This window comes from Mesocricetus auratus, unplaced genomic scaffold (genome assembly GCF_017639785.1).
Source record: "Mesocricetus auratus isolate SY011 unplaced genomic scaffold, BCM_Maur_2.0 Super-Scaffold_100033, whole genome shotgun sequence".
NCBI classification, from domain to species: Eukaryota; Metazoa; Chordata; class Mammalia; order Rodentia; family Cricetidae; genus Mesocricetus; species Mesocricetus auratus.
In genome coordinates this window covers 6,488,686-6,560,774 of record NW_024429213.1, presented here as the reverse complement: position 1 = coordinate 6,560,774, position 72,089 = coordinate 6,488,686, and positions in this window count along the sequence as shown.

Genomic DNA, 72,089 nt, shown 5'->3' with positions numbered 1-72,089 from the left:
ATCAGTCATGTAGTGTATGGAAGACACTGTTTTCTTGGAGTCAGGCATCACCTCTTAAAATATTTCTGACCTCCCTTTTTCATAGATTCTTGAGATTTTTATGGGAGGGCTTTTATAAAGAAATCTCTTTTGGGGCTTACTTCTCCAAAGTCTCTCATTCCTGAATATTGTTCAGTTGCAGATTACTGGGTTAGTTCCGCTCTACTGCAAGATGCTTCACAGATGAGAGCTGAGTGATGCACTAATCTGTGGGTATAGTAGTTTGACATTAGCAGTCATTTTATTGCCATGTTTCTTTGGTTTTCTCCTAGGCCAATGGTCTATCTAGTTCCATGTTCTTGACACCTGAGCAGTGTCAGGCACAGGTTTCATCTCATCTTAAATCTAATCAGAAAGCTGCTGGTTACTTATATAACATTTGTGCCATATTTGTCCCAGTATATTTTGCAGTCAGGTCACACACTGTAGGCTTCAGGGGTTATAACTGAGAGATACTGATGGTTACCTTTCTATACTACATCTCAAATGGCCATTAATTTTAGCTATCCTTCCCCATATCCCTTCTTTTCTCTCCTTCTTCCCTCCCACACTCCATTTGATGCTCCCATTCTTGCCCTCATCCCTCCTGTCCATCTATAACTATGTATTCTATTCCCTCTTCCTAGGGGTAAACATATTCTTCCCTATTAGTCACTCTATGCCTTACCTCTGCGGTCTATGGATTATAGTTTACTTATCACTGACTTAACAACTAATATCCATATAAAAGTGAATACATATCATATTTGTCTATTTGGGTCTGAGTTGCCTCATTCAGTATGTTTTTCTAGCTTCATCAATTTACCTGAAATTTTCGTGATTTCATTTTAATGACTAAGCAATATTCCATTGTGTAAATAAGTATCTCTGTGGTATGACTAGTACAGCTACATTTTGATGTATATCATTCCATCTTTCTGATGAGTTGCCACGCTGATTTCCATAGGGGCCATACAAGTTTTAATTCTAACCAGCAATGATTGAATGTTTAAGGATGTTGAACATTTATTGGTGTTTAGCAGCTGTCTGTGCCTCATTTTTGAGGGCTCACTGTTTATTTTTGTACCCCAATTTTTGTGTTATTTGTTTAATATACCAATTTTATTTGTTACAGATAATGCAATTGTAGCAATGGTTGGACTCAATGGGTCAGCTTTGGCTGGACAGTCTCTCTAGCAGAATCCTAATAGATAATAGGCATCCTTCTTCCTCAAAGCATAATTGTGTTCTTTCTGGGTTCAGTTAAAGGTATGAATATTTGGGGCTAGGGTTACTTATATTTTAAACTGTGGATTTGGTCCTGTGGCAGTCGTTCTCATTGATACAATGAGAAGACTGTATTTAGTGTTGTTATGACAGATATGAAGACTATAACAGCAGGGAACAGAGATTTGTCTCAACTTTAAGCATAGCAAAGGTAGCAAGGAATTTATAGACATTTGGAAAATGAGAGAGATCTGTGGATTGCCCGGGTCATGAATTTGCTTATGATAGGCTGAAGACTTGGGTATCAAAAGCAGGGGTCAAGAACTTGATTCAAAATTGATGGTGAACAAATGTGAAGAGTCTTGACTCCATGTAGACTGATTAATGAGGAGTCTTGTTAAAATTGGATGAGATGGATCCAAAGACAAGAGATAAAAATGACCAAAGGAAAAAAAAAGCCCTCCATTAAAATTGTGAGGAAGCTTTTAATGACAAATTAGGATACTTGAATCTTATTTATTGACAGTTGGCCAAATCAGATATAGTTTTCATGAAGACAATTTGACATAATCAGATATAGTTTTCATGAAGAATATGACGCATGAGAGCAGAAAAGGGTTTGGATAGAAGAATTTAAGCCAAATCCATTTTAAAGACTTTTTAGACAGTGGCAGGAACAATAGAAAAATATGAGATCAATACATGAAGCGTAGAATTAGGAGAAAGATGTCCATATGAGAGATAAAAAGGAAAGTCTGAAATTGGAAAGAACTGAAATGAGCAAAAAGCATTGGTTGTTTATGGTTCTGCAAAGAAAGAGGTGTATTTCCAAGTTGTAGCCTCTTCTCCTAGCAGGGCGTTTTTCAACTTCCCAGAAGACATACTGACTTCAAAAAGCCTCCATTGCTTATTTGCTCCCATGTACAAAGAATGTACTCAATGTCCAACGAAAAAAGCAGGAGCTGGCATAATATATGAAGATTTCAGATAACTTTCCCCACTTTTTGACATTTAGGAGCTCTCAAAAGCATCATGAAAGAAATACAGCATTTATTTCTCATGTTTTTATGTTTGTTTGTTTCTTTAGGTTCCCAGGAATTAACTGTCTACAAGAATCCAGTTGATGGAAGCACCTCCATGCATATCTGAGATGCTTTGTCTCTATTTTAAGTTGACTTCAGATTTACCAGAGGCCAAGGGAATTATTCAATTCCCTTTGAAGTACTCCTTGGAATGGTGCTATCTTAAAAGGATCTGCTAAACTCTTCTTCCAGTAATCACTCAAACCACAAATGACTTCCATGTGTCCTGAGGCATTTGGCAGTTATTAGTGATAATGGTCTCCATCCAGTTTTGTTCTATTTTCTCCAAAGTGCAGGGCCTTCTGCTCTTTTTATAGATAACTCTAAAGATAAACAGGGATCATATTTATAGAGACATAATAGTTGACCAGAAATGTAAATCACGACCTTCTCTGATTCATTGACCTTCTCTGGAGTTAAGTGTTCAATGTTCTTAAAGAAAGTTCATCAATGACATGTCACTCACCAGTCCTCTAGAGAAAGGTAGCGCTGCTGGAAAGTAAAAGAGAGAAAACTGTCAACAGAAGGTACTATTGATTGCCTGGTTCCAGTCAAATGAATCTTCCAAGCTATCATAGTTCTGAAAATGGGAACAGGAAATGTTCTTGACAATTTGTGAAGAAAAAAAAAATCACGTAAGTCTTCAATTGACTCCTATGTTGCTTGTGCCCATGTCAATTGTCTTTGTCAATGTATCTGATTTATGATTTCACAATCTATTCCACATTTCTTTTTCTTATTTACTGCCCTTGAAGGAATTCGCCACTGACTCAAAGAACCTTTGTTTTTTTAATGGTAAGTGATATTCAGAGGGCACAGTTAGGCACACATTGCTACAATACTAGACAGTTCCTCTACTTTTGAGGGCAAAATCACACAAATAATATGGCTTTGAAATACATGAAATTCTTCTCTTTCTGCATGAAAAGTTGTAGACTATCAGCTTTTTTCATGTAGTTTAACCCAGTAGTTAAAAGAAAATACATAGTGAGATCATACAATTTAAATTTGATTTTATAGAGCTTTTATTAAACAATTTTATTTCTATTTGTACTTTGTCTCTTTTACTGAAAACTTTAATCTCTGTGTCATTATGACTGTTACTTTACATTATATTACTATGCATTTTACAATGTCAAAGTATTATTATTATTTTCCATATAATTACTGTAAATTATTTCATCAATAAATGATGTTAAAAATAGATGCCTTGAAATAGACTTAACATTTAGGTCTTATTTGGTTCAAACAAAAATGTTACATTTTTCCTACTGATCTGTGGGCATGGAGTGGGAGTTCTTTCCATCTTCTGATATCTTCTTCAAATTCTTTCTTCAATGTCTTAATGTTTTTATCATGCAAGTCTTTCACTAGCTTGCTTGGGGATCTGCTGAGATATTTTTATATGATTTGAAGCTATTGTAAAAGGTGTGCCCTGATTTCTTTCTCAGTCTATTTGGCATTTGCGTGTAGGAGGGCTATTGATTTTGGGGAGTTAATTTTGTATTCAGTTATTTTGCTAAAAATATGCGTTTATCAGTGATAAGAATTTTCTGGTGGAATTTTACGATCACTTTTGTATACTGTCATATCATCTTCGAATACTGGTACTTTGACTTCTTTCTTTCCAGTTTGTGTCCACTTTATCTACTTTAGTTGTCTTATTGCTCTAGATAAGATTTCAGGTACTGCATTGAATAGGTATGGACAGCATAGAAAATCTTGTCTTGTTCCTGATTTTAATGGAATTCCTTTGAGTTTTTCCCCATTCAAGTTGATGTTGACTACAGGCTTGCTGTAAACTGCCTTTTGATTGGGATTATTGTATTCCTGATCTCTCCAGGACGTTTTATCATGAATGGATGTTGTAATTTATCAAAGGCACTTTGTGTGACATGAGCTTGTGTTTTTTTCTTTCATTTTGTTTATTTGGTCGATCATGTTTATTGATATGCAGTTTTCATCAGGGAAATTTTTCTGTGATTTTGTTATAAGGCTTCTGTATCTTTGACCTTGGTTTTTTATCCTTCCTCTCTTCTTCTTGTTAGATTTGTTCTTTTCATAGTGTCCTGGAAATCATGAATATTTTGTGTCTGGTGTTTTGTAGGTTTAATGTGTTCATTGACAGCAGATCTGTTTCTTCTTTCATGATTTCAATGCCTGAGATTCTCTCTTCCATCTGTTGTTTTCTGTCAGGGAGGATTTCCTCTAAGGTTCCTGTTTGAGTACCTACCTACAATTTTCACTTCCAGATTCCCATCAGTTTGGTTTTTTTTAATTATTAATTTTTTAAGTTTAAATTTAGATTAGAAACATGGTCCCTATCACTTTCCCTCCCCTCCTCCCATGCCCTCCCCCCAACTCCCCCATTATCCCCTCATTTCCCCAGGGAGGGTGAGGCCCTCCATGGGGGTGTCCATAGACTGTCATTTCATCCAGGGCAGGGCCTAGACCCTCCCCCCAAGAGTTCAGGGTGAGAGTTCATCTCACATTGTTGGATGGGAGTCCAAAGTCCATGTGTATACTGGGGATGAATACTGATCTACTGCCCAAGGCTCAATAGATTACCTAGGCCTCCTCACTGACACCCCCCTTCAGGGGGTCTTGATCAGTCCCATGTTGGATTCCCAGGTTTGGGTTTTATTTATTGTTTCTATATCCAGTTTCAGGTTTTGAACTGTTCACTTCTTTCTACCATTTGTTTGCGTTTTCAAAGGTTTCCTTAGGGAATTTGTTACTTTCCTTTTTAAGGACCCCTATCATCTTGTAAAGGGCTCTATTAAGTTCCTTGTTTTGTACTTCAGCTATGCTGCATTCTTCAGGACCTACTGTAGTAGCATTGCTGGGCTCTAGTGGAATCACATTGCCTTTATTGGTATTGACCCAGTTTTTACACTGCTAGTTATCTGGAATTGGGATTGTTGGAATTCTACATGCTGAAATGTGGTTTTGTCTTTTTTGGCTGGGTGTTCTGTTCATTGGTTTATGTTGTCCATTCTGGTTCTTAGGACAGTGTGGTGGCTGTGTGTTGCCTGGTAGGGAGTTCTTCTGGGATTCTGCCAGGTGTGGCCACTGGATGTTATGAATTGAATATGTTTCTTGGCATTAGAAGCTGTCACCTAAGAGTTGAGATGGATAGGAACAGGATGTGTAGTGGGACTGAAGAAGTCCATAGGAGGGAAGAAGCTCTAATGATCATTCTTCCCACAAGCTTGGTCCCAGAGATACATCAACCCTAAATAGCACACAGAGACTCTATTAGTTACAATGCTGTTGGCCAATGTCCAGAGCTTCCCATTGGCTAGTTCTGTCTTAAGTATTAACACATAACTTTTAATATATATATTTCAATAAGGTCTAATCTTACCGAGGACACCAGCCTCATGCGTCCTTTCTTCCCAGGATCACATGTGACTCTCTACTCTTGATTACATTTCTCAGACTCCTCATAGACTCCTAATCCCACCAATCTTGCTTCCCTATTGGCCAACAGTGCTTTATTTATCAACCAATAAGTCAAATATATAAACAGCAGGACTTTCCCCATCAGTGCCCCACCTGGATCTGCTTAACCCACTGGGAATAGAGGCAGGGTGAGGAGAGGTCACAAGTAGTCTGCTACAGAGTCCAGGATGAGAATGTGGGATTAGATTTGTGTAGGGGTGTGAAGATCTGAAACTCACCTACAGCCTTCACTGGCCTACTTGCTTCTCAGGCATCCTTGACTGGTAGGTTCCTAGGGAATACATTTTGAAGTGAAGGAATGTTAGAGGGAAAGATCTGCATGGGAGCAGAGAGGAACCATTGTTGCAGTTTTGGGTTTTTTTTACACCATCTAGTCTCTAACTAAAGTTTTTCAGAAAGACAATATTACACAACACAGTATTCCTTATAAGTATAGATTGAAACAGTTATATATAGCATCTATAAATTTATCCAATTGAATATGACACATTTTTAATGCAACATAACAAAAAGGCAAGAAATACAGATTTCTGATCCCTCCATTTCCTGGAATACTTAAAAATATAAAGTCTGGGATGTACTTCAAAATAAACAAATAGGAGATGGGTAAATGGAACAAGCAGAAATGTAAATGAGATATAATTTGCTGTACATTCATAAACTTTGAATCTAGGCAACAGATATATGAAAAAGCTACCTTTTTGAGAATGTTAAAAATGTTCACAATAAAACTACTTTTAAAAAGTCTAGAACAGTAATCTTAGTGAGTGACATTGGAAATAGATGAAAAATATTTTAATGTAAGTATTTTATGAGCTAGGCACAGAAAAAGATTTGGAACAAAGTATATTTTGAATACAATGTTATCTGAAATGTGTATTTATATGTAAGTAGTAGTCTAGACTTTGAAGACTTAGTACATAATAGACATGCATGATAGATGAAACTGGGAGAGATCATGAATGTACAAAACCCCAACATGTTTTCTCTTAGAGCATATTTTATACACTTAATAGCTATGTGATAGAGTCTTATGCTATCCTCTGAGAATAGACTGTCATAAAAATTTATTTAATTCAATGTCTGAAGGCTAGAAATGTAACGCAGGGTAGCCTCATCTCGTGAGGGCTTTGTTCTACATCATGACCTGCTAAAAGCCAGAAGGGCAAATGGAAATGTGGGCAAGAGAGCCAAAATGAGGATCCATGCTTGCTTCTAACAAGCCGCTCACTAGGTAACCATTGCCATCTGCCCCTTACTGACCAAATTACCTCTTAAAGGTCTCACTACCTTTCAAGACAGTGGACAAAGTTCATGCATAATAATAAATATTTTGAAGAGAATTAATCATACCCTAGAATTCTGAATCTCATGTCATTTGTTTGTATTTGTTTGTAATCTCTTATACAACACTGTGCAATATGGACTTAAGTGAGAACCAGAGAATAAACAAAAGGAGGGGCATTTTGAAAAATGAAAATAGAAAAAGAATGAACGTTGTGGAAACATATTACAAATTCCTAAGCTATTGTTCTATTTGGGTTTCCAATTTAGTTTAAACTGTTCAGCCATAAAAAATAAAAAGTCAAACTTGATTAGCTCCGTACCTTAGGACTGAAGACAAAATAAGATCAAGGAAAAATAAATGTTACACAGAATCACTGCAGTTCTTAGCATTCAAATAAGTTTGGGAGGTCATCTGTCCATAGCTAAATTTTTCTGATTCAACAAAAGAGGAATAAATCAGCCTTTTTATTCGTTATAATTTTATGCATTAGAGAATGCAATACGTAAAGTAAATGGGTAGTAGCACGTGTGTTCAATGCTAACACTCAGGAGGCTGAGGCAGGAGGATTATAAAGTCACAACCAGCCTAACCTACACATTCATACCAAAAATCATGTTCTTCCATCAATGAAATCAAGACAGAGTTTATCCTTGAGGCAAATGTGAGTGACCGTGTCCCAGGAACAAGGATTCAGGCTACCTGGAATACCATGCATTATAATGGTAACAGTTTCTTGAAGTTTTCATAGTAGCACATTAAGATAAAGTCATAAATTCGCAAATCAAGTTGCCTTCCAAATTCATTGGTGGAGGTTTCAGGTTGTGTGGTTCATGGCAAAAGAAGGAGGTCTCTACTGAAGATATTCCAGGGTGGGGGTTGGTAAAAGCTAGTGATCTGTTGAGTACACACCAAGAATTTCTGCATGGTATTTATAAGAATATCAGCTCAGACAGAGAACTGCTCAAAGGAGCTAATAATATCTTTAGCATTTCCATTGCTGTGACAAAACTCCACAACCAAAATAAACTTGGAGATGAAAGGTTTTATTTACCTTACAGCTTCTATTCTGTCATTCAGGGCATTCAAGGCAGGAACCAAAAGGCAGGAACTTATGTAGAGGCCACAATGGAGTACTGATCTAGAACCACCTACTCAGACATAGTACTGCCTACAGTCAACTTAGTTTCAATCAAGTCACTAACCCACATTCTTGACCACATGGCAATCTGATGATGACATTATCTCAACCAATGTTCCCTCTTCTAAAATTACTCTAGCCCATGCCAAGTTGATATAAAACCTAGCTATCACAAAACTCAAGAAGATTTTGCTCTCGATCTGCAACATTTCAACTTGCTCCAATCAGCAAGACATTGTAATTAATCAGTCATGTAGAATCATTAACACAGTTGTTGATTTTTTTTCTGGGAAATTCAGTTCACAATAGTTAAGACTCTTTCTCAAGAAGAGAGAGAGAGAGAGAGAGAGAGAGAGAGAGAGAGAGAGAGAGAGAGAGAGAATGAGAGAGAAAGAGAGAGAGAGAATGAGAGAGAGAATCTGTTATTACTACATCTCCAGTCTGTTTTGTTGGAAGCAACAAATATCCTTGCCATCAATCAGACCGATCAAAGATAGTGTGATGAAAATGTAAGGAAATAAGGAAATTTTATAGAAGAAAAAGAGTTCATGGGAACTTATATGAGGAACTGAAAATCTGAGAAAATGACTCTGACATTGAGAAAATGAGATTTATTTTTTCATTCTTAAAAGAAAAACAGAATTAATGTAAACTCTGAGGAGGACTCTCTTGGGCCATTGGTGGGTCTGCAGTGCTCTCTCTCTCTCTCTCTCTCTGTCTATTTCTCTATCTGTCTCTCTCTGTATGTGTGTCTCTGAAAACAAGCCTTTTATGTGTCAAGATTCATATTTCATCAATGTATTGCTTTAACATGGTTTTGATTTCATTTTTTCAGCTTGTCTTCTTTAGCTAACTGGTATGCCATAAAGGGCATCAAATAGCTGAAAGAGGTGTGTGTGTGTGTGTGTGTGTTCCTGTGAGAGAGACATTGGCTTGTCTAGAATAAAAGGAAGCAGTGGGCTAGTCTTTCAAAGTAATGAGATGTGTATAGAATGTAGATATGCAACTGAAATAGGACAGAGAGTTTATGTGTAAACCAGGGAAATCAGAAACTAATTTAGAGGGCCTGGGTAAACTGGAGACTATGAGTCAAAGGAATAACAATGTTTCTCTTAATTCTGGCTTGCTGGCATAGCAAACACATTTGTTGATCAAGACATTTTTCAATAAAATGACAACAATAATAAATGGAAAACTCTTTCCTGTGCCTTTATTAAGTATCTACAGCAGTCAAGGGCAGGCAATTTAAGGGAGATTTTTCATGAATTCTTAACTGCAAAAAAGCAAAAACATAAGCACACCACATACAGATTTTGTATAAGATTAGCATGAAAAGACTAACCCAGCAGCCATAGTCACCTTTAGTGAATCCCTTCATAACATTGGAGAGGGAACAGTCATAGTAATCTTGATGAATACCTTCACAACATTGGACAGTCCATGAAAGACTTGTTTCAAATTAGCACTCATTCTAACAATTACATTTGATTTGAATTGAGTAATACTTTTCATAAGACCCTCTTCTATTTCCCAAGTAAATGCATGGAAATAGAATAGATTATATTGAGTGAGGTAACCCTGACTTAGAAAGAGAAACCCTGCTAGTTCTCACTCATCTGTGGTTTCTAGCATGAAATATTCAGTGCATTGGATCCCCTGAAATTATACAGATGATTGTGAGCCAATATGTTGATTCTGGAAATTGAACTCATGTCCGTTGAAAGGGTAACAAGAGTTCTTTACTTCTGAGCCACCTATCAGGCTCTGGACAAAATTATAATTTTTAAAATTACAAAAGATTGCATTTGTTCCAAAATAGAAGCCAATGTATGGCAACCATTAATCCATGATATGGCCAATATCCAATATTTAATCTTTGTAATGTTAAAAAGAATTTGATCATCATTTAAATAATGATCTGAGTTGTTGATACCTGTTTTCTTCTGTGTGTACCAAAGAATGTAAAATTAGTACTTCCATCACTAACAATTTTCTTAAGAAAAAGGGAAACATAAATATTAGAACTACACCTATAAACTTCCTGAAGCGATCTAATAAAAAGCACATAAACACCTACAGTGGTAAAGTCACAACAAAATGGCAAACTTGAAAAATCAGGTCTATAGTTCTTACTTCTATTTATCAAGAAATAGCAAAACAAATTTAAGCACCATGAGAAAAAGGATAAAACAAAGGTAATTCTTTTGAAAAAATGGTTTTTGGCTTATATTAATAATACAGAGGTTTGTCTTAAGGTTTCTATTGCTACAACAAAACACCATTATCAAAAGCAAGTTGGAGAGGAAAGAGTTTATTTGGCTTACACTTCCAGATCACAGTCCTTCATTGGAGAAACTCAGGGCAAGAACCTGGAGATAGGAGCTGATACAGAAACCATGAAGGGGTGGGTGCTGTTTACTGGCTTGCTCTTCATGGCTTGTTCAGCTTGCTTCCTCTTAGAACACAGAGCCACCAGCCCAGGGATGGCACCACCCAACAGGGTATTGGCCCTCCTGAACTGATCACTAACTGAGAAAATGCTTTACAGCTGGAATTCATGGAGATATTTTCTCAACTGAGGCTCCTTCCTTTCTGATGACTCTAGCTTGTATCAAGTTGAGATACAAAACCAGCCAATACAAGTTCCGTTATAGCATTTTTTATGCATTTGTTTAATGGCTTTAATCTAGCCACCCTCTCAAATACTCTTTCTCTGTGACTCCTTTCCCTTCCATATCCCCAATACTTACCCTTTTCAGAAAGCAGAACATCCTAACAATAATTGGCCCTTTAAAAAACAAATTAATGTCAGAAAAAGAGGGTGTAACAGCTGCTGTAGCTTAAAAGACTTCAGACTTCATGAATAATTGGAACATGTATTTCAAATTTCTACAAACCAGCTGTAGAAGACATACTCCAGGGACCACTGTAAAAATGTGAATACAGATCAGGTATTAGATGTCATTAGGAAACAATTAATTTTATAAAGTGTACAAATGATGTTTTGGTTATATAATGTGTCTTCTTAGAGTTGTAAAATGAAGCATTTGTCAATGAAATCTCATGGCCTATGATTTATTTTTCAGTACTTCACTTAGAAGACAAAAATTTTAAAATGTTTAACTTCAATTCGTTCTAAATATTCTCTAAATTTGAAAGTCTCCAAGTAGCAAATCGCTTTAAAGAAGGCAACATTTTCTGAGCTATAAGTTCTGATATGCAAATCAGCATCAAACAAAAATTTTGGAACAGATTAACACAGCAACTTTTAGTTTTATTTTCATTTTCCCTGTCAATAAACGTTTACTTTTTCAGATTGTTGAAGAAGCATGAAAGGAACATTACAGATAGCTCTGGAATTTGTATTCTTTCCTTTTTAAATAAATTTCCACTATTTTCTTACTCAAAAGACAAAATACACTGGCTTCCACTCTTATTAAATGTTTTATGTTCAGTTCTCCCAAATGGAAAGGGAAACATGGCAGGAATCCTTAAATGTTTTGCAAAAGTTAATGTGCTATGCACACCAGTGTCCACTTTTCTCTTTACTGAAATAGTTAAACATGTCATTGGTGGTTTTACAATCTGGAACTATGTAAACATTTTGGAGAGAATAGCCAGTTACATTTGTGGAATGTGAATTTATACTTAATGCAATAAGGCCTGTTTCTGTCTTATTTTCATTTCTGTGGTGGTAGTAACATACCTTGGCAAAAGAAAATGTAAGGGAGAAAGGGTGTAATTTGGTTTACAGTTCCAGAATCATAGTAATGTTGGGGAAGGTAAGGCTGCATGAGGCAAGTTAATTACATTTTATAATTTTAAAAGTAGTCTGAGAGAGAGAGAGTGAGAGAGAGAGAGAGAGAGAGAGAGAGAGAGAGAGAGGGAGGGAGGGAGGGAGGGAGGGAGGGAGGGAGGGAGGGAGGGAGGGAGGGAGGGAGAGAATAGGATGTGGGAGCAGGTGGGAGCAGGCTATAAAACCCCAAAGCATACTCCCAGTGATATACTTACTCCATCAAGAGTCTCTTAAAGATTCCATGAACTCCAAGAAAAGTGCCCCCAATTGAAGAACAAGTGTTGAAAGACTTGAACCTAGGGAGGATATTTAACATTCAAGCCACAACACTTTCTTAGACTAGATTTCCTGCTTCAGTATACTATTAACAGTTTTCAGATCACAAACGTCATTTTCCTGATGGAAGATTGACTTAGTTGTTCAATTTTGTCATTGCTATTTAGTGAATTAAAAAGGAAGTCAGGTGGGTATTGTCCTGTGGGTACTACCTTAATTTCAGTGGCCTGAAAATGGTATGTAGACTCTTCCACAGACATGGCATGGAAAAGCTGATGGTCCAAATTACAATAAGCAGACATCACAATCTATTGCCACAATTGAGAACACATAACAAGAAGGGCAAGAGGAAAGAGACACAGTAGGTTTGTACCCTTAGGATGGAATTCAAGTAGTAGAAGGACAACATTGGTAAGTATGAGTTAGGCAATAGCTTTGCCTCCCTTTATGCTATTGGCTTTTCAGGCTTTAAATGCTACCTACACACATACACACTTTTCAGTAGGGGTATTCCAAACCAACTTTAGCCCAAAATGTTACCTAGCTGTAGAACATTTTTGTTGTTGAAATACAAATATGCTTTGTTTAATTTAAGTCATCATGTTATTTCTATAATATTTCTAGTTAGTTATAGCTGTCATTCTTTTTTACTATGAGGCACCTGGTAGATGATTTAATTCACTTAAACTTCTATAGTTATGGAAGGAGACTCAATCTTTTGGTCAACTGTATTTTGCCCAATCATTATGGCAGCTAATAGTGAAAATGTGTAAAAGACAAAACAACTAACGAAAAGTCCAATTTAACATTAAAAGTAGGATATAAATCCATTGAGTGTTCCTTAGCTTATGACTTTATACTAAGTATTATTTATACCAATAGCAATGTTGTTTTACATAGTGTTTTCAGTTTAGCTACATTGGTTGATGACTAAAATAAGCATGTAATATAAATTACAGGAGGTAACGATGCCACATTACAAATAAAGACATAAACAGAGGTGATTAGATGACACTGTCCCAGGAGCAGCATGTGCTAATTTCAGGACACTAATTGGACCATGTCCTTACAAGGGGAACTTATGTGAAGCTGGATCGGTTTCTCCTTAACATATTCATCCTCTGACACTGTGTCTACACTCACAGAGCAAACTTGCAATCCACACCATTACCTTTAGCTTGAGCACTGAGTATAGTCAGACCGTACTGTTCACTGGGGTGTGTTTTTTGTATTTTTATCAGTATATGATTTATAGTTCCTATTCCAACACAAGCCCCTAACAAATTCTAAATTTCAGGGATACAGGGGTCAAATCTGCTGACTTAGTGTTTTACCTTTGGTACTTTGCACCACACTTAGTGCATTGCTAATACTGAAAGAGCACTTTGTTGAATGAACAAATGAGAGAATGAATAGTGAACTAGAGAGTAAAGAAAGACAAAAATCTAAGTTGAAGTAAGGCTTTTCTCTGTCCTAAATACACCTGGAAAGCTCATGCAAAAATCAGTTTAAAAAGTGAGATTTTCTAATAGTGAGTGTGTGGTGGTGTTGGCTTACACTGAGACTCTGGCTCCATTTTTAATATATGCATAATTGAAGAAGGTTTATTGTAGCTGTAGTCAGTAATGGCTGTTTCTGTTCAGGACTGATGTTTCCTATAGTGAACCCAAGGGTGAAAAATGACAATAATGTGTGACATCTGTTGCCATGCGTGTTGTGTGAGAGATAAAGATGCCAAGCCACAAGGTTAAAGCAGAGGATTTGTGGGGGGGGCAGGGAAGGGTTCATAAAAAGGGGAAAGGCAAGGGCAGAGACCAGCCTCTGGAAATAGGAGCAGCAGGGAGAGAGGAAAGAAGGGGAGAGAGGGGGAGAGAGAGGGGGGGGGGAGAGGGAGAGGATACGAGGTGGGTAGGGCCCTTTTAAAAGTGAACACAGTGAATATGCACAGGTGGTGCTCTTAGTAGCTGCATCTGAGGGCTTATCCTGTGAGAACCCCAAGGACAGGTTAGTACAGATGCCAGAATGCTAACAGTGCATACCAAGACGCCTTTGGGATACTGAAATGAAAGAAAGCCCCGTGTTGCTTTTTATCCAAGTAGAAAGAATTACTTGATCACACTTTGTAATTTTACTTTTCTTTTTTTCTTATTTTATTTTTAAATTTGAATTAGAAACAAGGTTGTTTCACATGTCAATCCCAGCTCTCACTCCCTCTCACTCCCTTCCTCACACACCCCTTCGCCCCCTCCCCCAATCCCCACTCCTTCCCCCAGGGAGGGTGAGGTCCTCCATGGGGGTGTCCATAGTCTGTCATTTCATCCAGGGCAGGGCCTAGACCCTCCCCCAAGAGTTCAGGCTGAGAGTGCATCTCTCATTGTGGGATGGGCACCCAAAGTCCATTTGTATGCCAGGCATAAATACTGATCTACTGCCCAAGGCCCCATAGATTGCTTAGGCCTCCTCACTGACACCCACATTCAGGGAGTCTGGATCAGTCCCATGCTGGATTCCCAGCCATCAGTCCGGGGTTCAAGAACACCCCCTTGTTCAGGTCAGTTGTTTCTGTGGGTTAAGCAAAGCCCAATCTTGACCACTATGCTCATCAGTCCTCCCTCTTTGTCACTGGGTTCCTTGAGTTCAGTTCAGTGATTAGCAGTGGTTGTTTGCCTCTGCTTCCATCAGTCATTGGTTGAAGTTTCTGTTTCCCAGACTCACTGGCAGTGGGATTGCAGGCTAGCACTCCCCTGATACATCTCTAAAACACATATATGAGTGAGTATATACCATGTTTGTCTTTTTGTGACTGGGTTACCTCACTCAGGATGGTTTCTTCTAGTGCCATCCATTTGCCTGCAAATTTCTAGATTCCATTGGTTTGTTTTTGCCACTGAATAGTACTCCATTGTGTGAATGTACCACATTTTCTCTATCCACTCTTCAGTTGAGGGGCATCTAGGTTGCTTCCAGATTCTGGCTATTACAAATAATGCTACTATGAATACAGTGGAACAGACGTCCTTGTTGTATGAATATGCATCTTTTTGGTATATGCCTAAGGGAGGAATTGCTGGGTTTTGTGGCAAGCTGGGTGATGGTGGCAAATTTACTTTTCTATACAGCTACCAAATGCCAGAAAAAAGTTTAAGGACTAAAGTTATTCCCTTTCTGCATGCCTAACATATGTATATCACTGGGCCAGAGTACATATTTGAGTTTTTTTATTCAAATTCTCTTTTTTGTCCAAGCTTGTTAGAGACTTGACTCTTCTCTTTGGCAAAAATCCTCTCTCCTCTAGTTCTCTGGCTTAAAATCTATGTTATAGAAATAGCAGAAGCTTGTCCCTTTGATGATACATTTTAGCCTTTCCCATCCACAAATAATCCATTTGGGCTGATAATTTGGAAACTTTGATCTCTGAGCAAGAATGGAGGTTAAAAAATTCTCTAGTTATTAGAGTATGAGTTTAAATTAATACAATCGTTTGGCAAGACTCTTTATACAGTATCTGGTAAACAAGAGTGTACATATATGATTCAGCAATTCTGTTTCCAAGTCTATTTACAAAACAAATACCTACATATATTAACAAAAAGACATAAGTAAAGATGACATACAATTTCTAATATCCCCCAATAAGAAACTACCCAAATGTTTTTCAACAATAAATGATAAAAATAAACCAGAGTGTTTAAACTATAGAGTAGTATTCAGCAAAATAATGAATAATTTCTAATATATAAAATAAATATGGCTTTCACAAATGCTCTATAAAAGCAATCAAGTACAAAAAGGAATGTATACTATGTTGCTCTACTTACATAAATTTAAAAGAAAATAAGCCTGAGTGGTTAGATGTTAAAATACCATCTCCTTGTAGGGAGGCTACTGACCAGATAGGACAATTTTTCCTTCAGAAGGTTTTAGAGGTATAGTAATGATTTGTTTCCTTATATGCACCTTGAATATACTGATATGCTCAGTTTAACATGACTTCTTGAGCACTGGAGACCAGTCAGGAGCCACATCCTTACAGAAAACTGACTTTCATTCTCCCAGTTGCAAATACCACCTCTGCTAGAGATTGGGACTTCTACCTCCCATTGTTGTGTTTGATTTAGCTTGACCTTTCACAGGTCTTCTACATGCATCACATTCTCTATGTGTGCAAGTACCATATGATATCCAGAAAACACTGGTTTTTGTAGTCAGCTACTCACACATCTACTATTTCCCTGTACCTCTTCTGAAATGATCCCTGAGCCTTGGGTAAACAGAATGTGATATAGGTGTATAAAATTCTCCAAGCACTAATAAAAATACAATTTGTTGAGATACACAATCTAATCTGAGTTCTTTTTGTATTCATGTTACATTTCAATAAAATGTTCCAATAGACAAAAGAAAGCAAAAACCAAAAGAAATCTATTCTTTATATTTGAGGTTTGTGTTTTTGTTGGTTAAGCTTGGCTTTCTGCAGCTGGATATTCAACCTGTACTCTTGAACACTAAGCAGTATCCAAAACCTGGAATGCTATTCTGAAGAAGAGAATATTATAGGAGAATGGATAGAGGACAGGATGAGTACTAAACATCAAAGTCAACAGTGGTGTAAAAGAGCTATAACTTTTTATAGAAAAAAAACATAAGGTGAAATATCTTCTAACCTGCTGAGTGTTAATCTACTTTTCCATATATGTCACTTGTTTTCTTATCTATTGATATTGAATATGAATATTTATGTCAGCTATGTAAGAATCTTAATTTATTATTATCAGCACTGATCTGGATGAAATATGTTATTAATTCAATTCCAAACATAAATATATACACAGAGTGCTAACCCTAGGAATATTGACAAAGTCAAATTCTACTGACTGTGACTGCATATGTGTTCCTTACTATTACAATCTTACTGGAAGTAAAAATATTACATTTTCAGTATACAATTTGGTAATGTTTTCATGAAGAACAAGAAATCAACATAAAATGTTTTCTTTTACTCTTTTGATCTTTTGGGGGTCTACCACTCAGCTCCCAAATGAAACAGACACACACACACACACACACACACACACACACACACTTATTCTTACATATGAATGCCTGGTCTTAGCTTGGCTTATTTCTAGTAAATCTTTCTTAAATTATTCCACCTATATTTTGCCTCTGGGCTTTTATCTTTATCCTGTAAATGTTTGTTTACCTCTTACTCTGTGGCTTGTTGTGTAGCTGGGTGGCTGACCCTTGGATTATTCTTCCTTCTCCAGCTTCTAGATCTTCTCCTCCCTGATTACTCCTCCTATTTATTCTCTGGCTGCCATCCCTGCCGATCCCTTCTCCTGCTTTGCTACTGTCCATTTAGCTCTTTATTAGGCCAGTCAGGTATTTAGACAGGCAAAGTATCACAGCTTCACAGTGTTAAAAATGCAACTTAAAGAATGCAAAATATCTTTGCATCATTAAAACAAATGATCCACAGCATAAACAAATATATCATACCTTAAAATAGTATTTCACAACAATATAATATACTGACATTCTTCCTTTTCGATAATTTGATATCTCTACCTCAAACCTGCTTGATGTGCATGTAAGAAAAGATAATAACAGTAACATTACCTAATGTTAGAGGAAGTAAGCAACTTCCCAAATGCAAAAGATTCACTGTTTTCTATCTTACTACCTCATCACAAGAATGAAAAGATAGCCAGGCATTGGTAGCACATGCCTTTGTTCCCAGCACTCAGGAGGCAAAGGCAGGTGGATCTCAGTGAGTTCGAGGACAACCTGGTCTACAAAGTGAGTTCTAGGAGAGTCAGGGCTGCACACTGAAACCTTGACTTGAAAAGCAAACAAACAAACAAAAGAAAAAGAAGACAATTTAACAATGATATATTTGTGAAAGATTTAAATTCCTGGATGTAACCATAAATTTTTTATGTTAAAAAAGAGGGTTTGGAGCGAGCCCAGCTTCAGGTGAGATTGGGTCTCCAGCTGGGACCACCCGCCCATCACCCATCCCCCTCCATCTTCGGGGCTGCTCCTGGCTTCCAGAAGAGCCGCCCACACAGGAAAGAGATCAGCCCCTCCAAGACCCCAACCCAGCGAGGCCAGCTTCAGCTTCAGCTGCAGTAAGGAAGGAGACCAGTGGAGACAGAAAGCCCCCACCAGCACCCACTGGAAGAAAAGATAGGAAGAAGACAGAATAAGAGATCACTCAGCAATAGAAACACCAACACGACCCCACCAGAATCCAGGGATCCAACACCAGCAAGACCTGAAAAGCACTACATAGATGAAGAAGAGGAGACAGACCTTAAAAATTATTTCATGAAGATGATGGAGAGCCTCAAAGAAGAAACGAGGAAATCCCTTAAAGAAATAGAAGAAAAAACAAACAAAAAATCCATGAAATGGGGGAAAAATTCAAGAAATAAACAAATCTCTCAAAGAATCTAAAGAGCACCAAGAAAAAACAACCAAGAAAATTAAGGAAACATCTCAAACAGTTGAAGGATTGAAAGCTGAAATAGAAACGATAAAGAAAACACAGAATGAAGGGATGCTGGAAATAGAAAAGCTCGGTAAACGGTCTGGAATTACAGATGCAAGTATCACCAATAGAATACAAGAGATAGAAGAGAGAATCTCAGGTGTTGAAGACTCATTAGAGGACATAGCATCGTCAACCAAAGAAAATCTCAAAACCAACAAATCCTTAACACAAAATATCCAGGAAATATGGGACACCGTGAAGAAGCCAAACCTGAGAATAATAGGTATAGAAGAAGGTGAAGAACTTCAACTTAAAGGTACAGAAAACATATTCAACAAAATCATAGAAGAAAACTTCCCTAACCTAAAGAAAGATATGCCTATGAACGTACAAGAATCTTACAGAACACCAAATAGGCTGGACCAGAAAAAGAAGTCACCTCGCCATATAATAATCAAAACATCAAACCTACAGAGCAAAGAGAAAATATTAAGAGCAGCTAAAGAAAAAGGCCAAGTAACATATAAAGGCAGACCTATCCGAATTACACCTGACTTCTCAATGGAAACGATGAAAGCCAGAAGATCCTGGTCAGATGTCCTACAAACGCTAAGGGAACAAGGATGCCAGCCCAGACTACTATATCTAGCAAAGCTCTCAATTACCATAGATGGAGAAAACAAAATATTCCATGACAAAGCCAGATTTAAACAATACATATCCATGAATCCAGCTCTACAGAAAATGCTAGAAGGAAAACCTAGAGCCAAGGAAGATAACTACATTCACAAAGACACAGGCAATATATAATCATACTTTACAAAACACTAAAAGAAAAAGGGAGGAGAAACTACACAAAATAACTTCACTAACAAAAAATCAAGCGCAAACAAGGATCACCAATCAATGGTCATTAATATCCCTCAATGTCAACGGCCTCAACTTGCCTATAAAAAGACACAGACTAGCAGAATGGATACGAAGACAGAACCCTTCCTTCTGCTGCATACAAGAAACACATCTCAACACCAAAGACAGACGTTATCTCAGAGTAAAGGGCTGGGAAAAGATCTTCCAATCAAACGGCCCCAAGAAACAAGCGGGCGTAGCAATCCTAATATCTAACAAATTAGACTTCAAATTAAAATCAATCAAAAGAGATGAAAAAGGGCACTTCATATTCATCAAAGGAAAAATACATCAAGACGAAGTCTCGATTTTAAATATCAACGCCCCAAATACAAAGGCACCTACATTCGTGAAAGAAACATTACTAAAGCTCAAAATGCACATAAAATCTCACACACTAATAGTAGGAGACTTCAACACTCCGCTCTCACCGCTAGATAGGACCTCCAGACAGAAACTTAACAAAGAAACAAAAGAATTAATAGAAGTTATGACCCAACTGGGTTTAACAGACATCTATAGAACATTCCACCCAAATACAAAGGGATATACCTTCTTCTTGGCACCACATGGAACCTTCTCTAAAATTGACCACATAATAGGAAACATAGCAAATCTCCACAGATACAAAAAATTGGAATAACCCCCTGCATCTTATCAGACCACCATGCATTAACATTAGAATTCAACAATAACACAAATCGCAGAAACCCTACAAACTCATGGAGATTGAACAATGCACAATTGCACCATCCCTGGGTAAAGGAACAAATAAAAAAAGAAATTAAAGACTTCCTCGATTTCAATGAGAATGAAGACACAACATACACAAACTTATGGGACACTTTGAAAGCAGTGCTGAGAGGAAAGTTTATAGCACTAAGTGCCCACATGAAAAAACTGGAGAACAGTCATACTAGAGAATTAATAGCACAGCTGAATGTTCTAGAACAAAAGAAGCAAACTCCCCAGGAGGAGCAGACGCCAGGAAATAATCAAATTGAGGGCTGAAATCAATCAAGTAGAAACCAGGAAAACATTGAGAAGAATCAATGAAACAAAGAGTTGGTTCTTTGAGAAAATCAATAAAATAGACAAACCTCTGTCCAAACTAACCAAAAGACAGAGAGAGAACATGCTAATTAACAAAATCAGGGATGAGAAAGGGGACATAACAACGGACTCTGAGGAAATCAAGAGAATCATCAGGGCATACTTTGAAAATCTGTACTCCACAAAATTTGAAAATTTAAAGGAAATGGACAATTTCCTGGATAGATATCACTTGCCAAAACTAAATCAAGAACAGATAAATAATGTAAACAGACCTATAACCCCTAATGAAATAGAAGCAGTCATCAAAAGTCTCCCAAACAAAAAAAGCCCAGGCCCAGATGGCTTCAGTGCAGAATTCTACCAGAAATTCAAAGAAGAGCTCATTCCAATACTCGTCAAAGTATTCCACACTATAGAAGCAGGAGGCTCACTGCCAAACTCTTTCTACGAGGCTACAATTACCTTGATACCCAAGCCACACAAAGACACAACTAAGAAAGAGAACTATAGACCAATTTCCCTCATGAACATTGATGCAAAAATACTCAATAAAATACTTGCAAACCGGATTCAAGAACACATCAGAAAAATCATCCACCATGATCAAGTAGGCTTCATTCCAGGAATGCAGGGATGGTTCAACATTAGAAAATCTATCAATGTAATCCACCATATTAACAATCTGCAAAAGAAAAACCACATGATCATCTCACTAGATGCTGAAAAAGCCTTTGACAAAATCCAGCACCCCTTCATGATAAAGGTCCTAGAGAGATCAGGGATAACAGGAACTTACCTGAATATAATAAAAGCAATATACAGTAAACCAACAACTAACATCAAACTAAATGGAGAGAAACTCAAAGCAATTCCTCTAAAATCAGGAACAAGACAAGGCTGTCCACTCTCTCCATATCTCTTCAATATTGTACTTGAAGTTCTAGCTACAGCAATAAGACAACAAAAGGAGATAAAGGGGATACAAATAGGAAAAGAAGAAGTCAAACTTTCATTATTTGCAGATGATATGATAGTTTACATAAGTGACCCAAAAACTCCGCAAGGTTACTCCTAGAGCTGATAAACACCTTCAGCAATGTGGCAGGATACAAGGTACACTCAAAAAAATCAGTGGCCCTATTATATACAGATGATGAAGTGACTGAGAAAGAAATCAGAGAAACATCACCTTTTACAATAGCCAAAAACAGCATCAAATATCTGGGGATAATGTTAACCAAGGAAGTGAAAGACCTGTATATCAAGAACTTTGTGTCTTTGAAGAAAGAAATCAAAGAAGGTACCAGAAAATGGAAAGATCTCCCATGCTCTTGGATTGGTAGGATCAACATAATAAAAATGGCAATCTTGCCAAAAGCAGTCTATAGATTCAATGCAATCCCTATCAAAATTCCATCACAATTCTTCAAGGACCTGGAAAGAACATTAATCAACTTTATATGGAAAAACAAAAGGCCCAGGATAGCCAAAACATCCCTATACAATAAAGGAACTTCAGGAGGCATCACCATACCTGACTTCAAGCTCTATTATAGAGCTATAGTCCTGAAAACAGCTTGGTATTGGCACAAAAATAGGCAGGTAGACCAATGGAACCGAATCGAAAGCCCTAATTTTAACCCACACACCTATGAACACCTGATTTTTGACAAAGAAGCTAAAACTGTACAGTGGAAAAAAGAAAGCATCTTCAACAAATGGTGCTGGCATAACTGGGTACTGGTATGCAGAAGACTGCAGATAGATACATGTTTATCGCCTTGTACAAAACTTAAGTCCAAATGGATCAAAGATCTCAACATACATCCAGCCACACTGAAACTTTTAGAAGAGAAAGTAGGAGATACTCTTCAACGAGTTGGTACAGGAGACCACTTCCTAAACATAACACAAGTGGCACAGGCACTGAGATCAACAATTAACAACTGGGACCTTCTGAAACTAAAAAGCTTCTGTAAGGCAAAGGACACAATCAGAAAGACAAAAAGGCAGGCCACAGAATGGGAAAAGATATTCACTAACCCTACATCTGACAGAGGGCTAATCTCCAAAATTTACAAAGAACTCAAGAAACAAGTCTCCAAAACACCAAAAGATCCACTTGAAAGGTGGGGTACAGAGCTAAATAGAGAATTCTCAGTAGAGGAGGCTAAAATGGCCAAGAGACACTTAAGAAAGTGCTCAACATCCTTAGCCATCAGGGAAATGCAAATCAAAACAACTCTGAGATACCATCTTACTCCTGTCAGAATGGCTAAAATCAAAAACACCGAAGACAATTTATGCTGGAGAGGATGTGGAGAGAGAGGAACACTCCTCCACTGCTGGTGGGAATGCCGACTCATACAGCCTCTTTGGAAATCAGTATGGAGATTCCTCAGGAAAATGGGAATTAATCTACCACTAGACCCAGAAATTCCACTCTTAGGCATTTATCCAAATGAGACAGGTTCATACAACAAGGGCATCTGCTCCACTATGTTCATAGCATCATTGTTTGTAATAGCCAGGACCTGGAAGCAACCTAGATGCCCCTCAACTGAAGAGTGGATAGAGAAAATGTGGTACATTTACACAATGGAGTATTACTCAGCAGAAAAAAACAATGGAATCTTGAAATTCACAGGGAAGTGGATAGCACTGGAAGAAACCATCCTGAGTGAGGTAACCCAGTCGCAAAAAGACAAACATGGTATGTATTCACTCATATATGGATTTTAAATATGGATCAGGATAGTGCCAGTCTGCACTTCCACAGATAGAGAGTCTGGGAAACAGGAAAGAACCTAAAAGATATGCATATATGCATAGTACCCAAGAGAAGAGGATGGAGACAAGATCCTCTGAATGGATGGGGAACACGGCGAGGGATGGGGGGGAGTGGGACCTGGGAAGAATAGAGGGGGTAAAGAGGAAGGGAGTTGGTCATGGGGGAACAGGAAGTTGAGGGGGTGGGGGTAAAATAGGGGGAAGAGGGAATCATAGGATCGAAGACAGATCAGGCACCAGAGTGACCTCGAGTGATCTAAAGGTATAACATCAATTGGCAAGCTAAGCAATAGTGGAAGGACCACCTCGAATGCCCATTCCTGATAATGAACTTGATGTCTATAACCATCCGGGAGCCTTCATCCTGTGACTGATGGAAGCAGAGGCAAACACACAACTAAGCATTGAACTGAACCCAAGGAACCCAGTGACAGAGAGAGAGGAGTGATGAGCAAATTGGCAAAGAATGGGCTGGCAAAACCAGCAGAGACAGCTGATCTGAACAGGGGAGTGCTCTTGGACCCCAGACCGACAGTGGGGAGGCCAGAATGGGACTGATCTGGACCCCCCAAATGTGAGTGTCAGTGAGAAGGCCTGGGCAACCTATGGGGCCCTGAGCTGTGGATCAGTGTCTATCCCTGGTATACAATCTGTCTTCATGTGCCTATAGCACAAAGAGAGATGCTCTCTCAGCCTGGACTCTTAGGGGAGTGCCTTGACCCTACCAAGAGTAAAATGATAGACTCTAGATATCCCCTATGTGGAAGGATTTGGCAATAGGGTGGGAGGGAGGGTGGAAGGGGAGTGCGGGAGGAGGGGAGGGAGAGGGAACTGGGATTGACATGTAAAACAAGCTATTTAAAATTAAAAAAAGAGGGTTTGTACAGCTAAATAGACTTTCTAAAAGAATTATCAAATTGATAGGCTTATTTTTCATATAAAAGAATCAACATAATTTATTTTATTGCTAAAACCTTTTAGCAGTATTTGGCATTTATCAAAAATCGATATAATCTTTGTATAAATTTTATGTATGTGGCATATGATACCTGCAAACTTTCTAAAATATGACTGCATTTGTTTTGGGCAAATGCTATATAGAGAGCATATACATTAAAATAGACTAATAACTTCAGCATCCTGGAGATAGACTGTAGATAAAACTAAACCCAGTATATTTCTCAGTACTCACCTTGTGAAGTTTACAGTTGGCTGAAAATAGGAGACTGTAAGTATATATTTGTTTCCAGAGAACATGACAATGTGCTAGGATTTCTTTGAACAGGTTGTTTAGTGCTCTATTCTTTAGATCAGGCCCCCATCCTCAAATACATGTAAGTAATGTTGTAAAACTTGAGTGGTTTCAGTACAACTCACTGAACAAACCACGTGAATGAGCTCTAGGTAGAATAATTATCTACAACTGGAGCAATGCCTTTTGTAGTTGACTCTTCAGATGAGCATCTTTAATATAGGCCACTGTTCTTTTCCTGCCGTTGAAATGCATTGTGAGGTTGATATAATATGTATTGATTAGTATCATTGTTAGCTTATAATCCAACCAACTTATCTTTCTTAGCTGATAAGAAGTTTGGCAAAAATAGTTGGAGACTGAAGTCAGAGGTTTCAGAGTCAGAACTGACTGTGTTGCTTACTTCCTGCAGAAGGGAAATTCTTGACACTAAAAATCAACTGCTTTAAATGTAAAATGAACAAATAATGTTAAAAAATTTCAGTAACACAAGCTGTATTCACAAAGAAGAGCTTTGTGTAGACATAAAGTAGGATATAGTAAAGGAGTTGAGTAGAGGTTATCATTTCCCAGCCTCATATTCTTTTGACATACCTTGGAGTCATCCAAAATCATTCCTGTGTATGGTTCTTGCTTTTCTGCTTGAGAGATTTCTATGGAAACGAGGTTTTATTAAGTGCACACCAATGCAAACAGACATTGCAGAAAGTTAATACCCTTCAGGAAAGCCCTCAAAAAATAGAGGACCAGATTCACTGAATAAGTTCGTCAGCCTTTCCATTCCTCTGAAGAAAGATTAAGGAGCATATGCAATATAGTTTCCCCAAGAGTTTCTATAATACATAATTTTATGTGTCAACTATCATCAACTAATGGATTCACAGAGATGGCTTATAAAATACTATGTATGTATGATGGTGTTTCTGGAAAAATTAACATTAGAATCAGTAGACCAAGGAAAAAATGTTGCGGTTGCCAATTGGAGTGTGTATCATTTAATCCTTGATTCCATAAAGAAGAAGAAAATGTAGATGAAGGGTTAATTTCTACTGTCTTCCCCAGTTGAGATATCTTTCTTCTATCTTCTGTAGTCCTTGGAAATTGAGGATCATGTTTTCTTGTGCCTTGGACCAGAAGCCTGGAAGATATTCTACCACTTCTCAAGGTTTGCTAGCTTGGTGGGGTGGAATTTCTCAGCCTCCATAATCTTATAGATGGATTTTCATGGCAGCTCTTTCTAGGCAGACAGATGGATAGATAAATGAATGGGTGGATTGTTAGATAGATAAACAGATAGACAAATGAGCATGCTCTACAACTCACAAAATGAAACTGGAAACTAAACCATTACAAGCTGAGGACTACATGTCAGATATGTATTGTGTAGTTTAAGATGGTAGTCTAATACACATACACATAGCCCTAGTAATTCATATGAGTATATGTTAGGATACATATGTGGGTAATAGTTCTGTTTCTTGAGAAGCCTGAAACCACTGTAGTTCAAATCATGGTTAAGCCTTAGTAGCCTACTACAATAATTTTTTCTTTAATGTACCCTCATCAGCCTATTTCCACTTACGATAGTTTCCTACATAAAACAACACAGGTTGACATCACCTTAACTCAGTATGTGCTTTAAGGTAGGTGAGGCGCATGAGGATAGTGGTGGGAGTTTTTTAATGTACCTAGGTGAATTAACTCCTTTGTTCTTTTTTTTTTAACTTTTCTTTTTTTTTTTTTACGAGACAGGGTTTCTCTGTATTGTTTTGGAGGCTGTTGGTCCAGCCCGGCCTCGAACTCACAGAGATCCACCTGCCTCTGCATCCCGAGTGCTGGGATTAAAGGCATGTGCCACCAATGCCCGGCTAACTCCTTTGTTTTTACTAATAACTTCAGAATTAATTAGAAAACTTTCCCAGTTCTTAGTTCAGAGCAAAGACTATTCTGCTGCTCTGTGTCATCTGCAAGGTCAGTATGATTTAGCACCTGGAATGATTATGGAATCTTTACCATTTGACTGCAGTGAGTCTAGAGAAGCTAATTGCAGAAAGCATCACACCTAAGGAACGGGACTCATGGTGACTATCATTTAGCTAAATGGAAAGAATTTTCTGAAGTGTACTCATATAATATTCTAATTTCAATATTTGATCTAAACAGTGACTAATTTCTTCAGTTTCTCTTTACTCAATGAATATGGTAGAGTGTTTACAGTATATCAGATACAGTACCAAGCAACAAAGATCAATTGAATACATGGCATCTGAAGATCACATTTTTGTGTTATCCTGGAGTTTTGCAGTAGTCCATCAATCACATAAACTCACTTTCAGTTTATAATTATGATGTATGTCATGAAAGTGAATATAGAAATATGATTGTGCTTCTCAAGACCAAAGTAGACACAAACTGACAACATATAAACTTATTCATACATTCTTAGCCTTCTTGAAGTGGTTAACAAACCATATAGTTACATAGTTTTATTTGCCATTTTTCTCACAGTAGAAGAATATAAAGCTATGTGTTTCTGTTTTGTTACTGTCAACAACATAATGGCTTTCAATGCTATTAACTGACTTCACAGAACCTTTACTGTTGCCTATAGTGGCAGAATGAATTATTGACAGGGTTAACATTCTCCAAAATAATTTATCCCTTTTGCAATTTACAGCAATAAGTTTCTCAAGCATGTATTTACTGCTAAACCCTCCCCTTTGGCTTTCATAAAAGCAGTGAGAGATATTTGTTACCTTGCTCTGTCATCCTATGTAGTGTTAAATATGATAGCGATGGTTTAATGTGATAAACATAGTGGGAAAGACTGCTGAGACTTGAATATAATCAATTTACTCCAATTCTAGTTTAGATGAAAATTTATTGCCAAATCGTCTTTTTAAGAGTTGCTTTCATTATTTCATATTGATCTCCAAATGATTAAGAAGTGGAGCCCTATTGATTTATAAATGAAAAAAAGTCCTTATAATGAGAATAAGAGTCAGACTGCAAAAATTTTCAGTTACAGAACAAGATTGCAATGGTCTCCTTTAGCTCTTCCATAGTTCTTGAGCATAAGCTGGCAATTTTTACAAGTTAAAAGAATACATTCTGAAAGTGTGGGGCTGATATAATTCTTAAAGTATGTAATATAGCTAAATTTAGCTATTGATATCTGAAGTTTAGAACTACACTCACCTTCTCAACATTAAATCTTGACAATCTGCTGGAAGGCATATCTGGAGGGAACACACAAGGACTTGCTGGTCTTTGTTTCCAGGATTAGTTTCTGTTCCTGTCCATGTCTGGACTTTCTGGGCGAAAGCTGCTTATAGACACCTTATTGATGCTTCAAAGACATTTCACATTTCTTAGAGAGAAAGGGCAAAGGAGTTATGCACTTAGGACATGGTTCAGTGCTTCACATGCTCAAGGCCATGGGTTCAATTCCTAGCACCACAAAAGAAATAAAAGGCCACTGCAATATGTTGTTGATTCAGGCTTTAAAAAATTAAAGTGCATTTTTCCAGTTACTGAATCAATCAATCTATTTCAAGTGAAAATCTTTCTACAGCCTTTTTGCCTTTCTTCAAAGAGGCAGCATTTCCAGGACCACTCTTGGGCCCTCTGATTTGCCTCACGTGTAGCCCCTCTTCATAAAAGCATGCTTGAACATCATTCTGAACTCCTGCCTATCTACTTCTTCTTTTTTTTTTTTTGGTTTTATGAGACAGGGTTTCTCTGTATTGTTTTGGAGGCTATCGGTCCAGCCCGGCCTCGAACTCACAGAGATCTGCCTGCCTCTGCCTCCCGAGTGCTGGGATTAAAGGCGTGTGCCACCACCGCCCGGCTTCTGCCTATCTACTTCTAAGAGATTTTCCCTTTCATTCATTTACTAAAATACTTGCATGTGCTGTTGTATTTTATTTTTGCTTTTCTTTGTATGAAGAAGGTTGTCAGCCTTGGACACTAGTGTGAGAAGTGTTCTCTGCTCTCCATGTTACCTGCAGTAGCTTAAGCTGTCATTCAGGCCCAGATGTTTTAAATATCCCAGAGCTAGTTAAATGCATAAATTATTATTCTTGTCTAGATCTGGAATTTGTAATCAGTTTCATACCTACCCTAGTAAGGAAAATAAAGTGATGCACAAAATGGCCTCTCATTGTTTTATAATCCAGTTCCTATTGTTTTGTATAATTCTCTAATACATAGGAAATAACATGAGAATTCATTTTTAGAGCAGTAATTGGTTTAAAAGAAATCTTTTGTTTGCTACCAGCACATGTAATTCAGTGCCAATGGTAAGTGCTGAAAGATTTTAAGTGTATGGATGTTTTGTCTGCATGCATTTGTGTAATTGGTTCTACAGATGCTAGAAAAAGGCAGCAGATTCCCCCCCCCCCCCAGAAGCTGGAGTTATTGCATGTTCCCTCAAGACACGCCTTCCAGGAGATTGTCAAGATTTAATGTTGAGAAAGTGAGCATAGATCTAAATTCCAGATAGCAATAGTCAAATCTAGCTATATTGCATACTTTAAAACTTACATCAGCCCCACACCAGAAAGTATTTTTAAGATGATTTCACAATAATATTTTATCTAAACTAGAATTGGATTATTGATTATATTCATCATAATACAGTTACACAGTGACACCCTTTCTGTCCCTCCCAAATGTTATTTATCAGTCCATGCTATATGGGAGGTGCTATAAGACTGGAGCAAGTGAATAGAGACTTAAAAAAAAACAATGTCAAGATTAGCATATGAAGGTCTGGAGGGTTGGTTTTTCAGTAGTTATGACTGGTGCTCTTGCAGTGGAGCACAGTTGATTCCCAGCATCCATATCTCCAGTTCCAGGGGACCCAGCATGTACTTCTGACCTCTGCAGTTTCCAGGCATGCTCCTGGTACACATACATACATTCAGGAAACCACTCATACACAGAACATAGCATAATGAAAGAAATGAAACCAAAATTTCAAAGAAGTCTAACATGTGAAAGAAGCCAGTTGACAGAGAAAAAATGGAAGTCCTTCTTCACCTGGGCTGCATTTAACAAATGGATAATGCTCAAGAAAAATCCAGGCTCTACAAGTATGGGCAAGAGGAGTACGACGGACATGACCTATAGTCATGCAGTTCGAGGCCCAGTGTCTTAGAGTGCCTGCTTTCTCCTCTGCTCACTAGTTCACTGCTATTGTCAGAAGCACTTTTCTTTTCTTAATAATCTGTATTCTTGGTATGAAGACTTGCTTTGGGATACAAAACCCTAGAGGCTTCAGGTGGGTTACTCCAATTGCTTCTCTCCAAACTCAGATCTCTACCTGTGACAAGATGGTGCTCTTCACATATCCACCCAGGGGCTGCGTCATCTTTCAACCCCAAAATGCAATTGAAAGCTGCTTGTAAAATGGAGTCACTCTGGGTAAAGACAAGGTCTGAAAAAAAAATCACTGCTTTATTCGATATGGAGTAACATGGGCAGGGCACAGCCAGATCTCAATACTTGTTAATGAAATTGTCCACAGTCATTGTTCCAGTTAAAAAGGACAACAGCAGTGGTGATCTCTGCAACTGTTAATTAGCATTTCTTCACCAGCTCCTACATAACATTATGCCCATCCATCATTAGCAATTCAAATGATGTGCCTTTTACTCTCAAAGGGACTTGCTTCCTGAGTTCTTTACCTTTCAAAGAAAAGTGCATTTGACTTTGTTTCCAAGTATTTGAAGAGATAATTTATTATTTTAGAAGCCTTATCTTATTGTCGAGTTATTTGTATATTTTTCTATTAGTTAAAGTGACATTCTGACCTTCCATGAAGCCTGCAGACTGTCACCCAGCCTCAATAAGCCAAAGAAACAAACAAGTAATAGGGAAAAGCAGGCGAGAAGAAAAGCTATTCCACTATTGAAACATTACGATTTTAGTATTCAGAGAATCCCTCTCTCTTACAAAACTGAGATTTAACAGGTCCTAAACCAGCATTTTGGGGAATGCCAGAAGAAAGTTCTGATTCGCCATTCCTTGTTATCTCTTTATTTCATCAAGACCCCTTGCCTAGAAGCTATGCCTGAGGGCATCTCTGAAACTCCTGTCCTCCAACTGCTCATTCCTTCTGATTCTTCCTTTTGTCTTAGCTATTTTATGTCTCCTTGACATAAACTAGAGTCATTTGGAGGGAGGGACCCTTATGAGGACTGCTTCCATCAGAATGTCCTGCAGGCAAACCTGTGGGGCTTTTTCTTGATTAATGATTGATGTGGTGGAGAGCCTGGCTCACTGTGGGTGGTGCCATTCCTGGCCATGTGGTCCTGGGTGGTATTGTTGTAAACTGGTCGATTGGCCAGACCTTTCAAACACTCAACTAATTATGTCATCACCCTCCACTGGCCAGATGTGGTGCCTTTGGGCGGTCACTCTGAGTTGCATAGTGACAAGTATTCCCTTTATGAGCTTCTGGCCAACTCAGTTCTCTTCTCTTCTCTTCTCTTCTCTTCTCTTCTCTTCTCTTCTCTTCTCTTCTCTTCTCTTCTCTTCTCTTCTCTTCTCTTCTCTTTTCTCTCTTCTCTTCTTCTCTTCTCTCACTTTCTCTTTCTGTTTCTCTCTCTCCATCTCTCTCTGTGTCTCTCTCTGTCTCTGTCTCTGTCTCTGTCTCTGTCTCTGTCTCTCTCTCTCTCTCTCTCTCTCTCTCTCTCTCTCTCTCTCTCTCTTCCTCTCTCTCTCACACACACACACTCCAGACAACAAACAGGCTACAAACCACAAACTAGAGACAGATTGAAGACCCAGGGAGAGGAATCATGAATTCAAATTTGGGCTCCCTTCTTGGAGCTCTTATTGCAGGGGAGAGTCTCCCTTTTCATTCCTTAGTATGATATTACTAAGAATGCTATAGGAAGATATGTTTTCTAGGACTAGCTCATCAGCAATGAGAATGTCCACTGGAAACTCAGTCAGATATAAGTGCTTCGAATTCCAAAGAATAATAGCCCACCTTTCTTTCTCTAGCTAACCACAATGGTCTCTGGTGGGAGGAGAGGGATAGGGACAGTTATGGTGTACACAGAGCAGAATGACATTCCTGGAACTGGTTAGTGTATGATCCTTACACAAAATGAGTGAGGGGAGAGAAGATGCTACTGGTGACTGATCCATGCTAAATGTTGAAAATCTAGCATCTGCAATTCTATGCAGAAATATTTTTTCCACTCTTTCTTTTTTTTTTAATTTTATTTTCCAGTTTAAATTTAGATAAGAATCAAGGTTGCTTCACAAGTCAGTTCCAGGTCCCTCTCCCATTCCCTCCCTTCCTCCCGTGCCCCCCCCCGTTATCCTCTCATTTCTCCAGGGAGGGTGAGGCCCTCCATGGGGTGTCCATAGTGTGTCATTTCATATAGGGCAGGGCCTAGACCCTTTCCCAAGTATGCAGAAATATTTTCTTTTTGTTTTTAAAGCCTTCTCATTTTTATAAGTTGAGTTTAACTTGTTGTGGGATTCCTGCCCAGGTCCCATGGCCGCTTTAGCCCCCAAATAACACATGAAACACTAAATTAATTATGAAGTTGTTAGCCGGGCGGTGGTGGCGCACGCCTTTAATCCCAGCACTCGGGAGGCAGAGGCAGGTGGATCTCTGTGAGTTCGAGGCCAGCCTGTCTACAAGAGCTAGTTCCAGGACAGTTTCCAAAGCCACAGAGAAACCCTGTCTAGAAAAAACAAAAACAAAAAAATTATGAAGTTGTTGATCATTTGTTTTTTTTATCGGCTAGCTCTGACTTAATTATTAACTTATAACTGTTAATCTTAGTACTTTTTCCATATATTTTTTATTTACCTTTTTACGCATGTCACTTTCAGTTCCCTCTCCCTCCACTCTTCCCCCACCCCCCAGTCTTCCCAAACCATCACCCCCACTCCACCCCCCCAGCTCCCCAGGGAGGGCATGAGCCTCCATGAGGGATTTTTAGGGTCTGTCACATCATCCCGGGAAGGGCCCAGGTTCTTCCTCATGTGTCCAGACTGAGAGAGCAACCCTCCACGTGGCATGGGTTCCTAGAGTCCTTCTGTATGCCAGGAATAAATACTGCTCCACTTTCCCAGGACCCACAGATTGCCAAGGCCTCCTCTCTATCACCCAGGTTCGGTGGGAGGATGTCTGGATCAGTCCCATGCTGGCCCCTCAGTCATCAATCTGGGGTCCATGTGTTCCCCCTTGTTTAGGTCAGCTGCCTCTGTGGGTTTCGCCAGCCGGATCTTGATTCCTTTGGTCATCACTCTTCTTTGCAACTGGGTTCCAGGAGTTCAATTCGGTTCACAGCTGTGGGTATCTGCCTCTGCCTCCATCAGCCACTGGATGAGAGGTCTAGGATGGCATGTAAGATAGTCATCATTCTCAATATCATGGGAGGGCATTTAAGGTAGCCTTAATACCAGTTGGTGTCATTCTTGTAGATCTGTGAAGATCTCACTAGTGCAGAAAGATTTTCTTAATCTTCAGACACTGCTTTGCCTACTTCTGTCCGCAGTGTTTTAGGGTTCTTCTTACCCTTACCACATGCCAGACAGTAGGCCTCTATGTGAAAAACAGGAGCTGGGCCATAATTACCACAGTTCCATTTTATTTCAGGTGAGCTGCCATTTCCACACTATCTCTTGACATTTACTACTGGCCTTCTGTTCTACTTTTATGAAATTCCTGGGTAATATAATAACATAATAAGGCAGACAACCAATGTAATAGGCAAAACTTTCAGAAAAGCAGAGAAAAAATGGTTCCCAAAGAAGCATACTAAACCTAAGAAAATCAACAGAAAAACTTTTAGTATTCAAGAGTTTTATAAAATGTCAGGTTAAAGATAAATACACAAAAATAAATTTCTTGCACACATACCAGAAAATAATGCTAAAGTAAAAGAACTTAAGTGTTTAGAATGCATTTCTTAACAAATTTATTTAACATTTTAATAGAGTTCCAATTCAAATAGTGATATTGACACAATTATTTTAAAGTTTAGTTGAAAAAATAATATGGATAATTGAAAAAAGTTTTAAAAAGTTTCAAATGTCTGAAAATTCTTGCAAGCATACAATAACCAAAACAATGTGATAATGACAAAAGGAAAGCCCAGAAGAAGACCAACAAAAACATGGTAAACTGAATTTCAATTGCATGTTTTATTGGAATTACAGTAGATTCACATGTAAATTTATTGACTGAGTTTCATTGCATAGTCCATACCGTTGTGAAGCTATATATGTATATAGACTCACTATATAGGTATGTACACTGGGATGGCCTCAAGGCAATGATTCTCTTGTCACAGCTTCCCAAGTGCTGAGATTACTGGTATGGGCTACCCTGCTCAACTTCACCTGTAGTTTAAGGCAATCATACAGTAATTCCTTTTAGGCTTTATTGATTTTATGAATTATAACTTTCTGAAAGACTATACGAAAAATATGGCAACAAAAAATATTTACCTTAGTGTAATTTGGTGTTCTTACTCAGGGTTGCCCAGTTTTAATTATACTTATGTGTGTGTTCATTTCTACATAGTTTAATACTTTACATATGTTTATATGTCCATCCCTATATCAAGATGCAGATTAATTCCATCACAAAAGCATTTCCTGTTTGTACCCATTTATAATAATGGGTTATCTCTGTTATGATGCTATCCTCACTGTGCTCCTAAACCTGGAAGCCAATATCTTGTCACTATCAGAGTGTCTTTGTCATTTTAAGAACCTTCAGTATCTTTGTCATTTTCAGAACATCCATTTGCTTTAATTTTTATATAGCAGGTAAAATAATTGAATATGTTGGTTTTCTCCATTAAATAGATCTTATAACTGAAACGTAAGAAAAATAAATAAAAGGAAGAAAATTAGTCTACACTTGCAGATTACATATTGTCAATGAAGAGAGGACAGGGAAGCCAGCAGAAAATTCAAAGAACTAGCAAGTGAGTTCACCAAGAATTTAAGACATGGAAAACCCAGAAAACCTCAAATTTGTTTTAATGTACTCACAGTGAACACAAGATGTGCTGCTTAGATTTTTGTCAACTTGATACAAACCAGGACATATGTGAAGGGGAATTTTCAGTTTAGAAATGTCTCCATGTGTCTAAATTATGGGTAAGCCTATGGGGCATTTTCCTAATTAGTGACTGATATAGCAGGGCCCAGGCCACTTTGGGCAGTGCCATCCCTGAGCTGGTGTCCACGGGTCCCTCAGTCCTATAAAAAAAAGCAGGCTTAGAAAGCTGTGAGGAGCAAGTCAGTTACCAATGCTCCTCATAGCTTCTGCTTCAGTCCCTGCCTCCAGATTTCTACCTTGAGTTCTTGCCTTGCCTTCCCTTCAGGATGGATTATAAACTTTAAACTAAAATAAATGCTTTCCTCCCCAAGGTGTTTTTGGTCATGGAGTTTTTTCACAGCAATAGAGAAACAAACTAAGACACAAAGGCACTGGAATTTAAAAATGCAATGCATTATTTATTGCTGTTTAAAGAAAATTAAATTCTTAACAAACACAGAACAGCACAAACCACACCCAAACACCTGTTTTAACAAAGAGATCCTTTTTTTTCTTTTTTATTATTTATTTTTAAATTTAAATTTAAATTAGAAACAAGGTTGCTTCACATGTCAATTCCAGGTCCCTCTCCGTTTCCCTCCCCTTCTCCCGTGCCCTCCCCCCAGCCCCTCCCAATATCCCCTCATTTCCCCAGGGAGGGTGAGGCCCTCCTTGGGGGTGTCCATAGTCTGTCATTTCATCCACGGTAGGGCCTAGACCCTCCCCCAAAAGTTCAGGGTGAGAGTGCATTTCTCATTGTTGGATGGGAGTCCAAAGTCCATTTGTATAAATAAATACAATAAAATACAATAAATACTGATCTACTCTGCCCAAGGTGTCAGTGAGGAGGCCTAGGTAATCTACAGAGAGATCCTTTCTTAAGAGGAAAAGAAAAATTCAAGTGGCTGCTGTCTGACTCAGGCAGAAAAACAGCAGCAAACGACCTTGCAGGTGTCTTTCTTGAGAAAAGAGGGAGAGTTCTGTGTTAAAATATGTTAGGATGTCGTGTTAAAGGAGAGAGGGGACAATGGAGAAGGGGAAGTGGACAAGGGAAATGGGGAAGGAATGTTTGTCCTGGGGTAGGGTGGGGAACAAAGGACTGCCTTTGTACAGAGAGGAGACTGACATGGTCCCTAGGCAAATGGCAGTTTATAAGGGTAAAGGAGAAACCCTGTGTTAAGGTGTGGTGTTTAATTTTAGTTGGACATAGTAATTAGGTGAACCAAAGGAGGCTTTTTGAAGTTCTGATTGCTTGCTTCTTGGTATTGCTTGAACATTTTCTGTCGCATCTTAAATGCTTAGCTTTTTGGTCAGTAGAGTCTGGGCGTCTTCTAACCCTGCACTCAGCAGGCAGACATGCTATTTAAGCTTAGCATGTATATCATACTCAAGACTTTATGTGATATTTTAATGGTGTTTTTAATTTGGGGGATTTTTTGTAGGTTAATTTAAAAGATACAAACTTACTGTGTAGCTCAGACTGCAATTGGAGAGCCATCCTTGTGTCTCAGTATACCTGGCTTGTAGAGTCATATTGGTCTCCTTCCTTCTGGTGCTGCTTAAAGAGACAGAAGGACTTTATCAAGGCTGGTCCGTCAGCTGTTTCTCAATGGAAAGAAGGTACTGGGGGAAGATTTGGTGTCACTGAGTTTGTGAAAAGAATCTCAAGTCAAAGGAAACAGAAAGGTTTCCTGGGCCTGGTTATTTGTGTTGAGATCCCTCTTACTAGTTCTGCTTCAGCAACTGTCAGAGTTGTCTGTGGACAAGAAATTTCATTCTCCTGGGACTCCTAATCCTTAGCAGACCTCTAAAGGAACACCCTGTTGGGCCTGTTTACCTGGAATCCTTAAAGGGAATCCCTCATACTCAGACTAGGCATGGCTTCAAGAAACCTGCAGCCCATGGAACTCAAGGAGGCAGTCATCTCCATCTCATGCCCTGGAAAAGCAGTTTCTAGGCCTGGCAAAGCTGGGTCCTCTCCTCTCCTCATTTTCTACCACTGAAACTGATTCCCAGACTTTGCCAAGTGCATTCTCCTGTATCCTTGGAAAATGCGCAACTGGGGTAGTGGGCACCAACCACTCAAACCAATAAAGTCTTTTCTCAACACTCTAAGGTCAAATTGAGCCTATTCCTTCATTTTCTTCCACTGACTTAATTCTCACAGTAACTATCTAGTCATCTATTCATTCTGGGCTGCTGCTTTTCTTTCTTATTTGGAGATCAGGAAATTTGTGGTCTGACTCACATTCTTCTGTTAAGTATGGAAATGCAAGATCCCCTTCCACAGTCTTGTTTACCCAGTGATGGAGTTATAAATTTTCTTTTCCTTCTTGCCATCTTTCACAGTTTCCTTTTAGTTAGTTGTATCTTTCAGGTCTCCAGGGTTTGGTGCTCATGAGGAATGAAAAATCTTATCCAAGTTGAACGTTCAAAGTGATTTGTGACAAAATGACCAACTATATCTCTCTTTATAGATATCATTACAGGAAAACAAAACCTTGATACATTTTGGGGACTTGAATTAGATGTCACAGGTTGTCATGTTTGGGGAGGATGGAAGGTTGTGATCTTTTAGGAAGAAATATGTCACAGGAGGAAGACTTTGAGAGTTTAATGACTCATCCACTTAGAATTCTATCTCACTTATGGTTCAAGGTTAGAACCCTCAACTTGCTACCTCAGTTATCATGCCTGTTGCTTCCCTAACATGATGATGATGGACTCTCATTTTTCTGGAACTGTAAGCCCAAATAAACTCTTACTTTAATTAGTTGTCTTGGTTATGGTGTTTTATCACAACTTGAAAAACAGGTAATATAACACACAACTGATCTTACATGCAAAAATTAAACAAAAATACATGAGTTCATACTGATAAATAATTGATTGATTACCTAAATAAAAGAAGTTGTTTCTGTGATAACTCACCAAATCTATAACTTCAGTCTTATTGTGAGGAGAGCATGAGAAAACTCGCAATTCAAAGATAGTCTACAAAACAGCTGACCACAATTTCTCAACATGTTCAAGTCTTTCAAACAGTCACAGATTGCAGGAGACTAAAGAAACCTGTCAATGAAATAAAATATATTATTTTGTATTGTGGACTTTAACAGAAAAAGAACACTAATGTAAAAACCAGTGAGACCTCAATAATATCTAGAGTTTGGTTCAAAAGAAGCATAAAGAAATGAAATACTAAAAGATGCTCTCGTATTCCTTTTTTGCACTGCAAGTAATTTAGCCTCTGTGAATTTTAATTCACAGCTATAAACTCTATTATTGGATACTAACCAGTGAAAACTGTATAATTAGTGTTCTCAAATGACTTCATATATCAAAGGTATTAACTAAAATACTATAATTTATATTACTTGCACTAAATGGAACATTACCACTGACTTCATAAAGGGAATTTTCAACTTGTTTTTTAGGGTGGTATCTTACCTCTTTTTCTCATTTTCCCTCTCTCTTGGGAATTTTCTCATTTTGTTTTCATATAACTCTTGCTTTCTCTATTTCCTGTTGTCTTTGCTCCCTTGGACATTCTTCTCTGCCTTATAACCTAATTTTATTGATTAGATGAGTGACTTTCTCTAGAATTGTAAAAATAGAGTAATCAGGGAAGTTTTCACTAGCCTCTCATTCGTTGCTCTGAATCCAGAATCACATTATCCAGCACTGCTGGGCACGATGTATATTATTATCTGCAGAGACAATACAGGCAATATGGAAAACTCCATAGTCATATTTCTTTGTATTCCAGCTACTCACAAAAGATACAAACAGATTTGAGATACATAGAAAAATGAATTTGTCATGGGTTCAAATTAAGTAGTCACCTCATAGCAGTAAATAGATCTGCCTGTAGAGATATAGTTTTCCTGTTTGTATATGTAGTGATTTTCTTTGTTACAATTTTTCTTCTATAAAATAAACAGCTGATTTTGATAAACAATTGATTTTTCATCTACATTGTCCAGAGTAGCAATATTTACTAGATATTTTGCTGGAAGCTTATCAAACCTATGTTTTCTTATATGCATTCTTGGACTTTAAATAATAAGACTTTAATATATATGTGCATATATGTACATATATATTAAAATTTGATTCAATGGCAATCTAGAAATATGCAGCTATAAGGAGCTTAACTCTTGATCATCTGATAGACCACTTCATCACTGCCAAGTACCCTAAAGAATTTCAGGAACCAAAGTTTATGATGCTGTTTACAACTAAATATGATGAATATTAGTGTGTGGTTCATAAAAGGCTTTTCACAGTGGTTCAAATTAGACCTGAGTCATCAAATACCTCTCAGGGAAGTAGTCTTACCAAACAAAAGCAGCAAGGGGCATTGCATTCAAGACTGTGTCCACAATGCTAATACATTCATTAAACAATGATACATTTTATGCATAATAAAGAGGCAGAGATAGTAACTAGACAACTTTTGATACCGTATATTATTTTAGTTTTCAGCCTTTTCCAGAACTGCAGCTTAAACCCACAGCCTCTATGCACAGTAGGCAAGCGCATTACCACTGAGCTATAGTTCAGACTTTATTTTTCAAGTTTTCAGTATAGAACTAGGTAGTAAAATATTAAACAGAAAATACTACCAAAGCAAAGGAAAGGTTATTTAAAATTAGAATAACTTTAAAACTGAAAAATTGAATTAGTAAAAATGACAGCGAGGCACAATGATCCATCATTCTTAAGATTAAAAACAATCACTTCAATGATAATGGCGAAATATTCAGCTGCATTTATCTATTTTCATCAAAACCAACATTATTTATTTTGGTGATAATACACTTGAGAACAGTTAATATTTTAATATGTGACTTAGTTGGTATGTAGTATAAGATATGTTATTTAGTCAGTTTCAAGCATTTCTAATATTGAATAAAATGAAGGATGTAACAAGAAATATACAATATTTTAGAACTCCTGGGACATTAAAGAATTCAGAGAAGAGAGAAACACCGAGTGGCATGAGCATGGTCAGGTAGAGGCAGCATCCAAGTTAGACAGAAGATAGCATTAAACAGAATAAGAACAAAGATCGCTAACAGGAAACTCATCATCATTATATCCAGAAGAAGGAAACAAATGAGAGCGTACATTCAGGGAAGAAAGATGTCATAAAAATCTAGGCATGAAGTGAAGATGATCTGATGCAAGATAATGACAAAATCTATGGAGAGAAGGGCAGTTGGAAATCAAGTGGATCCTGTCGTAGTCTTCCCCAGTTGGTTATCCAATACCAGGCACTCAGACGTGAAATCATTTATATTTAAGTAGCAGTGTGTCGTCTGAATATATAGTGTTTATGTACTTAGGAGTGTGTGTGTGTGTGTGTGTGTATCACAACAAAGAAAATGAGGTGCCAGGAATTTGAGCAAGGGGAAATGGGTAGGGTTTGAGGGAGAAAGAGGAAGGAGAAAATGATGCAATTATATTTTACTTCCAATTTTTAAAGAATCAAATAAATGATAACTTGGACATTGAGCTATAAACATGATTAGTCTTATTTGATTGTTGGACTTTTTTCCCCATTTCATAGAGAAAAAGAATCATTCTGTAGCCACAGCCAAGACTTCAGATCTAAAATGCTAGGGATTTCATGATATCTGATCACTGTCTGTTGATAGTCATGTTTTTCTTGTGGTATCAGTCACTTCCTCTATAAACAATGCTATTTCCCTTCGTCTCTCATTGCTACAACTGGTAAAGTCTAAAATCTAGAAAGGAGATTAAGAAATGGTAATATTAGGTGACGAAGACAGGTAGAGAGAGAGTAAAAGAACACACCGTATGTTAAAGAGGAGAAGTCTGTTGGGTAGATACAGAGGAGGAATGAACGCAGCAGCAGGTAGAAGATACTGGGGAGGAATATGTGGGTGAGGAGGAAATACAAAATGTTCTAATAATATCTAACGTATTCTATACTGGTTTTCAAAACCTTATATAAACCATAACTTCCATGCATTTTCCCCAGTCCCTCTATCAGAGAAGCCCGGCTTCTTCATGCTGTTTAGTTTCTATTGTTATAGCAACAATAAATTTATTGTTTTTATTAAGAGAACCAAGCTCTTATTTAGCAACTGAGGAAAGAAAATGTAAAATGTCTCTCATTGTCTTAGTATATAAGAATAGTATACTAAGATAGATGAACTTATGGATTTCTAAAATCCACACATAGTGTTGATAGTGCTGGTATCAGTGCTTATTGATAAGGTAACTTTTATTCAGCTTTGTAATCACTTTCTAAAAAGACCTTGAATGCTTGTTTTAGTGTTAGCATTGTGTCTGAGTATGGTGACCACGGCTGTTAAGACAGAGAATGTTCTTTGTATGGAAAAAATAATTTTGGCATCTCTTGAAAGTTTACTATTTTTCTCAGCACTAGGAGTTTTGCTGTATACCAGGTCTGTGGCATTGGGGGAGACCAGCTTTATTTTCGCTGACATAAAGGACACTGACTGTTTCGTGAATGTGCTCTCTGAAGCTTGCTCCTGATTAATGCTCTTCCTCTGCTATTTCCTAATTTATTTCTGTTCCTGGATTCTGATCTCGAATAAGCAGACAGGTAATTGAGATGAAGAACAGACTTGAATCTTTAGGATGCTTTACAAAAAGCAATAGCCAATGATGGAAAGCTGTGCCTGGGCAAAACCAATTAGATTTATAAGATGGTATTTTTAGAAAAGACTTAAGTGCATCCAAACGTCAAATTTAATTTTTGCAAAGGGCCAAAATATCTGTGTATTCACTTCTTTTTGTCCTGGTAAAATCCCTTTAAAATCACTACAGATGTCTTTCATTTTAGTCTAGGTTGTTACTTAGTGGAATTTTACACAAGGTTTTGCTATTGAAATATGTACTGTAGCGAGCATGGGAACAGAAACATGAGACTAAAACAATATTGAAGCAAAAGAAATAAAACATTATTGATTTATTTATTTGATGACTGATTGATTTTACATCCTGACTACAGTTCCCCCTCTCTCCTCTCCTCCAATTCCCTCCCCCACCTAAATCCATTCCTCCTCTCTTTGAGTTCAGAAAGGGCAGGCTTCCCATGGGTATCAACAAAGCATGGCTATCAAGTTGCAGCAAGTCTAAGGGCCTCCCTTGTATTAAGATTAGGCAAGACAATCCTGTATGAGGAATACGTGCCTAAGAGCCAGCCAAAACATTATGGACAACCCCTTTTCCCGTTGTTAGGAGTCCCACAAGTAGAACAAGTTCTACAAACTGTCACATACGTGTAGAGGGTCTATGTCTGTTTCATGCAGGCTCCCTGGTTGTTGGATCAGACTCTTTGAGTTCCTATGAGCCAGGTTAGTAGTTTCTGTGGGCTTTTTTGTGATGTCTTTAAACCCTTTGGCTCATATAGTCCTTCCTTCCCCTCTTCGGCAGGATTTCCCAAGCTTAGCCTAGTATTTGGCTGTGGGTTTCTGCATCTGTTTCCATCAGTTACTGGGTAAAGGCTCTGATGACAATTGGGGAAGTCACCAGTACGATCATATGAGATGATTCATATGACTCAGGCTTTGCATCCACTATTGCTAGGACACTTACCTGGGATCATCGTTGTAGATTCATGAAAGTTTCCACTGTATTAGGTTTCTACCTGACCCCAAAATACCCTCATTTCCAGCCATCTATTTCAGTATTCTCCTTCTCCATCTACCTCCAACCTGATCTCTCAAGTTCTCATCCCCACTAGCCCCCAGTCGTTCAAGGGTACCACCCACTTTCTCTTCTAAGAGGTTCAGTGTGGCTGGATTTATGTTGAGGTCTCTGATCCATTTGGACTCAAGTTTTGTGCATGGAGATAGACATGGATCTATCCTCATTCTTCTACATGCCAGCATCCAGTTATGCGAACACCATTTGTTGAAGATGCTTTCTTTTTTCCATTGTAAATTTTTAGCTTCTTTGTTGAAGATCAGATATTCATCCATGTATGGGTTAATATCAGGGTGTTCAATTTGATTCCATTGGTCTACCTGTCTATTTTTGTGCCAATACCAAGCTGTTTTCAGGACTACAGCTGTATAATAGAGTGTGAAGTCAGGTATGGTGATGCCTCCAGATGTTGCTTTGTTGAATAAGGTTGTTTTGGCTATCGTGGCTCATTTTCCATACAAAGTGGGTTATTGTTCTTTCAAGGTCTGTGAAGAATTTTGTTGGTATTTTAATGGGGATCACATTGAATCTGTAGATTGCTCTTGGCAGGATTGCCATTTTTACTACATTGATCCAAGAGCATGGGATATCTTTCCATTTTCTTATGTCTTCTTTAATTTCTTTCTTTAAAGACTCAAAGTTCTTGTGATATAGGTCTTTCACTTGTTTGGTTAGCATTACCCCAAAGTATATATGTTTTTTAAGGTCATTTTCTTATGCTTCAGTTGCATTGAAATGTCCAAGTATTGCTGCTATATGATACCTTGATTCTGATATTTTGTTCTTATACTAGCATTTACAAATCAGAATTTGGGATGATTATAGGTCTAGGTGTTGACTCCTGTGTTTGTCTTTGTTATATGTGTGCTTTTTATCTTGGTCTCTGATTCCTGTCTCATCTTTTGGCCTAAGCAGCCAAGGATTTTGGTGACTGGGAAGCCTTCAGGTTCCATAACATGTCTCCACTGTGATTCTGGGTGCCTTGGATTCCTTGATTCAGTCTGGCCTGTGACAAAGCCAAAGTTTTCTTGGGTCTCTGTATCTGGCCTGGCCTCCAGCTAATCCTGTGTCTCCTTCTGGGGTACCTAGGACCAGCCTTGCATCTGTTAGAGCTGTTGAGGCTGTTTTTCTGACTGATGTGGCCTGTACCTGGGCTTACAGTGTCTGTTTTTTCAACTGGTATGGATTGTGTCTGTGACTATGGAGCCTGTAGGAGTTCTTAGGAAGGGCTGTCTGTGAGGATAATGATGAGGTAGGAGAGGATAGGCAGTGGTGTGGGTCTTGGGGGAACAGAATCCAGATGGTAGTGGTGGCAGTCCAGCTGGAATAATGGTTATTCACTGACCATGGACTGATGAGGACTATACCAGAACAGTGAGATTTCTCTGGAGTTGGGGACAGGGCCCAACAGTGGTGCTGGTGCTGAGATGGGAGGGGCTGGTTTATAGGACAGGAGGGTCACACACAGGCTGTGGCTGGTATTGGTATGGTCTGAACCTCAGTGGTGGAGAAAATTCACTAGGGTTAGGGGTAGGGCTCAGTAACAGGGCCAGGGATGAGTTGGGATGGCATGAATTTGGAGAAGGATTGAGAGGAGCAGAATCCAGGGATGGAGAGAGAGAGAGAGAGAGAGAGAGAGAGAGAGAGAGAGAGAGAGAGAGAGAGAGAGAGAGAGAGAGAGAGAGAGAGAGAGAGATTCTTTCATTTCAAGAAGGGAAAATTGATCTGTCTTGCAGTTTCACACAATTCAATCCATGGTCACCTGACTTCATATGCTTAGGTAGAGCATTGTAGTAGAGGAAACATGAGGCAAAGACGGCCCTTTACTTCTTGGCAGACAGGAAGCAGGGAATATGGGAATATAATAAATTTCCAGGGCAATATATAGCCCTCAAGGAGAACCCCAATACACAAGTTATCTACTTGATACAACTAAGTCTTAACTCCTAACTTCCCTAAGAACACCATCATGCCTTGAATTCATCAAGGAATAAATTCACTCATTCTTCCAGAGTCCCCAGGATCTAATTGTTTCAGTGATTACCACTGCCAACATACACAGAGCTATGCTTTACTAGTCACTCAAGAATTTCTTTTTATTGCTGTTTAGTTTTGTTTTGAGACAAGAGTTTTACTATTTGGCACTGCCTGACCTAGAACTTGCTATGTAAATAGTCTGGCCTTGAACTCACAGAGATCTGTACCTACCTCTAGGGTGCTGGTTTAGATGGTGTACAACATCTTACTTGATTCCTCCTGGGCATTTATTAACATAATTAAGGTGATAGAAAAGCTTATCCAACAGACTTTTGCAAAATTTTTATGGAAATGATAACTGTAATGATTATGTAAGTTGATGAATGAAAAGCATGCAACACAGGATATGCTGCCTACTTGGCAGTAGAAAGTTCAGCCAGTGCTACTATATATATTGGAAAGACCCTGCAATTATAGTCCACCACTGACCTCTCTATGGATATAAAATAAATCCATAGCTTAAAAATCCATATGTTACTAAAAAGTTGTAATTAAATAGTGCAACTATATTCTTCCACATGTGAATAATCTCACAAGAGGGAGTAACTCACTTCTAGCTATTTTCTCATTTCTGAAACTCTTACTATGCTGCTAACCATAACTTTTCTCATGTTAAACATCATCTACTAGTTTCTACTTTTCATTTGGCATTCTTATATTGCCCTGTTGATGTGGTTTTTATCTGAAATGTCCTGCAAAGTCCATGTGCTTAATTTAAGGATTGATTCCAAAGGTGGTGTTATTAGGAGTCAGTAGAATGTTTAGGACATGGAACCTTTACATTATTGGGAGCATGGTCATGTGCAACATTTAGTCTTCTTGCCTACTGCCTGGTTCCTGTCGCTTATTTCAGTCCCCAAATAACACTCAAGACACTATCTTAATTATGAAGCTGTTGACCATTTGCTCAGTTTCTTATCGGCTAGTTCTGACTTGATTATTAACCCATAATTACTAACATATATTTTATAAGGACTTATCTTTACGAGGACATACTCCTGCTGTGTCCATTCCTCCTGGGAGATCACATGGTGACCAGTCTCTTCACTTCTTTTCCAGAATCCTCCTAGACTCCTAGTCCCAACCATCTTGTTTCCCTATTGGTCAACAGTGCTTTATTCAAACCAATCAGACACATATTTACAGAATGGTGACTCCCAACAGTCATGTGAGTCCTCAGTATCTTCCTCTATCTTATTTTCTTCCAGGACACAAAGTAAGAAGTTTTGATATACCATGTGCTGTTGCCATAAACTCAAGGCAATGGGGTACTTAAGAGGCTGTAACCTCTAAAACCATCAGCCCAAACAAACTTTTCCACTTTAAAAGTTAATTTCATCAAGTACTATCTTGATGAAAAACTGACCAACACACTCAAGCTAACTTTCCATTCTATACCTCTCTTTATTCTTCTAGCATAATTATGTCACATTTTGGACAAATGCTCCTAAAGTATGTCATAAATTTGTACTATTCCGAATTAAATTATCTTTCTTATGCTCAGGAATCAATATAAAAACAGCCTCCATCCAATTGCCCACCTATCAATTATTTATGTACTGGAAAGAGAAGAAATCACTAGAAGTGTCTATCATTCATGTTAAACTTTGATTGCATATGTTTCAATCATGTTGTAGTGCTATCATCTCAAGTTGTTTCTCCATAATCTTGGAATTGTCTTTTTGTTTCTACTGTGTTAGTAACTGCATGATTTTCTGCCAATTTCCCCCCCATTCTTGCTTTATTTTCTTACTAGATTTAGGCACACGTCCCGGTGCTTTCTTCCCTTTCTTAAAGATTTGTATTATTTTTAATTGGTTAAAAATAATGGCAGAACCTTAAGAAGTACAGTGTGATATTTCAGTATACTTAAACATTGTATAGTAATAAAAATCACAGCAATTAGCATAACTGTCCCTGTCACCTCAAACACTTGTTTCTTTGTAGAGAGACAATCAAATACCTGTCTTCTGACACAGGAGAGCAGGAAGGTTGAGACAGGGTAAGAATAGAGGAGAAACAGATGGGAGATACCATAAAAGAGGGAGCCATTATAAGTTGAAGGAGAGATCTGGCACTAGTGAGATCTTCACAGATCTACAGGAATGACACCAACTGGCATTAAAGCTACCTTAAATACCCTCCCATGATGGCGAGAATGATGACTGCCTTATATGCCATCCCAGAACTCTCATCCAGTGGCTGATGGAGACAGAGGCAGACACCCACAGCTGTGACCCGAATTGAACTCCTGAAACTCACTTGCAAAGAGGAGTGATGACCAAGGGAATCAGGATCAGGCTGGCAAGGCCCATAGGGGCAGCTGACCTAATCAAGGGGGGAACACATTGACCCCAGACTGATGACTGAGGGGCCAGCATGGGACTGATCCAGACATCCTCCCAGCGAACCTGGGTGACAGAGAGGAAGCCTTGGCAATCTGTGGGACCTTGGAGAGTGGAGCACTATTTATTCCTGGCATACAGAGGGACTCTGGGAGCCCATGCCACGTGGAGGGATGCTATCTCAGCCTGGACACATGGGGAAGAACCTGGGCCATTCCTGGAATGATGTGACAGACTCTGGAAATCCCTCATAGACGCCCTTGCCCTCCCTGGGGCTTGGGGGGGGATGGAGTGGTGGTGAGGGGTTGGGAGGATTGAGGGGTGGGGGAGGAGGGGAAAGAGAGGGAACTGAAAGTGACATGTGTAAAATGTTAAATAAAAAATATGGAAAAATAACAAAAACAAAAAACAAAAACAAATCCCTGTCTTCTAGCTGCTTGGATATATGGAGTACAGTATTTTGTTTTTAAAAACAGTGACTCTTCTGTGTAACAGAATATTTTAACTTATCCCACTATATAACTGTAGCTTTGTTTGTACCCATAGACTAATTCTGTCTGTCCACATTTACCCATTCTGCCTCTGCTAACTACTATTCTCTGAATCATTAAGAATAGCTTTTTCAGGTTGCACATATGATGAGATTAAGTAGTATTTAATGTCTTCTAAATATTTTAATGTCATTAAAATGACAAGATTTAGTTTTTATTGCTAATTAATATTATCAGCAGAGTCAGGTGTTGTATATTTAGCAGTGTATCAATGTCAAGTTCTCTGGGTGAAATTTGTTCATTCCCTATTTTCTCAATAATCTATAACATTCTTTGCTAATCACTTACTTTTTATTTTGGTTTTAAATGAATATACCTGTCTATTCCATGTCATTGTCAGTCACTTTAGGGTAAAGAGATCTCATTGATTCTTATAACTCCTAAAACCAGAGTGTTTCTCAAATAATAGGAATTCAATAATTTTGATAAGTGGAAGGACATGGCAAAATGCCATAGTTCAACTTCCCCCTTCACCAACCAGAAGTGAATGGTGGTCACAATTTTCATAAAATTTGGGAAGTCATACAGGAATGAATGGAGTTACATAATTCACTTACAGAGAAAGAGAAAAATGAATAAAAAAGGTTTGTCATAATCAAGCTCATGCTTAATTTTTGCTCTTGGGGACATTTATTTTTACAAAATGTACCTTTCTACCTGTATAGATCAAATTATAGGCTTAGATTCTTTTCAGTGCTATACAATTTGAAGCAACAGAAATGTCTACTTTTTACAAAGTTGTTTGGAAAAAATAGACAATTAATAATGTTTTACATAGTTGTAATTGAGGTACTTTGCAGATGAGGGAATGTGAAAAATCTCCTTCCTATGCAACATGGAACTGTCCCCATTCCCTGAAAACTTTCCTACTAAGTACAACTTTATAAGATGTGTTAGTTACACTAGATGGCTAGATGTTGCTGATCCTAGGTGTGGGTTCCAGAACAAAATCCTTAGGGAAACCTTTGTAGGAGCTGTTTGTCAGGGAGAACCCAGAGACCCCTAAAACAATACAGGCTCTTGTCAGTCCTCTTGGATGCCCACAAGAACAAGAAAATGAAGCCCTATTTCTGAGGACACCACACATCTAGGTTGCAAGACATAAAGAAAGCAAGCTTGAACAGAGCTCAAAACTTCATCTTTGTTGGCTAACTTCCTATGTGCCTTAAGATGCAATACAGATAGTTGGAGGATAAAAGACATCAATGGTCTTATCCAGCTATGAAGTCTATGAATTAAAAAGCCAACCTGTTAGGCAGGATTACCCACTTTTGCAATAGTGTCATAACCATTAGGGAGCAACCAGTCACTCTCTGATTGACTTTGAGGCTTGCTCCTCAGAGGGGAATCCATGTCTGGTACTATAAATATCAAACCTTGTCAAAAACCCATAATTGAGATGATCATAGGCTCAAAAGGAGAACTTATTACTGTTGTTTAAATAATTGCCAAAGCATTTGCTAGTCTTTAGAATACCTGTATTTATACCCATAGACAAAATCTACTCTCTGTTTTAATCAGAAAAGCTTCATTTTGCAGTAAGCAGTAGTACTGTAATGTAGAGACTCAGAGCTATTGAAGATTCTGAGAATAAAGAACTTCTGAGGGACTAGATTTAAACAAAACATTATACCTTCCATAATAAGGCTCAAGGAACACTGTGAAAGAGGAAGTGGGAAGAATGTAAGAGCTGGCAGATAGGAAGTACATTGTGAAATGTCATCCTCTAGGCATGACACAGCCATTGCAAACATACATTACAGTAGCTGTAATTATCTACACTGGGTCTACACAAGACTGACCCTATCAACAATCAGTCATGGATAGGGGAAGTGTTCATGTGGGTATACCCTTTGATGCTGAACTATTTGCTCTTAACAAATTTTGTAAGACAAGCACTCATTGTCTTTCGCTGTGCAGCTACTGCTGAGTTCAACAGGATCCAATGGATAGTTGCAAACTCATGGTCACACAGACAACTCTTGTCAAACTCAATAGACAACATGATGAAACATATACACAGAAATATGAAGGAGAAGAGAAGAGGATAAGTATACAGGGATGAGAGAAATTAGTATGCATTTTAAATAATTAATTACAATTTTAATTTTTACAACTTGCTACATGAGCAATTATTTTCAATTTATCAATGAGCCTCCTAATTAGTAACTAGTATACAAAGACAAAAAGTAAAGCAGAAAATCAAAAGAATAAATTAATCATTCATCTAGCTTTTATCTTGAGACAAGCTTTGCTGAGCAAGGCAGATGTGACTTAAATGTCCAAACTTCACAGCCACAGAAATACGATGCAGTGATTCGAGCCTCCCTAGAGAAGAGACCACCACACTGCCCTGCATATTTGTACAGTGTTGAAGCTAAACAAGCCATAGTTTCCAAATAAGAAAGATTTAGATTCCTCTTCCCACAAGGATAGTAAAATAAAATGTTCATATCAAAATTTTGGGATGAATGGGAGGGTGAAACTCTCCCTTAAGAGTATATTTAAAGGGGCTTGAGAAATGGCTCAGAAGGTGATAACACTTACTGTTCTTTTTTTTTTATTCCATCTTAATGACCACACTGTAAATCTAGTCAGAAAGTGGTTTGTTATTCCTGTAACATTCATACCACTGTTGCCCCAACAGGCATATCTTGCTGGGCCAGTAGTTAAGGTAGCTCTCAGGACTAATAGCTAGCTGTTTTCTTTTTTTTATCCCACACTTTTATTTTAATTTTAAATAGCTTATTTTACATGTCAATCCCAGTTCCCTCTCCCTCCTCTCCTCCTGTTCTTTCAGAATACTTGAGTTCAGTTTCCAGAACATATAAGGTGGCTCACAGTCACTGGTAACTTCAGTTTCATAGAATTCAAAATGCCATCTTCTGATGTCCTCTGTGAGTATATGAATGTATTCTGCATATACACTCATCATACACACATACATATGAAACAAAAAGTTTCTTTTAAAACAGAGAACATTTGCAAGGACATAATTTTTTGTGTGAGATTATAGTTGGAATTCTTGCAATCTAGGTGATCCGAGATTTAAGAATATTTATTTAAATAGATGCGAGACTAAAAATGGTCCAGGTAGTTGTGAGAAATAAATGCATATCTTAGAATAAAGTATTCCAACCTTTACCTAAAAGAAATATCTTAGATCAAGTTTTCCAGGCTATGAGCTCATCATCAAAAACAGCAAAACATCAAACACGACAAACACAAAGCAACAGTGACATTAAATCACACAAAGATACTCAAAATTATGCATATATTGTGTCATTAGACACACAGTTGGTTTCCTAAATACATTGATACTTTTAAATGTATGAAAGAATGGGTTAAAATGGAAAAATAACTATGAAAATAAATGAATAAATATGATGAAGTAAATAACGTAAAGTTTCAGAAAAATAATAACTAAAAGGCTCAATTAATAAGTTTAACAGTTGGATAGAAACTGGTTCATATAATACCATAAACTCAAGTGTTTGGAGGCTGATAATATATTAGTAAACCAAATTCAAGGAGGAATTAAAATAAATTTTATAATGATTCAATGTTTAAATTCAGGGACAAATCTTTTAATTTGATTAATCTTTGAGAATCTCAATTGTGAATTCATACATAAATACAATGGAGCTTTATCATATCTAATCCTCATCTCTCACTTAGAACTCCTACCTGGTTCTTTGCCCAGACATTCCCCCTCCCAACTTCCTTCTCCTCCTGGAATACAATTAATACTTCTCATGTGTATGGGACTGTCCACTGTTGCGTGGGCAACCTGTCAAGGGCCATATCTCTGCATAAAACTGCCTCTTCCTTCCTTAGCAGCTTGCAACTTTCCAGAAGGAGCTAACATTTTTTATTAGAATCTTCAGCCAAGTTTGTAATTCTTTATGACACAATTTCCAACAAACATGGAATTAAATAAAGAAAGTTCTGCCTTTAAGCAATCTTCTCTGCCATAAAGCAATGAAGTTAGGAATAAGGGTGACCAAAATATTTTTAAACTACTTATGTCTTTAAAATGATATACCTGGGACTGGAGAGATGTCTCAGTGGTTGAGAACATGTGCTGTTCTTACAGAGGGCCCAGGTTGCATTCACAACACTCATGTGGTGGCTCACATGTATCTAAACTCTAGTTCCAGGGTATCTGGATACCCCCTTCCAGCCTCCATGGGTATTTCATCTACATGGTGCATTTGCATATATATAGGCAAAACAATCATACACTAAAATAAGGATAAATGACATTTCCTTCAAAAGATATACACCATTTGCAGTGATACTAAGACTCTAAAAATAGAAATTAGGAACTATTTACAACTGAAAAAAGTGATGAAAGTTTAAAATTATGTAGGCTGCAGCTACAGCAAAATACAGAGTGTGATTTATAAATTTTAAATATTTTAACTGATCCATAGACGTAATGCAATTTAATGAAGTCCGAACATACATATGAAAGTGCACAAGTTCATCCAAAAATATTTGTAGTATTTTATATTGCCAGGAATATTCATGAATTTCCAAGAACTTAAGAGTCTTGTCTTACCAAAAATCAAGAGTTATAAATATATATGCATTATAGAGACAATGTTATATTGACCCATTGACTGAAAAGTTGATTAGTGAAACAAAATAGGAGTCTAAGAAACCATTGATTTATTATGTGGGAACTTGATATAGGAAAATGTTTTTATTGAGAATTGGCACAAAATGCATAAGCCCTTCAATATGTGGTGATATGTCAATTGATGCACCCATACATTAGGACCCATAAGAATGTTTGGTTTTGTAAAGAGCATTATTTGTAATAGCACAAAACTAAAAGGTCTCTAGTAGTAAAAATAACTGGAAAAATAACATAATAGAGTATTAATACTGTGGAATACTTAGTAATGTATATGAAAAGCAGCTATATATAGCAGTGTGTGTGCATTCCAGAAGCAAAATGCTCTGTGAAATAAATAAAGAAGTTGAAGAATGTTCACATCTTGTGCCAAGCAGGAAGGTCAGATATATGTAAATGGGGTTCTTAATTGATCTGGATAATAAAAAGTCAGAGTCAGATATAGAGGGAAATGCTGATAGCCACAGCATACCTTACCTCCTTAGAGTCTTATCAGACAAGAGAAGCAATTTCTCCCCGCTTATGTCATGTTTTTGCTCAGCCACCTCACTTCCTATCTGTCTGTACAGACCTGCAGACCTCTATGGTAAGTTAGTGGCAAGCTCCTTTCTCTGACCCTCAGACAAACTTTATTTGTGCAAGCAAGATATCACCACATATTCCCTTTCTTGTCTAAAAATTTAAAAAGATTATAACTGATATAGGAAAAACTATATGCAATGTGTACAATAACTATACACAATATATAATATATATGGCAATAAATATATTATCAATGGCTAGTCCATTAGCATATGACAAATTCTGAGAAAATATTCCATTATCTAATCTTTCTTGATGAGTCCAACGTCTTGTACCTAATTTACTTTCGATTCTAAATTGCATCACCAAATTATCTTTTAATGTCTTTTAAATATATTGCACTTAAAACATCTATAGTGAGTTTTTCTTACTGATTCTGATAAACAAGGAGACTATAACTATACTATTTAGTCTTCAACTTCCTCAGGACATTAAGAGAGAACTAGCCAGTAAGAAGCCCAAGCCATCAGCCAGTTTATGATTAATGTTAAGCCTCTGTGTGTTTATTTGGGGCTAAATGGCCGTGGGACCAGATGGGATAGACACCTCCATCTACAAATGGCACCTGAATGTGGGACAAGAATTTCTGTGTAAAACCTGACAAAGCTTAAAAGTGTTCTGAATGCACAGAAAAGGAGCTTCTGTGGGCTTTCTAGTCTTACAGGTTCATGCAAACCATGGTGCAGAGACAATGCAGCTATCAGGATGAATACAGATAGCATGGCAGTTTCCCACTGTTTCCCATGTCTCTAAGCCTGTTGGGAAGGTGGCTCAGGAAGCCTTTCCCAATCATTGCTGATACCATTTGGCATTGGGAGTTTTGACCTCACAGGTATTGTCTAGCTACACCGTTAGTCTGTACATGGTCATCATCTATATACCATCTATATACCATCTATATAGCCATGTTGATGAACATGCTGTTGACATTGTAGCTGAAGAGGATGTTTGCCTTATTGGTGCAGCGACCACTGAGGCCAGGCCAAATATAATGATGTTTTCTGAGTCTCTGTACATCTCCACCAGGCCAGATTTGGGAAATAGATTGATATAGCTGTTCCCAGCTTGTTTAAAGTCCATTATTTTTCTCTTGATTGTTGTGGACCATGCAAGAACCAAGAATGAGTTGAATAAAATAATGTTTTTTTCAACACTTTAATTTTAAATAGCTTGCTTCACATGCCAATCCCAATTCCCTCACCTTCCTGCACCCCCTCCCCGCCTCCCAACCTATCCACACTTCCTTCCACATAGGGGATATCCAGAGTCTGTCATTTTGATCAGGGCAGGGTCCAGGCACTCCCCTAATAGTCCAGGCTTAGAGAGCATCCCTTTTTGTCTTATGGACACATGAAATCGGTTTGTATGCCAGGGATAAACACTTATCTACTGCCCAGGGCCCCATAGATTGCCCAGGCCTCCTCACTGACTCTCACAATCAGGGGGTCTGGATCAGTCCCATGCTGGCCTCCCAGCTGTCAGTCTGGGGTCCAGGAGCTCCCGCTTATTCAGATAAGCTGTCTCTGCTGGTTTTGCCAGCCCATTCTTTGCCAATTTGCTCATCGCTTCTCTCTCTCTCTGTCACTGGGTTCCATGGGTTCAGTTCAGTGTTTAACTGTGGGTGTTTGCCTCTGCTTTCATCAGTCACTGGATGAAGGTTCTAGGATGGCATATAGGGTAGACGTCAAGTTCATTATCAGGAATGGGCATTTAAGGTGGTCTCTCCACTATTGCTTAGCTTGCCAGTTGGTGTTATCCCTTTATATCACTAGAGGTCTCACTGGTGCCAGATCTCTCTTCTTACCTATGACTCCCTCTATTATGGTATTTTTTCATCCTGTTCTCCCCCTATTCTATGCCCCCACTCAACCTTCCTGTTCCCCCATGACCTACTCTCTCTTCCTCTACTCCCCCTCATTTCTTCCCAGGTCCCACTCTCCCCCCTACCCCTCGCTGTGTTCCCAATCTGTTCAGAAGACCTTGCCTCATTCCTCCTCTCTGGGGTATCATGCATATCTCTCTTAGGTTCTTTCCTGTTTTCCCAGACTCTCTGTCAGTGGAAGTGCAGACTGGCACTATCCTGATCCATGTCTAAAATCCATATATGAGTGAGTGCATACCATGTTTGGTTTTTTGTGATTGGATTACCTCATTCAGGATGGTTTCATCTAGTGCCTTCCATTTACCTGCGAATTTCAAGACTCCATTGTTTTTGTTCTGCTGAGTAGTACTCCATTGTGTGAATGTACCTCATTTTCTCTATCCACTCTTCAGTTGAGGGGCATCAGAGTTGATTCCAGGTTCTGGCTATTACAAATAATGTTGCTATGAACACAGTGGAACAGATGTCCTTGTTGTATGAATTTGCATCTTTTGGATATATGCCTAAGAGTGGAATTGCTGGGTCTTGTGGTAGATTGATTCCCATTTTCCTGAGGAAACTCTGTACTGACTTCCAAAGTGGGTGTAGTAGTTGGCACTCCCACCATCATTGGAGGAGTGTTCCTTTCTCTCCACATCGCTCTCCAGCATAAATTGTCTTTGGTGTTTTTATTTTAGCCATTCTGACAGGAGTAAGATGGTAACTCAGAGTTTTTTTTATTTGCATTTTCCTGATTGCTAAGGATGTTGCGCACTATCTTAAGTGTCTCTCAGCCTATTGAGAATTCTCTATTTAGTACTCTACCCCACTTTTTAATTGCATCCTTTGGTGTTTTGGAGACATGGTTCTTGTGTTCTTTGTAAATTTTAGAGATCAGTCCTCTGTCAGATGTGGGGTTAGTATATATCTTTTACCATTCTGTGGACTGCTTTTTTGTCTTGTTGACTATGTCCTTTGCCTTACAGAAGCTTCTTAGTTTCAGGAGGTCCCATTTGTTAATTGTCGATTTCAGTGTCTGTGCTACTGGTGTTATGTTCAGGAAGCGGTCTCCTGTACAAATTCGTTGAAGAGTATCTCCCACTTTCTCTTCTAAGAGTTTCAGTGTGGTTGGGTTTATGTTGAGGTCTTTGATCCACTTGGACTTAATTTTGTGCAAGGCGATAAACATGGATCTATCTGCAGTCTTCTGCATGCCAATATCCAGTTATACCAGCACCATTTGTTGAAGATGCTTTCTTTTTCCATTGTATAATTTTAGCTTCTTTGTCAAAAATCATGTGTTTATTGGTGTGTGGGTTAAAATCAGGGCTTTCAATTCGGTTCCATTGGTCTACTTGTCTATTTTTGTGCAAATAACAAGCTATTTTCAAGACAATAGCTCTGTAATAGAGCTTGAAGTCAGGTATGGTGACGCCTCCTGATGTTCCTTTATTGTATAGGGTTGTTTTGGCTATTTTGTGTCTTTGCTTTTCCATATAAAGTTGATTATTGTTCTTTCAAATCTGTGTCAAATTGTGTAGGTGTTTTAATAGGGATAGAATTGTATCTGTAGACTGCTTTTGGCAAGATTGCCATTTTTATTATGTTGATCCTACAAATCCAAGAGCATGGGAGATCTTTCCACTTCCTGGTATATTCTTTGATTTCTTTCTTTAGAGACCCAAATTTCTTGATATACAGGTCTTTCATTACTTTGGTTAACATTATCCCCCAGATATTTGATTCTGTTTATGGCTATTGTAAAGGGTGATGTTTCTCTGATTTCTTTCTCAGCCACTGTATCATCTGTACGTAATAGTGCCACTGACTTTTTTTTAGTTAACCTTGTATCCTGCCACTTTGCTGAAGGTGTTTATCAGCTCTAGGAGTTCCCTTGCAGAGTTTTTTAGGTCACTTATGTAAACTATCATATCATCTGCAAATAGTGAAAGCTTGACTTCTTCTTTTCCTATTTGTATCCCCTTGATCTCCTTTTGTTGTTTTATTGCTGTAGCTAGAACTTCAAGTACAATATTGAAGAGATATGAAGAGAGTGGAAAGCCTTGTCTTGTTCCTAATTTTAGAGGAATTGCATTGAGTTTCTCTCCATTTAGTATGATTTTTGCTGTTGGTTTACTGTATATTGTTTTTATTATCTTCCGGTATGTTCCTGTTATCCCTGATCTCGCTAGGACTTTTATCATGAAGGGGTGCTCGATTTTGTCAAAGGCTTTTTCAGCATCTAGTGAGATGATCATGTGGTGTTTATTTTGCAGTTTGTTTATATGGTGGATTACATTGATAGATTTTCTAATGTTGAACCATCCTTGCATTGCTGGGATGAAGCCTACTTGATCATGGTGGGTGATTTTTGTGATGTGTTCTAAATCCGATTTACTATTATTTTATTGAGTATTTTTGCATCGATGTTCATGAGGGAAATTGGTCTGTAGTTCTCTTTCTTAGTTGTATCTGTGTGTGGCTTGGATACCAAGGTTATTGTAGCCTCGTAAAGAGAGTTTGGCAGTGAGCCTTCTGCTTCTATTGTGTGGAATACTTTGAGGAGTGTTGGAATTAGCTCTTCTTTGAATTTCTGGTAGAATTCTGCACTGAAGCCAACTGGGTCTGGGTTTTTTTTTTTGGTTGGGAAATTTGATGACTGCTTCTATTTCATTAAGGGTTATAGGTCTGTTTAGATTGTTTATCTCTTCTTGATTTAGTTTTGGCAAGTGATATCTATCCAGGAAATTGTCCATTTCCTTTAAATTTTCGAATTTTGTGGCGTACAGGTTTTCAAAGTATGCCCTGATGATTCTCTGGATTTCCTCAGTGTCTGTTGTTATGTTCCCCTTTTCATTTCTGATTGGCTCTATTACCTTAAATATCCATGTGTTATATTTGAAAACATGACAATACTTATTTTTGTTAACTTCAAATTGTTGTACCTACATTTCAAGATAATATAGTAAAATATCTTATATTGTCAAGCTGTGTAAAGAGACAATTTATTTCTAAGTTGTTGCCCCTCAAAAGAAATTGTTTCCAATTAAAAAATTACAGTCTGAGAGACATCCAAGACCTTGTCTAGAGTAAACAATTCACTTTAAAATATTTTCTAATATTAACCTTATTAACAGAGTCTTTAAGACAGTTCTTTAAAACATTTTATTCCATAGTCTTAACCCTCGGATGGAAGATGAAAGCAGCCAGTCATGTTAAATCTGTAACAAATAATGCAAATGGGTTGACTTGACAAAGAAATTTAAAGTCAACACTATTCTTTCTGCTGATGGACAAGTTTCTAGGTCACCACATTCTGACAGCAGTAAGCATCTGTCTTAACCTCATTCTATTTAAAAATAGAGTCGTTGTTTATAGGCATAATTTGTAAGGCAAGATAACCAAATTAAATGAGCTTTTGTAATTTCTTAGGAAACATACATAAGCACCAATATGAAACCCTTATACTCCTTGTAGATTTCAAGGTGAGAATGCAGACTTTGACCCTGGAGCTCTCTATCTGGGTAGAGACTAGATTATATTCCCAAGCCACCACAGGTGAGTCCAGGTTGGAGAGAACCTCCTTTATTTAAGCCTTCTTCTCCTAAAGAACCTAAAGTCTTGGAATATCAGTTACTAGAACCATTTGTTGATTCTTCAGATATAACACTAGCTGTCAATGACATCTCTTGCATATTCTGGATGGCTTTCCAAATCTGTGAGTTTGATGACAGAGTAGCTATCTGGCATACTCCTCTAATAAGGAAACATGGGAAGATAGAGCATAGCTTTTACTAAGAGAAAAAATCGAATTCCAGGGTAAAGGGCATTCTCTTCACTGGGAAAGATTTATCCTTCCCATTTTGTGAGAAATGAGGAGTAATTTACCTTTAAGATAAAGAGGAGTGTGTTTTTCTGGTTTGGCCTACATGGCCATAGCTGGTCAGACCTATGCAGCCATAGGCAGAAGTAGCAGACTTTTGGCAGGTCCTACTTCTGATACATCCTTATCTTTTAATGAGCTAGCATGCAACCTACTCTGGTGGGATGGTGCTCCATCCAAGGGAACTGGTGAGCTATGGATTTCCTGCAATGCAAGTATACTCTTTTGCAATCTATATTTTATTAATTTCTACTCAATCTCCATTATTTTATGCTTTTTACTTGTTTTAGGTTTACTTATTCTTTTTTTCCCTAGTGTCTTCAGAAAAAAGATCAGGTTATTGAGCTGATATCTTTAAAAAACATTAAAAAAGTGTGTGAGTCTTTGTATGTATGAGAGTATATATATGGGCGCTAGAAGAGCCCAGAAGAAGGCATCATATCCTGTGGTGATATATTGTTTATGATTTATTAAGCCTTGCCTGAGGACTCAGAAAGCAAAGTAAGCCAGGCAGTGGTGCTATACTCCTTTAACCCAAGCAGCCACAAGCTGGGAGGTAGTGGTATTTACCTTTAATCCTAGGACTCAAGACTAAGAGGTACATAGATTTCTGTGAGTCCAAGGCCACCAAGATCTATCCATTCCTATAGAGAAACAGCTCACACAAAGATGATCAGAGCACCTGGGATCACATGTCTTTAATCCAAGCACAAGAGGGGTACTAAAGATAGGAGCAGGTTCTTCAGTAGTCAGTATCAGGCATTCATTCTCAAACCACATTGAGGATAGGAAGACATTGAAGTCTCATGATTCTCCAGCCACACTGAGGAGATGTTACAGCCTGAAGTTTGGTTGAGCCTGGATCGTCTTTCAGTCTGAGGTAGAGTAAGAGCTAGTGACCAGCTCCTTTGCTTTTCTGATCTTCAGCTTGAAGCTTGAACCCCAGTGCCAGTTTCTGGGTCTTTTGTTTGTCATGTTACAATATCCCTTGAAGCTAGAGTTGCAGATGGTTGTGACTATGGGATGTTGTGACTTGGGGGAACCAAACTAGGATCCTTCTCAAGAACAACAAAGACTTGTAACTCTTGTGCCATTTCTCCAGCCACCTTTTCTTGTTTAAGAATTTCAATAAGGAACAATTTAGTAATGTCTTATAGATATTCATATGTTTCCTTTTCATATGAGTTTTTTATTCCAATGTATTTTTCTTCGTAGTTGAAATTTCAATTCTCTTGCTTCGATTGTCCATGTAGCTGGGATTGTAGGCAATCACAATCAGGTGTTGTGTTTTCAATGAATTTTCTAACTTCCCATTCTCATTTCTTCCCTTACACATTGTTACACTAGTTAATTTCTATAGATTTTTATTTTCTTAAATATCCTTGTTATTGGTTAATACTTAATTCTACACTTTTCTTTTTCTTCTTGCCAGTGTTTGTTCTAACATAGAATGTTCTTCATATCTATTCTGCTGCTCTTGGGTGGGTTGTTGTGTAGATGTGTTCCTAGTACTATTTGGTTCTTAGTGTTGTTAAAGTCTTTTATCATATTGTTAACATCTCTCAAGTGTTCTAACCATTGCTGAAAGTACTTATTGTAATCTCCTATTAGCATTTTTGAATTTTCTATTGTATTTCTGTGACTTTTTGCTCCATGTATTTTGTTTTCTGTTCTTAGATGATTACATGTTCAGGATTGTATAGCTTCCTGGAGGTTCAACCCCTTCATCATTATAAAACATTATCATGTAAAGATTTTGTTTTAAAGTGTATTTTGTCTGATACTTATATTGCCACTCTACTTTCTTAGGGTTGAAATTTATATCTTTTCCAATTTTTTAAACTCTCAGTCTATCTGCATATTTTTAAGGCACACAGTTTGTAGATTAATGTATCATGCTTATATGCTCAGTGAGAATGGAAATGAACTCATTGCCAAATTCAGAAGTGGCCCAATCCTGATGGCAATGAAGAAAGGTAGGATGGAAAGAGACCTTTTTTATTTTTAAATTTTCATTTATTTTACATACCACCACTGCATCCCCTTCCTCCTCTCCTCCCATTCTCTCCCCCACCTCCTTTCTGCTGCACCCCAATCCACTCCTCAGAAATGGTAAGGCCTCCCATGAAGAGTTGACAAAGCCTGGCATATCAAGTTGAGGTAGGACCAATCTCCTCCCTCCTATATCAATGCTGAGCAAAGCATCCACCATACGGAATGGGTTTCAAAAAGTCAACTCATGTACCATGGACAGATCCTGGTACTTCTTTTAGGAGCCCCATAAACAGACCAAGTTATCCAACTGACACCCACATGCATAGGGCCTAGTTTGGTGCCATTCAGGTTTCAGGTTTCTCAGTTGTAGGTCTAGAGTCTATGAGCTGACAGGCAAGGGTCAGCTGTCTTCATGGGCTTCCCTTACATGATCTTGAATCCCCTTGTTCATATGATCCCTTCTCCCTCTCTTCAAGTGGACACCTGGAGCCCAGTGCTTGGCTCTGGATATTTGCATCTGCTTCCATCAGTTAATGGATAAAGGCTCTATGATGATAATTAGGGTAGTTATCCATCTGATTACAGGGGAAGGCCCGTTCAGGTACCCTCTGCACTATTGCTGGTAGTTTTAGCCTGGTTTACCCTTGTGGATTCCTGGGAGTTTCTCTGGCACCTGGTTTTTCCCTAACTCCTTAATGGCCCCTTCTATTAACATATCTTTTTCATTACTCTCCTTCTCCATTCCACCCCCAACTTAACTATCTTTATCTCTTATATTACCATTCCCCCATTCCCTTGCCTATACTCCACCATTCAATGCCCAGTTTATCCTGGACATCTCATCTATTTCCTTTTCCTAGAGATATCCATGTGTCCCTCTTAGGATCTTCCTTGTCATCTAGCTTCTCTGGGGATAAGGATTGTAGCCTGGTTAGCCTTTGCTTTTCAACTAATATATACGTATGGGTGAGTACGTAACTTGTTTGTTTTTCTGGGTTTGGATTTCCCACATTTTTTAAATACCAGGTTCAGTGCATCTGGTTTTATGTTGGGGTCTTTGATTTACTTGGACTTGAATTTTGTCCACAGTCATAAGAATGGATCTATTTGCATTCATCTATGTTCAGTCACTCAGTTGCTGGTTATGCTGTCTTTTTTCCATTGTGTATTTCTGGCCTCTTTATGAAAAATCAGGTATCCATAACTGTGTGGATTTATTGATCAATTGGTGTGTTTCAGGAGCCACTACCATGCTATTTTTATTGCTATAATTGTGTAGTGCATCTTGAAAATGGAGATTTTGAAACCTTTAGCAGTTCTTTTGTTTTCCAGGATTGTTTTCATTATCCTGTGATGTTGTTTCCCCATACAAAGTTGAGAGTTGTCCTTTCAAGGTTTGTGAAGAATTGTGTTGGAATTTTGATGGGGTTTGCCTTCAATATTCAGATCACTTTGGGTAGCATAGCCATTTTTATTATGTTAGCCCTACTGATACATGAGGATGGGAGATCTTTTCATCTTTTGACATTTTATTCAATTTCTTTCTTCAAAAACTTAGAAGTTCTTAATCATACAAGTCTTTCACATGCTTAGTTACAGTTACTCAAAATATTTTCTATTATCTGATGCTATTGTGAAAGGTGTTGTTTTCCTGATTTCTTTCTCAGTCCATTTGTTGCTTAAAAGTAAGAGGACAACTGATTTTTACAAGTCAAATTTGTATCCTGTTGCTTTGCTTAAAGTGTTAATCTGCTGTAGAATTTTTATGGTGCAATATTTGGCTCATTCATGTACACTGTCATATCATCTACAAATAAAGATACTTTGTTCCCTTCCTATTTGTATTCCCTTGATCTCCTGTAGTTACCTTATTGCTCTAGCTAAGACCTCAATTATTATATTGAAGAAGTATGGAGAAAGTGGACAACTTTGACTTGTTTCTGAATTTAGAGGAATTGCTTTGAGTTTTTCCATTGAAATAAATGTTGGCTATAGGCTTGCTGTAATCTGCCTTAATTATGTTTAAGTGTGTCCTTTGTATTACTAATCTCTCCAGGATTTTGTCATGAACGGGCATTAAATTTTCTCAAAGGTCTTTTCTGCATCTAATGAGATGATCATGTGCTTTATATCTTTCAGTTACATTTACTGATTTTTGTATGTCGAATCATACCTGTATCTGCAAGCCTACTTGATCATGGTGGATGATCTTTTTGATGTATTCTTGGATTTGATTTGTAAGTATTGAGTATTTTTGCAGCTAGAGTCATAAGGAAAATATGTCAATGTGTTTGTAATTCTCTTTTTTATTGGGTCTTTATGTGGTTTGGGTAGCAGGGTGACTGGCATTGTAAAATGAACTGGACAATGTTCCTTCTGTTTCTATTTTGTGGAATAATTTGAAAATCTGTTAGAGTTCTGTGCTAAAAATCATCTGAATCTGGGCATTTCTTTTTTGGGGGAAATTTTAATTCTTACTTCTATTTATCTATAGGTTATTTGTCTGTTTAAATTGCTTATCTGATCTTGATTTTACTTTGATAAGTGGTTTATATTGAGAAAATTATCCATTTCCTTTAGGTTTTTCCAGTATAATACAGTATAGGTTTTTAAAGTATATCCTTATGATTATCTGGAATTTCTCAGTCTGTTGTTATGATCCTCCTTTCATCCCTATTTTTGATATTTTTTGTATTTTCTGTCTCTGTATCTTAGTTAATTTTGGTAAGGGATTGTCAATCTGTTTTTTTCAAAGAACCAACACTTTGTTTCTTTGTTTTTGTTTGTTTCTATTTTATTAATTTCAGTCATGATTTTAATTATATCTTCTGTTTACCACCCTTTTGGTATGATTTATTCTTGAAGTTCTAGACAATTATAGTGTGTTGTTTAATTGTTAGTTTGTGATCTCTCCGATTTTAAATATAGGCAGTTAGTGATATGAATTTGCCCCTTAAAACAGCCTTCATTATGTATCATAATTTTGAGTTTGTAGCATATTCATTTTCATTTAATTCTAGAAAGTCTTTGCTATCTCTCTTAATTTCTGTCTTGACCTATTTTTCATTCAGTAGAGAGTTGTTTATTTTCAGTGAATTTGTAAGCTTTGTGTTGTTATTGTTATCCAAATTTAATCCATGGTGGTCAGATAGGATGCAGGGAGTTATTTCAAATTTTTTTGTGTGTGTCTCTTGAGGAGTTGATTTAGGAGTATGTGGTAAATTTTGGAAAAAGTTCTATTAAGTGCTAAGAAGAAGATATATTCTTTTGTGTTTTGGTGAACTGTTCTGTAAATATATGTTAGGTTCATTTGCTTTATAGCTTCAGTAAGCTCTAGCATTTCTCTATTTAGTTTTTGTGTGGATGACCTGTTTATTGGTGAGAATTGAGTATTGAAATCTCGAAATATAAGTGTGTGAGGGTCCATATGTAATTGAAACTGTGGTATTGTTGTTTCTTTGTTTGTTTGTTTGTCTTTATTTTACAAACTTGGTATGTTCATGTTTGGGGCAAAGATGATATGAATTACACTGTCCTCTTCTAGGCAAGAGGTAGAGAATCAAGATAGTCTATGTCATCTATGAAGGAATTTTGACTGGTTTGATTTTGCATAGCTTTGAGGAGGTGAGTACAGCTGCTGTGTATTCATGACTGTGTTAACTATGCCACATCTAGAAGACCAAATTTCACACCAATGCTCTCCATTGTCTGGATCTTAAGTTTTCTTACTTCCTCTTCTGAGACTTGGAGGTGGTAAGGCTAATATGGCTATCTCATTTAAGACTGAGCACTGAAACTCTTAATATTGACTGCTATCCACTGAAAAATAGGTGGTTTTCTGACCAAGGTTGAGAGCACCTCTGGTCTCTGATTATAAGGATAAATATTTAGAAGGCAATCTGACAGCATCACTGTTTAGCAAAATAACCAATGCCCAAATAAAATAAATATACTTGAAAAAGCCTGTATGTTTGGATAATTAAAGATTTACAGGCAAGCTAGGTATGTAACTCATTTGTAGAATGCTTGCAAATCATTCATAAAGCTCTGTGATTAGTCTGCAGTGCCTACCAAGAAGAATGTAATAAACTATGAATGAAAATAACACTACTATGAAAGGGTAGAACTTCTCCTACTTCTAACTTTCAGATAAATTTTGTTTCTATATAGCTTCTTTTAACTCACATATTCATACTGGTTAATAGTGTTAAGTTTGGCCTAAGATGCTTCTGTGTACATTATGTCTAAAGTGGTGCAGACATAGTGAATTGTTACCAAATGGCTATTCTTGAACAAGAAGTAGGAATGGCCTACTTGACTTCTCAGGTCAATTGTTTAATCCATATTCAAAAAGAGAGACAGGGACTATAACCAATTAATTGCTCTCCATGTCATTTCACTGTTCTTGTCACTTCCCTTTCTCTGACTAAAAATATAATCTGTACATGTAGTGAGAGGAGCTGTTCTTGAACCTGTTCTGGTTATATTGAGTCACCAGCTTGCAGCCATCCCTGCTAAGTTAAACCCAGTGGAACTTTATATGCCTAAAGTATTTTATTCTGTAAAACTTTTGTCATCTCCTCTTTACACATTAAGGAAAAGCAGTAAGTGTTTTCTAAGGTTACTACATTAGTATGCAGTTGCAGGAAGAAAGAAAATTAATCACATTAATACTGATGAATCATTACCAAATGCGATCTATTAGGTATCATTTGTGAACTAATCTGATATTTCCTCTCAATAAGATTCTGCAGATAGAAGTGACATCTAATATAATCCATTTGTCTAATGTTCAGTTGACTTTTCCAAACCTTGGGCTCAGTGAATCAAATTACTATGTCAATTATTCTCTAAAGAAATCCTGAGAGGCTCGTATGTTACCAATATTTGTCAGCCAAAAAGAAACATTCAGAGAGAATAAGTGGCTTAAGGGGAGTCATCTCTTTTCAAGTGTGAGTAAAGGAATTACAACCTCTAGAACCTGTTTTACTGTTGTTCACACAGACTTTTACTTTGGCAGATTATTATTAAAATGTCAATATTTTCCAAAAATACTTTGATTCATTCACATTTTCCATATGTCTCAGAGAACATACACTTTGCAGTTCAAACATTGTTTTCTTTATGGAGACACTTCTGAAGATCACACAGAGAAACTCTCTTTCTGCCACTGGTCGCTGAGCTGGACTTCAAGGCCTAGATGTCTGAAACACATTTGTACACTGTTTCCTAACTCTCATGTACAAAAATTATTATCCATTTAAAGAATGTTGGTGCATGGAGAAATGTGAGTAAACTGAGAATAATTTTTTTCATGTTATTTGCTCTCATTATGTTATCTATACCCGCATAAAAATCTTTCTAAACTCAGTTGAAGGCAAAAATATCTCAAACAGACCATCACCAACATCACTACTACACTGCTACTCTGCTATTATTTAACATTATTATCATCACATCATCATCGTTTTGGGAGTTGACGGGGCTCAGGTAGATGGATTTCAGTTGAGGTGTCTTTTGCAATTACAGTCAAATGGTAGCTGAGCCATAGCAACCTGAAAAGCATCCTTACTTAGGCCTCTGACTATGATCACTACTGTTAGCTAAAATGTCAGTTGTGGGCATCATCCAAGTGCTTATATGTGGCTTTGCTGCATGGCTTAAGCTTTCTAACAACGCAGATCTGGATTCTAAGAGCATTTCACAAAAGTGAAGATTTTTCTAGTCTACTGTTGGGCCCCAGCCCCCACGGGGGCTCTGTGAGTCACTGGTCAGTCAACAAGTCCATCCTGTTTTCCATTCTAAGTTCATCCTGTTTTCTAGTCCTGACTTCCTGTCCTGGCCTTGACACTCTGACATCAACATCCAGAAGGAAGAAAAAAAGCTCTCTACCTCTTGGGGGTTTTCCACTGTGCTATAAGCCTGTATATAAAGCTGCTCCCTCCTAGAAGAGAGAGTCCTCTTAGCACTTGCAAAAAAGACACACACACACACACACACACTAACACACACACAGACACACACACACACAGACACACACACACTGTCTCCTGGCGATAAAGGCAGCACATGAATTCTCTTAGTACAAACATCTGGACGTCTGGTCATTCTTTTCCTGAAAACTAAGACTTGCTTGTAGCGTGGGTGCCACAGTCTACTCTCAGAAACCAGTTATCATCCTGTTTAAAACAGGGCAGTAGGGATGCACATCACAGGGAATGCTATTTGATTGTGCCTTTTAATGAAAAGACTATCAAAGAATTTATAAACCTCATTTTAAATCACCACTCTTCTCTTCCAGATGAAGATAGGAAGCCATGTAATCCACATGGGATGCTCTCATCAACATGGTTCTTAGGAATTAAAAAGCATAAAAAGCAAACATTAACAAAACAATCTTGACTCTTTTGTGCATGGTGATTGCTTCATTAAAGTTTGCAAAGGTATTTTACTGTACAAACCAAATTGCTTCTTTAGATTTTGCATGAGCAAAGCTGTTACCCTTTACTTTAAACTTAAGCCATGAAAGCCACTAATGGGCTGGTGTTGGTATTTTTTTTCTGGAGATGCCTCTTCATTCAGCCTGTGACATTTCTCCAATACAGCAGAGATTCCCAGGGGAAGACTTCCAATATCTGCTGGGTTAGCTAGCCATCCACTGAAAATGTATAAGCTTCACACTTCTACCTTTTGTCCTGAAATTTTAGAATTCAAAAGGATATGTCTGGATTTTTATTGTTGTTTTTCAAATCTATATTTTTAAATTTCATTTTGCATTCCAATAACAGTTCTCCCTCCCACCCCTTCTTCAGGCCCACTTTCCATCACCTATCCTCTATTCAGAGGGGTTAAGGCCTTCCTTTTGGAGTCACCAAAGTCTGGCATACCAAGTTGATTCAGGGCCAAGCCCCTCTGCCATGCACTAATTCTGAGCATGGCATCCCATTATTGAGACTGGACTCCAATACGATAGCTCATTCACCAGGGATAGATGCCAGTCCTACTACCAGAGGCCCCTCACATAGTTTAAGCTTCACAACTGTCTTCCACATATGGTGGGCCTAGTTCAGTTCCATGGAAGCTCCGCATCTATTGTTCTAGAGTTCATGAGTTTCCATGAGCTTGGCTCAGCTCTCTCTGTAGATTTCTCCATCATCATCATAATCTTGATGTCCCTTGCTCATATATTCCCTTCTCCCTCTCTTTGGCTGAATTGCTGAACTCAATCAGATGCTTGGTTGTGGATTTCTGCATCTGGTTCCATCCATTACTGCATGGAGGCTCTAAGCAGGTATTTGTATACTTGCAAATTTTATCCCTATCAGGCTCATCTCTGGTAAGGCTCAGAATACAAGATATTCAATATATTTTAGTTCATTTTTACCTTGCTGGTCTAGTAAATCTTTCTATAATTACTACACATTGATTTTTTAAATGTTAAAAAATGTACCACAAAACACATTGTAACAAAATTCAGAAAAATCACTTTTTTCTATATGTTATTTAAATTAGAAACCAGATTGTTTTACATACCAATCCTAGTTCCATCTCTCTCCCCTCCTCCAGGGCTCCCTGAAAACTCCCTATCCCATACAGTTTCTGCTCCCCAGGGATGGGGAGGCCTTCCAAGGGGGGATCTTCAGAGTCTGTCATATCAATTGGAGCAAGGCCCATGTGAGGCTGAGATAGCTTCCCTCTATGTGGACTGGGCTCCCAAAGTCCATTCGGATGTTAGGGACAAATACTGATCCAATACCAGATGCCCCATAGATCTCCAACGGCCTCCTCACAGACACCCACATTCAGGAGGTCTGTATAAGTATCATGCTAGCCTCTCAGCCATCAGTCTGGGTACCATGAGCTCCCCCTTGTTCAGGTCAGCAGTTTCTGTGGTTTCCCCATCCCATTCTTGACCCCTTTGCTGATCATTCCTCCCTCTCTGCAAATGGGTTCCATGAGTTCAGTTCAGTGTTTAGCTGTGGATGTCTGCCTCTGCTTCCATCAGTGAATGGATGAAGGCTCTAGGATGGCACATAAGTAGACATGAATCTCATTATCGGGGAAGGGCATTTAAGGTAGCCTCTCTACTATTGGTTAGATTGCCAGTTGGTGTCCTCCTTGTAGATCTGGACATTTCCCTAGTGCCAGAGTTCTCTTTAAACCTATAATGGCTCCCTCTATTATGGTGTCCCTTTTCTTGCCCTCCTCTATTCCTCCCCTTACTCAACATTCCTTCTACCTCATGTTCTCTCCTCTCCTCTTCTCCCCTTCTCTTTCTCCTAACTCCCTTTTCCCTCCCCCCATGCTATCAATTTGCTCAGGAGATCTTGTCCCTTTCCCCTTCTCTGGGGGACCATGTATGTCTCTCTTAGCATCCTCCTTGTTACCTAGCTTCTCTGGCTGTGTTGATTGAAGGGTGGTAATGATTTCCTCTATGTCTAAAATCTACATATGAGTGAGTATATACCATGCTTGTCTTTTTGTGACTGGTTTACCTTGCTCAGCATGGTTTCTTCTAGTTCCTTCCATTTAACAGTGCATTTCAAGTTTCCATTGGTGTTTCTGCTGATTAGTACTCCATTGTGTAAACATTTCACATTTTCTCCATCCATTCTTCAGTTGACAGTCATCTAGATTGCTTCCATGTTCTGGCTATTACAAATAATGCTGCTATGAATACAGCTGAACATATGTCCTCATTGTATGAACGTGCTTCTTATAGGTATATGCCTAAGAGTGGAATTGCTGGATCTTGTGGTAGAATGATTCTTTTTCCTGAGGAATCTCCATACTGATTTCCAAAGTTGGCACTACCACCAGCAGTGCAGGAGTGTTCCCCTTTCTCCAAATTCTCTCTAGCATGATCTGTTATTGGTGTTCTTGATTTTAACCATTCCGATAGGAGTAAGATTGTATCTCGGAGTTGTTTGGATTTGCAATTCCATAATGACTAAGGATGTTGAACACTTCCTTCAGTGTCTATCAGTCACTTTAGAATCCTCAATTGAAAATTCTTTATTTAGTTCTATAGCCCACTTTTTAATTGGATTATTTGGTGTTTTGGAAACTAGCTTCTTGAGTTCTTTGTAAATTTTGGAAATCAGTCCTCTGTCAGATGTGGGATTAGTGAATATCTCTTCCCATTTTGTAGGCTGCTGTTTTTTCTTATTGACTGTCCTTTGCCTTACAGAAGCTTTTCAGTTTCAGGAAGTCCCATTTATTAATTGTTGATCTCAGAGCCTGTGCTACTTGTGTTATGTTCAGAAAGCAGTCTCATGTACCAATTTGTTCAAGGGTCCTTCGCACTTCTCTTCTAAGAGGTTCAGTGTGGCGGAATTTATTTTGATGTCTTTGATCCATTCATAGTTAAGTTTTGTGCATTGCAATAGACAGGGATATATCTGGAGTCTTTACGTGCCTGCATCCAGTTATGACAGCAGCATTTGTTGAAGATGCTTTCTTTTTACCATTGTATAATTTTAGCTTCTTTGTCAAAAATCAGGTGTTTGTAGCTGTGTGTGTTAATACCAGGGTTTTCAATTAAATTCCATTAGTCTACCTGTCTATTTTTATGCCAATACCAAGCTGTTTTCAGGACTATAGCTCTATAATAGAACTTGAAGTCAGGGATGGTGATTTTTCTGGAAGTTCTTTTATTGTACAGGGTTGTTTTGGATATCCTGTGTCCTTTGTTTTTCCATATAAAGTTGATTATTTTTCTTTCAAGGTCTGTGAAGAATTGTACCATTTATTTGATGGAGATTGTACTGAATTTGTAGATTGCTTTTGGCAAGATTGCCGTTTCATTATGTAGATCCTACCTATCCAAGAGCATGGGAAATCTTTCCATTTTCTGGTATCTACTTTAATTTCTTTCTTTAAAGACTCAAAGTTCTTGGCATACATGTCTTTCACTTGTTTGGTTAGCATTATCACAAGATATTTTATGTTGTTTGTAGCTATTGTAAATGGTGATGATTCTCTGATTTCTTTAACAGCCCATTTCTCATCTGTATATAGTAGAGCTACAGATTTTTCTGAGTTAATCTTGTATCCTGTCACTTTGCTGAAAGTGTTTACCAGCTGTAGGAGTTCCTGTATAGAGTTTTTCTTGTTACTTATGTAAACTATCACATCATCTGCAAATAGTGAAAATTTGATTTTTTTTCTGAGACAGGGTTTCTCTGTATTATTTTGGAGGCTGTCCTGGAACTTGCTCTGTAGACCAGGCTGGCCTTGAACTCACAGAGATCTGCCTGCCTCTGCCTCCCATGTGCTGGGATTAAAAGCATGATCCACCAATGCCCGGTGAAAATTTGACTTCTTCCTTTCTAATTTGTATCTGCCTTGAGCTCCTTTTGTTGTCTTATTCCTGTAGTTAGAACTTCAAGTACAGTATTTAAGAGATATGGAGAGAGTGGACAGCCTTGTCTTGTTCCTTATATCTTTTTTTTTGGTCTTATGAGACAGGATTGCTTTGTGGTTTTGGAGTCTATCCTGCAGGTCACTCTGTAGACCAGGCTGGCCTCAAACTCACAGAGATTCAACTGTTTCTGCGTCCTGAGTGCAGGGATTACAGGCATGCACCAACACTGCCCTACCTTGTTCCTGATTTGAAAAGAATCACGTTGAGTTTCTCTCCATTTAGTTTGATGTCAGCTGTTGGTTTACTGTATATTGCTTTTATTATGTTCAGGTATGTCCCTGTTACCCCTGATCTCTCCAGGACCTTTATCATGAAGGGGTGTTGGATTTTGTCAAAGGCTTTTTCAGCATCTAGTGAGATGATCATGTTGTTTTTCGTTTGCCATTTGCTTATATGGTATATTACATTGATAGATTTTTGAGGGTTGAACCATTCCTGAATCCCTGGGATGAAGGCTATTTTATCAGGATGTATGATTTTTCTGATGTGTTCTTAGATTCAATTTTCCAGTATTTTATTGAGCATTTTTGCATCAATGTTCATGGGGAATATTGGTCTGTAGATTTCTACCTTACCTGTGTCTTTGTGTGGCCTGTGTACCAAGGTAATTGCAGCCTCGCAAAAATAATTCAGGAATGAATGCTCTGATTTTTTTGTGTTGAACAATTTGAGGAGTATTGGTATTAGCTCTTCTTTGAATTTCTGGTGCAATTCTGCACTGAAGCAATCTGGCACTGGGCTTTTTCATGTTGCAAGATTTTGATGACTGCTTCTATTTCATTAGGGATTGTAGGTTTGTTTAAGTTGCTTATCTTTTCTCGATTCAGTGTTGGTAAGTGATATGTATCCAGAAAATGTCCATTTCCATTAAATTTTTGAATTTTGTGGAGTACAGGTTTTCAATGCATGACCTGATGATTCTCTGGATTTCCTCGATGTTCTCTGTTATGTCCCCCTTTTCATTTCTGATTTTGTTAACTTGCATGTTCTCTCTCTGCCTTTTGGTTAGTTTGAATATAGTTTTGCCTGTATTGTTGATTTTCTGGAAGAAACAACGGTGGGTTACATTGATTCTTTGGATTGTTTTCTTTGTTTCAACTTTATTGATTTCTGCCCTGGCTTATACTCCTCTGGGGTAAGTTTGCTTCATTTTGTTCTAGAGCTTTCAGTTGTGCTGTTAATT